Below are 70919 nucleotides of genomic sequence, written 5' to 3'. Positions count from 1 at the left end.
CGGAAATAATTAAAAGGACTATTTCACTCATTGCCATGATCATCATCAGACCCACCCGATATGTGTGTGGCCAAGGATCTTCGTCTTTTGCACACGGCTAATCAGCAATGACACTGCCGGTCGGCCTCATTGCGAGTCCTGTCTTCTACGGAGTACTGCTGCAAGAGTACTGCTGGTGCAACAGTGGTGGGCTATATATACTGTGCATGTGCAGTATGCTTGTCCGGTTTCAGCTAACTACAGAACTACTACTACCTCTGTCGTGGAAAAAAAACACAACTCTAGATACGGTATAAAATATCATTTATATATAAGTGATCAAATTTGAGATATTTTAACTTGATATTGTACTAGAGTTGTATCCTTTTTGGGAGGAGGGAGTACTAACAATGCCATTCATGAAGAAAATTGATTCGTAAAAAAAACATCCATTGAGCACAAGTGAGGGACAATCATGAATCTAATGTCTTGTTTAGTTCACCCCAAAAACCAAAAAATTTTCAAGATTTTCCGTTACATCGATTCTTACGACATATGTATGGAGAATTAAATATATAAAAAAATAAAAATTAATTGCACAGCTTGCCTATAAATCGCGAGACGAATTTTTCAAGCCTAGTTACTCCATTATTGGATAATGTTTGTCAAATAAAAACGAAAGTGCTACAGTGTCAAAATTCAAAAACTTTTTAGATCTAAACAAGGCCTAAACTGAGATTTACATCCGATACTCCCTCTATCCTAAACAATCAAATCTTCGAGTAGTCTAAAATCAAACATATTTAACTGTAACCAATTTTTTAAAAAAATAATGTTGAGATTTATGGCATCAAATTAATTTCATTAGATACACCATAAAATATATTTTCATAATATGCTCATTTGGTGTCATAAATATATGTGCTCTTTTCTATAAAATTACACAATCATAAACAAGTTTGATTTAAGATAATTATATGAGTTGATTTATTTAGCTAGGAAAGGGGAGGTAGTATCACTCAAGTTGAACTTGTACGTGTAGCGAAGCTCTAAAGCATAATTGCCAACGTTTGTAATATGTTGTTTTGCATTTAATTTGGGCAGACACATGTGATATTTTTACTTAAATTGCCCACGCTAATTAAGCACAGTACTTGCTCAGGCGGCCCTTGCTGCGTCAAGCCCCTGGGACTGGGAGTCTCAGGTGGTGTAGTACAAGGCAGTGGCTGTCTCACAGTGTCTGGCCGGACCTCGGGGTTCTTGTCCAACATACCGTGCTAGTAGTAGTAGTTGCTCCCCTCTTTCAAACAGATTCCCATCCATGGTCACGGAGCATGAGATGCACTGTGCACACATACAACAGTTGGTAGCAGCACTCTAATAAACAAGTCCAAAATGCTTGGTTTGGTCGTCATTGCTCTTGGACTGTGCACTGTGCGCACATACAACAGTTGAGCATGCATGATTAACATAAACATAACCAAAAAAAAAAAGCAGCTAGTGGTCCTGGCTTTGCAAAGTGTGTGGAAGTGGATGAGAAATGTTATTATGGTAGAGGACGACGACAACGCATAGTGGTATGTACTAGCTCCATGCACCATGTAGGAGTAGGAGTGTGCACAACACACATGTGTACACACACTGCATCGTAGTACATCGTGCGTTGCATTGCATTGCATTGCATGCAACAGCGTGTGAGATAGATCGAGCAGCTTTTTACTGCATGCATGGATCTGCTCCAGCTTGTGCCCCTTCCAGAACGTATACGAGTACTCCATCCACAAATCCGAATGTGATCACGCAACGCAACCTTGTTTAGTTTCGAAAATTTTTGGAAAATCAACACTGTAGCACTTTTGTTTGTATTTGACAAATATTATCCAATTATAAACTAACTAGACTTAAAAGATTCGTCTCATCAATTTCGACTAAACTGTGCAATTAGTTTTTATTTTCGTCTATATTTAATACTTCATGCATGCGTCTAAAGATTCGATGTGATGAAAAATGTGAAAAATTTTGCAAAATTTTTTGGAACTAAACAAGGCCCGGTACTACTAAACTTTGGTCTTTGTCGTCACTCGTGGGTGGACTCTGCAGACCTGGCTGTACGGGTAGTGTCATTACTGGTTTCGATCAATCAATTCCACACGACGACGTGGCGTGCATGGAACAGAGACCAGGGTTTGGATTATGTGCCTGGTTAATTTCACCGGCTGCTGGTGCGCAAATTAAAGGCTGTCCAAATGCAAATGGGTCGTCGTGGCGGGTCCGGCCGCCCAATCATTTTGACACATATGGTATGCATGGTAGGATCGGACACGCATGCGCTCCCCCACGCTCGTCCAAAACCACACAACCTGCTCTGTATAGTTCGGAAGTAGGATACTGTAGCATATGTATAATTATAATAATTAGTGTCTAAATTATAAACTAATTAAGCATTAAAGATTTATCTCCCAAAAATATATACATGTTGTTAGTTATTTTTTATCTATATTTAATGCTTTATGTATACGTCAAAACATTGGATATAAAAGGTGAAAAGTTTTGGATAGAAACTTAACAAGGCCTTAGAAGTACTCTTAGGCCAGTCTCAATGCATGTTTCATGATAGTGTCATGCACATTAAATAGGGTGCCATATAAGCAAAATTGTTGACTTGGGCAGTGTCATTAAATGAAGAAGTTTCATGAGATGAGAGATGAGTTTCATTCTCATGAAACTCATGTAGCTCGTTTACCTAGTTTATAGTCATGGTAACTGTGTCATTAAGCTATGCATTGAGACTGGCTTTGCATAGTTTCATGACACAGTTACCAAGACTATAAACTAGGTAACCGAGCCACAAGAGTTTCGTGGGGATGAAACTCCTCTCATCTGATGAAACTCTTTCATTTAATGACCTTGACAAGTCAGCAATTTTGCTTATGTGGCACCCTATTTAAGAGCTTTTTACCTGTATGCCATTATGAAAGATTGACCAAACCATCAGGCTACTAAAAAGTTGTTTCGCACCGCTGTGTCCAATTTCATCTTCGACTATACCCGTGTGTCATTCCGTTCTGGTTTCATTTGTTTTTTTACGTTTAAGATATCTGGCACGTAGGCCTTAGTTAGGTAAATGCCATTTTTGCCCTTCCCACTCCGCTGTCGCTGCCACTCCGACTCCGAGTCCGAGGTTGGACGCTGACGGGTGACGTGGATTCTATATGTGGTAGTTGGTCCTGTGCTACTGCTCGTTCTGCGGTCATTGACTTGTTGCTTCAGATGGTTTTTCTCCATGACTTTGTTTAGTTCCCAAGAAATTTTGCAAATTTTTTTTCAGATTTTCCGTCACATCAAATCTTTAGACACTTGCATAGAGTATTAAATATAGATAAAAATAAAAACTAATTGCACAGTTTGGTCGGAATTGACGAGACGAATCTTTTGAGCCTAGTTAGTTCATGATTGAACAATATTTATCAAATACAAACGAAAATGCTACTATTTCTATTTTGCAAAATTTTTTGGAACTAAACAAAGCCCAGAGCTCTTGCCCGTGTTGACACCCATGGTTATCCTAGCTGTATTTCTCTACTCTCCTTTCTTGGCTAATCTGATCTGTGAGCACTTTTTGCCGGAGCTTCATTTTGTTCCTGTTTTCACGCGGTTGGTTTTGTGGTCCAATCCTAGGCCTTGTTTCCAATTTTTTTTGGAAAAACAATATTATAGCATTTTTGTTTATATTTAAAAAAACATTGTCTAATCACAGAGTAACTAGATTTAAAAGATTCATTTCACGATTTACAGACAAACTGTGTAATTAGTTTTTATTTTCATCTATATTTAATGTTCTATGCATGTGACGTGAAATCTTAAAAAGTTTTTGTTTTTAGGGTGAACTAAACATGGCCCTAGCTGATTTTTTTGTCCGGTCATTTTCGTGGATAGGCAGGCCGTGTTTAGTTTCCGAAGAAAAAAATTTTGTAACACTGTAGCACTTTTGTTTTTATTTGATAATTATTGTCTAACTATATATTAACTAGACTCAAAATATTCGTCTTACGAATTACAGATAAACTGTGCACTAAGTTATATTTATATATATATATATATATATATATATATATATATATATATATATATATATTTAATGTTCTATGTATGCGTCTAAAGTTTTGATGTGGCAGAGAATCTAAAAAATTTTTGAAAACTAAACAAGGCCTAAAGAAACAGGTCTTGTTTACTTCTACCAAACCTTAATATATATATAAAAATAAAAACTAATTGCACAGTTTAGTTAAATTTTGCGAGACGAATCTTTTAAGTGTAGCTAGTCCATGGTTAGACAATAATTATCACAAAGACACAAACAAACGAAAGTGCTATAATATCGCGAAATTTTTCTCTTCTAGAACTTAGGCCTTGTTTAGTTCCAAAAAAATTTTGCAAAACTTTTTAGATTTCCCGTCACATCAAATCTTTAGACGCATGCATTGAGCATTAAATATAAATGAAAATAAAAACTAATTAGATTTCCGGTCACATCAAATCTTTAGACGCATGCATTGAGCATTAAATATAAATAGAAATAAAAACTAATTAGATTTCCCGTCACATCAAATCTTTAGACGCATGCATTGAGCATTAAATATAAATGAAAATAAAAACTAATTACACAGTTCACATGTAATTTGCGAGACAAAACTTTTGAACCTAATTAGTCCATAATTAGACAATATTTGTCAAATAAAAATGAAAATACTAAAGCGTCCATTTTATCAAAATTTTTGGAACTAAACAAGGCCTTAAACATGGCCACAACCATGCAAAGAAGCTAGGGAAACAGCGTACGCCCGAAGCCAGTTGAATGAAGCAATAATTGTCGTAGGGACGTTGGTCGACGTAGGCGCCAAGGTGTCATGATTAAGCGCTAAGCATGTCCACATACAACATTATAGATGGGACCATCCTTTACCAATCTCCAAGCAGCGGGTGCACCCTCTACCACACGATCAAGGTGGGTACGTAACGTCCCTTGCAAAAAATTCACGTTGGCACAACGCACCTTCGTCAGTGGAATAGGGGACAAAAATTTTTTTGTTCTCTAGACCGAGTGGCTCAAGGGCATTGAAGTCTATTGTCAGGCCACTTAACTGTCGTTAGGCTTTAAAATGGACCGAATGGCACACAGGTATAGTCGAAAATGAAGTTGGGCACAGCGGTGCGAAACAACTTTTTAGTAGTCTGGTGGTTTGGTTAATCTTTCATAATGGCATACAGGTAAAAAGCTCCCTATTTAATATGTGCATGACACTCCCATAAAACATGCATTGAGACTGGCCTTACTAGCAGCAGCAAGAGGAGGGATATGGTAGAGTGTCTTTCTCTCTATACTTGCGTCCATAAAAACACCTCATTTTTCACAAATAAAAAATAAAACTTAACTAGACATATACTACTAAAAGATATTAATAATATCTGTAATACATGTAATAAGAGGAGGGATATGGTAGAGTGTCTTTCTCTCTATACTTGCGTCCATAAAAACATCTCATTTTTCACAAATAAAAAATAAACTTAACTAGACATATACTACTAAAAGATATTAATAATATCTGTAATACATGTAATAAGTATCGATAAATTAATAATAGAATATATTTTGGCAGCAAATATATTTTCAGATATAAATATTGATGCTACTTTCTATAATTTCAGTTCTAGGTTAAACCATCTCAAATGTACTAGTTAAATTTATTTAAACAGTCACTCATAAATCTGATAACAATATATATTATCAGATTTGTCATGAACTATTTAGAGTACAACATGCTGGTATATATATATATAGTTCACTTGTTATTTGCGAGATAAATCTTTTGAGCCTAGTTAGTCTGTGGTTGGATAATAATTACCAAATATAAACGAAAGTGCTATAGTGCCCATTTTGCACACAAAAAAAAAGAATTAAACAAGGCCCGAATCTTACGGCACATACATTGAGCATTAAATATAGTTGAAAACAAAAACAAATCGCACGTTTTGTTTGTAAATCGTGAGATGAATCTTTTAAACCTAGTTAGCCTAATTAGTTCATGATTGGACAATAATTACCAAATAAAAACGAAAATATTACAGTACTAAAAACAAAAAAAAATCAAAACTGAGCAGACTAATTAGGAATTTTGACAAATATTGCAAAATGGACAAAAAGGGACAAATTTTGCTACAGTATGAAAAACCAATTTTTTTTTGCAAAATAGACATTGTATCACTTTCGTTTGTATTTAACAAATATTATCCAATTATGGACTAACTAGGCCCAAAACATTTGTCTCGCAAATTATAAACATATATACCATAAGATTTGATATGACAGAAAATTTGAAATTTATTGCAATTTTTTTTGGCGGCTCGCAAATTGGGGTACTGGCGCGAAAGGAAAACCCGTGGCGTCAATTCGTCTCTCGCTGGCGAGACGAGCGGCACGGCGGTGAACCCCCCACCGGCAGGCGGCAGGCGGTTGGGCCGGTGGACGGAGTCGGCGTAGATTGGCAACAGTGCCCGTCCGGCCGGCCGGCTGCAACAGTATCTCGGCGGGGTACGCGACAACCTGACGTCAAAAGCTGGATTATTACGGTGAAAAGAGACGACGATGGACGGCGGATCGACGATGTAGTACTGTACTACCACTAGGCCGGGATAGTTTGCAGCAAACTGAGGGCAACAGCACAACTTTCACGGATATGTACAGTAAAAGGTGTACTCAAGTCAAGTGGTTCATCCGCGAGGTTCTCAGTGGATCCACTGCATTGGGCATTGGCCGCAGCTCTGGCCAGCCTACGCATCATACCTACCTCCTTCGCCATCCACAGAGTTTTTGAATTTTAACGCCGTAGGTTTTTTGTTTTTATTTAACAAATATTGTTTAATCATAGAGTAAGTAGGTTTAAAAGATTCGGCTCGTTATTTTATAGGCAAACTATATAATTAGTTTTTATTTTTATCTATATTTAATACTCCACACATGTGCCACAAGATTCGATATAATAAGAATCTTAAAAAGTTTTTAGTTTTTACTTTTTAGGGTGAACTAAACAAGGCCAAAGTTAAACTCCTGTCCTCCCTCCATCCTTGTTAAGAAGTTATTTCGGATAAGGCTTAAATCAAATATTGAGAATATACTTTTAAGTTATTCAATTTAGAAATGTGAAAATCGTATGAAAATTTATATATTCCATTTTTTGATAATTTTTTTAATTAAAATAAAGAGTTAAATTTAGATTTTAGAGACCATTTTGTTATTCTAACGACTTTCTTTACATATACGAAGAAAGTACTTCGTAATTACGTCTTTGCAAGATGATTAAAATAATTACAAGGGGTAGGTTTGCAAGCAATTTTTACTGCTCCTTCTATTTAGGAAACAATGCAATTTAGTATATTAACAAGTTGACTAACTGTAGGATCTCTGGACGTACAGGAAGTGGCCTAGAGGGGGGGTGAATAGGCCTGTTCAAACTTTTTCAGCAAAGTTTATCAGTCACACAGGCAAGGGCGGCAGTGAGGCCCTCCCAGGGCGGCACTGCCGGCCTCAACAGAAAAACAAACAGAAGATTAACTGAATTGATTCAAAGTTTACCCAGGGAAATTTAGATCGACTAAATTTCCAAGCTTCCTGCAAGATGTTAGAGCACAAGTATGAAGCTAGAATGTGCTGGAGCCTCCCCACCAAGTAGATCGGCCTCAAATCCTAACACAAACTCATACACAAGTGAAAGCACACAAGACACACGATTTTTACCGTGGTTCAGCTGTTGCCACAACAAGGCTTGGCCTACTCCATGTTGTTGAGGCGCCCACACTAGGACCGGCTTAGCCACACAGGCTTACCTTCTCCTCGTTCTCAAAGCAAGGATTTTACCCCTTGCAAAGAGTGAAGAATGTATTAGCTGCAAGGGTAACCTTACAAACCTTCCCTTGGCTGCCACACACGTTGGCAAGCTCTAGGGCGACGCCTAGCCGGCTAGGAGCAAGCTCCAAGAGTAACAAACTCAAGGCTGCCGGCCAAACGTGAACCAAAAGCTCTTTTTGACGCTGGGAATCAATGGATCTGCTCTCCAATCGAAGTTTGATGCCTTTTTCCTCAAGTTTTGATGGTTAGAATCAAGGATTGGCTTGGGGGCTTGAGGAGCAACAATGGAGGGAGAGAGAGGTGAGCTCTGGTCTGTTTGCAACGGTTGGGAGCGAGGAAGATGAGCAGGTTACCGTTTGAGACGGTCTGAAAGGGTATTTATACCCAGCTCTCCAACTGTCACAGGGTACGGCGGCAGTGCCGCCCTTAGAGGGCGGCAGTGCCGCCCTTACCTGAACCAGCCTGAAAACACCAAAGTGTAGAGAGAAAGATATGCTGGCTAGGTTTGGGTCTGAGGATGTTGATGAGCTTTTGAGCCTTTGGTTCACAATTTGATCCACAACCTTGGAGTCCCTCTTTATAGTACGGCTTTTCCTATACTCAAATTTAAACCGAAAACGAATTAAACCTCCTTTGGAGCTAGGAAAACCATCCTTTAGAAATGGGGGATCCTCCATGGTATTCAACAACCTCTTTGCTATATTCCCTGCTTGTCATCTCAGCAAATCTCATTAGTTCCCTAACTCGGTGGTCATCAACGCCAAAACCCACAATAGGCTTGATTGCACTTACAATCTCCCCCTTTTTGGTGATTGATGACAACCAAATTAGAGCTTACAAAAGATAGTAATCAAAACTGAGATTTAAATAGTCATGTGCATAGGAGCTCCCCCTAAATGTATGATTGGAGTTTTGAATACTCAAACTTGACATGAAACTCAAGCTTCATACATTTAGCAAGTGATGGAGGACTTCCCCCTATGTCCATGACCTCTGTGGGGTGCAACAAACTGTGTCACAAAATAACCGTGTATGCATATGACAGTTTATACAAGCTGGACAGCATGCTGCTGTAGTGGAGGGCCTCACTGCCGCCCTGGTAGGGCGCCACTGCCACCCTTGCTACACCAGTAGGCTGACAGAAATTTCAAAAAGCATTACACCACACAAACAGGTTAACCAACAGAATTTAAACTAATAATTAAGCCTGACAAGCAGTTCACAAGTACATGTTCACATCCGAAGCAAATAGAGACAAGTAAGTAGCAATATTACAACTTAAAAATAGTTTTTGAAGAAGCACTCATGCGCACAAGCTAGCTCACAAACTAACAACTAACACTCTCATCGGATCTGAACATGAGGATCTGCAGCTGCAGTAACGAAGTCCAGTCGAAAAGAATTGACCCCTCTAATTTCTCTAATTTTCTCCCCCTTTGGCATCAAGTACCAAAAAGAGAAAAGAAGAGAGAAAGAAGAGAGAGCAACTCACTCATCATCGTCATCATCGTCACTGGAAACCACAGCACGACCAGCCCTATGAGTAGTAGTTGTGAAGCGAGAGACACGCGTGGAACGTCGAGGGGCAGCCGCTGAAGTGCTAGCCCGCCGCTGTCTAGCATCATCCCTGAACTGCCGATAGACACTGCCTAGTGTCTCCTGAAGATCTGGATCATCATCATATCCCTGATGCTCATTATAGCTGCCATGATCTTCATCAGACTCCGTGTCAGACAGGTGAGGAAGGTCTGGAAACTGAGGAGGTGGAGCAACAGGTGGAAGAGGAGGTATACCCTGAACCTCTCTAGCTGCATTTATTACATGCCTGCTCTCCATCATGTCATCATACTGATTTTGTGCCATGTAAGAACAAGTGCCAAAGATAGCCTTCACCCATTCTGCCAACTTCTGAAAGCGCTTCTTCTTCCTTCCATCTCTCCTCTGTGGCACACTGTGGCCTCCCTCACTATGGTATGAGCTCTCTACTGCAGGAGGTGGGGCTGTTTTACCACCTTTAGTTTTCTTGATGTTATACACAGTGTGGCTGCAATCCTTAGGATATCTAACTCCAGTCACTCTCTCAATCATAAACATCAGATAAGGAGCATAAGGAAGTGACCTCCTCCCATCATCCATAGCATATGCCAGCTCTACCCATATGAACCTTGGAATATTAAATTTATCCCCTTCTGGAAATCTGGACAGCACATTAGTAATATGGCCATTGAGATCAGTGGCATTGTCTTTTGGGTTGAGTGTCATTTTGATAAGGTTGTTCATCACATAATAGAAACTCTTCAACCCAGTCCTCCTGTTGTTCACTTGGGTTGGATCCTCCCACATAAAACTCACCTCTTGTGGCTCAAACCTTCTCTCATTGTGAATTCGAGAGTAGGTTCTATGGTCATTTCCAAAACCCAATATCCTGCAGAAGGTAATGAAATCAATCCTATAATGAGTACCATCTGTCATCCAATGAACCTCATCATTGTCTCTGTTCCAGAAGTAGGTAGCATGAAACTGGGCAAGTATCTCTCTATTCCAGTCATGTTTAAAGGACATGAGAGTGGACAGCTCAAACTTATCACATACTTTAATTGTAGCATCAAAATCAGGCTCCTCTTTTGCTTGCATAGCATCAAAATCAATGAAATGCATCTCACAAATCTTACCCCTTCTAGCTGGTAGAATAGTGGTGGCATAGAAATTTGAATGAAAGACATTCCAAAAGCGATAATCAACACCACTTATCTTGCTGTGAGCATAGGGATCCATCTCTCTAGCTTCCTCCACAGCTTTCCAGCTTGCTGCATAATTGACTAAGGGATGATCCACTGTGTCATTTGGTGCCTTGAGTTCAAACTCATCAGTGCTGTCCCTCATATAGCTGTCGTCAAACTCTATAATGTGCAGGGGAGTGCTAGGACAACCTATGGGAGAGATGGTGAAACCAGCCTGCTGCAACATTTCTTCTTGCTGAATATACTGCTGCCTTGCTGCTCTATCATCTCCAAAGAAAACTCCAGAGCTGCTGCCTCTCCCCTGCCTCTGCGAACTTGTTGCTTGGTGGATATTTTCCTCTTTCCTCGGTCCATCTATGCCAAAATTGAGCCAAATCAGAAACTGTACATCTGGCATATAGTAGAGCATATGTAGAGTTAGTTGATCAAGTGAGATGTGTAGAATATGGACTGTGGGAACTCCCCCTAACCAAGCTGGTCAGGTGAGGGCGGCACTGCCGCCCTGCAGAATTTCTGCAGTCCCTACTCTACACTTCATCACTTATTCAACTTACACACATGTGCACCACTGTCCATCATACAATCTCTAATACAGTTCATAAGCAGACTAAGTCTAGATGAGCATGAGCTTAAAGAGGATGAACAAACAAACTAGGATAGATTTAATCTATGAACTTTAATCGATTCACTTTCCCTTCAACATATTGAAACTGCAGAAAAGCAGTTGCCAAGGCCGGCACTGCCGACCTTAAGCTCCGGCACTGCCGGAGGGCATCTTTCAATGTATCGAGAGAAATCAAATCCATTCAAATCCATCCACTAAACCTCTTCCTAATTCATCAGCCATCCACTAGAAACTGGAACTTTTGCCCAAAAAGTAGACATTGCATAGATCGGGATAGGTTAGGGTTTCACCTTGCTTTGCTTCCTTGGATTGAGAGGATGAGAGAAGAATGTCCCTCCTTGAAGAGGGAGCAGCCCACCCCAATGCACCACTGGAGAAGACCAGAGAAGACCTTCCCCTCTTCTCCTTCTTCCTCACGGCAGAGAGGAGGCCGACGGGGAGAAGTCCCCTGGAGCTGTGCGTGAGAGAGAGAGAGGTGCGGCGCAAAGAGGAGAAGAGAGAGAGATCACGGGCACAACTAGAAGGAAAAGAAAAGTGGACCCGTGAGATCCAGTCCAAGGCGATTTTACCCTGAACCGCTTAGGGCGGCACTGCCGGCCCTAATGGGCGGCACTGCCGCCCTCCTTGACAGCAGAGGAATTAAGAGAAATTAACTTTTCTCTATTGCTTCAGATATGAACACATACAACCCAAACACCATGACTAAACACAAGGAAATAATCAAACTATAGTCATGATATTTGAGACAAATTTTTAAGAGGTTTTGAAAGACATAATTAAATCTTTTTCAAGCATTTTCTCCTATGCATGCTAGTTAATCAAACCAAGGTGTGTGCCGGAGTTCAAACCACGTTACGAGAATCCAAGATATTCAGTTCACTACGTAAAGCACAAAACCTTGTCTCGTTTAGAGGCTTAGTGAAGATATCGGCTAGTTGCTTTTCGGTGCTCACATGGCGAATTTCGATATCTCCTTTGGCTTCGTGGTCTCTCAAGAAGTGATGTCGGACGTCTATGTGCTTGGTTCTTGAGTGACTTACAGGGTTGTTTGCAAGTTTTATGGCACTTTCATTGTCACACAAAAGTGGGATTTGGGTGAATTGACATCCGAAATCACGAAGGGTTTGCCTCATCCAAAGTAATTGAGCACAGCATGCACCGGCTGCAATATACTCGGCCTCAGCTGTGGAAAGGGCTACACAATTTTGCTTTTTAGAACTCCAAGACACTAAGGACCGTCCAAGGAATTGACATGTCCCCGAAGTGCTTTTTCTATCTACTTTGCAACCGGCATAATCAGAATCTGAATAGCCAAGTAGATTGAACTTGGAGCCCTTAGGATACCACAAGCCAAGGTTAGGAGTGTGTACTAAATATCTCAAGATTCTTTTAACAGCCACTAAGTGACATTCTTTCGGATTAGCTTGAAATCTAGCACACATGCACACACTAAGCATAATATCGGGCCTAGATGCACACAGATAAAGTAAAGAGCCGATCATGGAGCGGTATACCTTAATGTCCACGGCCTTCCCTTTATCATCAAGATCAAGATGTCCATTAGTTGGCATGGGAGTATTGATAGGCTTCGCTTTCTCCATGTCAAACTTCTTCAGCATATCAAGGGTGTACTTGGTTTGACTTATGAAAGTCCCTTCCTTCAATTGCTTGATTTGAAACCCGAGGAAGTACTTCAGCTCACCCATCATGGACATCTCAAATCTCTTTGTCATGATCCTACTAAATTCCTCGCAAAACACTTGATTAGTACTACCAAATATTATGTCATCGACATATATTTGGCACACAAATATATCATTACCAATTTTACGAGTGAAGAGAGTAGAATCAGCTTTGCCTATTTCAAAGCCTTTCTTGAGCAAGAAATCCTTAAGACATTCATACCATGCTCTTGGTGCTTGCTTAAGCCCATAGAGCGCCTTTTGGAGTTTATAGACATGGTTTGGAAACTTGGGATCTTCAAAACCTGGTGGCTGCTCAACATACACCAACTCTTGTATAGGGCCGTTGAGGAATGCACTCTTGACATCCATTTGGAACAGCTTGAAGTCGTGATGGGCAGCAAAGGCTAAAAGCATTCGAATTGCTTCAAGCCTTGCCACCGGTGCAAAGGTCTCCTCAAAGTCCAAGCCCTCTACTTGAGTGTAACCTTGAGCCACCAATCTTGCCTTGTTCCTTGTCACCACGCCATTCTCATCTTGCTTGTTGCGAAAGACCCATTTGGTGCCAATCACATTGGTATTGGGCCTTTCAACGAGAGTCCACACTTGGTTTCTCTCGAAGTTGTTGAGCTCTTCTTGCATGGCCAAGATCCAGTCCTCATCCGCCAACGCCTTCTCTACCTTATCTGGTTCAATGGAAGACATAAAAGAGAAATGTTGACAGAAACTTGCTAAATGTGAACGTGTCAACACTCCCTTTCGAAGACTTCCAAGGATGTTGTCGGCAGGATGATCTCTTTGAATTGTTTGGCGTAGTCTTGGATGCTCAACACCGTCTTGTTCTTCATCTAACTCCTCATCAGCTTCAAGCTCAAAAACTGGTGCAAGATCCAGCCCTTGAGGTGTTGAGGAAGTTGCTGCTGCTGAGGGAGGGGCGGCACTGCCGCCCTCGACAGCCTCACTGCCGCCCTGTTGCTGAGCAGCAGGTGTGGCTGACACATTTGCATCGAGTGCATCAGCGGAAGACTTGTCAGCAGCTTCTTGGGGATCCTCCTGAGCAGTGGCTTTTTCTTCTTGTGGCCTTATGTCACCAAGAGCCAATTGCTTGATTGCCTCACATGGTGGATCCTCCTTTCCTGCAACACTTTCATCAATATGCTCTACTTGAGAGCCGTTAGACTCATCAAATGAGACATCTACCGCAACTTCAACTCTACCAGAGGTTTTGTTGTAGATGCGGTAGGCATGCTCATTTGATCCATAGCCAAGAAGAATGTCTTCATCAACTTTAGGTGCAAACTTAGAGGTTTTGGGCCTTTTATTGAGTATGAAACACTTACACCCAAACACTTTAAAGTATGACACCTTTGGTTTGTTACCGGTTAGCAGCTCATATGAAGTCTTCTTGAGTTTCTTGTGTAGGTAGAGGCGGTTGATTGCATGGCAAGCGGTGTTGATTGCTTCGCACCAAAATAGGTCCGAAGTCTTATACTCATCAAGCATTGTTCTTGCCAAGTCAATGAGTGTTCTATTCTTCCTCTCTACTACACCATTTTGCTGCGGGGTGTATGGAGTTGAAAACTCATGCTTGATGCCTTCATCATCAAGAAATTCTTCAACTTGGGTGTTTTTGAACTCGCTGCCATTATCACTTCTCATTTTCTTGATGGGCAGCCCAAACTCTCTTTGTGCTCTTCTCACAAAGATCTTTACTTTCTCTTGTACCTGAGATTTCTCAAAGACAAAGAATACCCAAGTGAAGCGAGAATAATCATCAACAATAACTAATCCATATTTGTTACCCCCGATGCTTAGGTAGGCGACCGGTCTAAAGAGGTCCATATGTACCAACTCCAATGGTTGAGTGGTCGTCATGATACTCTTTGGTGGGTGTGGTATAACTACTTGTTTCCCGGCTTGGCAAGCACCACATATCCTGTCTTTCTCAAATTCAACATTTGTTAGTCCAATGATGTGGTTGTCCTTTTGGAGTTTGGCCAAGTTCCTCATGCCAACATGTGCTAGACGGCGATGCCATAACCAGCCCATGCTAGATTTTGCCATTAAACAGGTCTCAAGCTTGGCCTTACCTTTGTTGAAATCAACTAGGTAAAGCTTGCCCTTCAAGCGACCCGCAAAGACAATAGAGGAATCCTCCCTCTTAAAGACTTCCACACCTTTCTCCGTAAAGAGACAATTGTAACCAGCCTCACACAATTGTGAAACTGATAACAAGTTGTATCCCAACGGATCCACATGCAAGACATTTGAAATGGAAGAATTTGTGGCGATAGCAACCTTACCAAGACCGACAACTTCCCCCTTGGAGTTATCACCAAATATGATAGATTCTTTTGAATTTGTAGTTGGGGAATACGTTGAGAACATACTCTTCTCTCCGGTCATGTGATTTGTACAGCCGCTGTCAAGCACCCAACTTGACCCACCGGACGAGTATGTCTGCAAAACAAGTTTAGTTCCTTGGTTTAGGTCCCCAATCTTTCTTGCGGCCTTGCATGTTAGTCATAAAATCCAATCTTTCTTGGGGCCTTGCATGTTAGTCACAAAAATTTTAGGAACCCAAATGGAAGTGTTAAGATACACATTTCTACCCTTGCCAACATATTTGGCAATCACTTCCCCTTTGCTGTTATTTTTCAACACAAAGGAAGTATTCACAATTGGGCATTGTGTCTTTGCCTTTGGTTGATAGAAACTTTTCTTTGGAGTCCCCCTGTTCTGCTTTCTGGGTTGCTGGGACTCCCCCTGAGGCTGGCATACCTTCTTTTGTGCGTTCACAGGCTCAGGTTTGAGGTTGGTAGCCTTCCCTTGTCTGGGGAGGGCGGCACTGCCGCCCTTCAGGGCCTCACTGCCGCCCTTGGCTGGCCAGTGGGCTCGGGACTGCTTTTGTACCCCCTTCTGTGCAGGCTGCTCTACACCAACCTTGCCTTTGCTCGTGAATTTAACACACTCAATGCCATTCACCAGGTCTCTTCCATTGGTCTTTCCTCCTTTTGTGTGCCCAAGTCCATCCTTGACTTTGGGATTTCTCCCATCCTTGTAGTTTGGCCTATTTTGTTGAACTTCTTTACCTTGTGGTTTGTTCTCACACTTGGTGTTCAACAGATGTGTGAGCCTCGTGATCTCCTTTTTCATAGCCTCCATGTTTGCAAGATTTGTGGAATATATGTTTAAGTCAAGATTATTGCATTTTCCACAACTTTCACTAGTGGAGGGAGTACTAGTCTCATTTGACTTAGAGGACTGTGAGGTACTCTCCCAAAGAAGATTGTATTGCTGCTCAAGACCTTTATGCTTTTTATCTAAGCCATAATACTTTTGCTTGAGTGCATCTACTTCCTTCTTTGTGAGAGTGTGGCTATCTTTTTCTTTCTTTATACTTTTCTTTAGTGCAGCCACCTCACTCTCCAATGAGTCAATTTTTTAATTTGAGCCAGATTTTTCTTAGCTTGCTCCTTGATGTCATCGTTTCTTAAATCAATTTCATTATTGAGATCTAGTCCTTCCTTCATTAGCCTAGAGATGTAGACTTTAGTTTTATGATCACATTTTTTTGTCATTTCATTAAATTCATCATCACTAGAGTCATCATCACTAGAGGAGTCACTTAGTTCACTACTAGAGATTTCTTTGGGGATTGGAGAAGATTTGGATTTGGTTTATACCTTCCCACACTTTGCCATAAGACAAATGTGGGGACTGCTATCTTGCTCATCATCGGTCATGTTGTCGAAGAGCCATGGTGAAGATGTTGACTTGAGGACAGCCATGGTAGCCACCTTCTCATCTTCACTTGAGGTCTCTTGAGTTGAGTCCCATTCATGCCCGATGTGTGCTTCTCCAACCCTCTTGTAATTTCTCTTGTTGTCACGCCTTTGTTCCTTCTTTTTCTTTGCCTCTGGACATTCTGCAACAAGATGCTCGGTGCTGCCACAGTTAAAGCACAATCTCTTCTTCTTGTTTTGGAACTTCCTTGGAGTGAACTTGAATCCATGTTGCTTCAGCCCCCGTCTATGCTTGCTTATGAAGAGGGCAATATCATCTATCTTCTCATAATCACCATTATCACCATCACTATCACTAGAGGATGAGGATGGATCACTTTCTTGAACTTGCTTTGCTTTCTTGGGCTGACTTGTTGATACTTGCTTGCTGCTCTTAGATTTGCTGCAGCCACCTTGCTTGTTTGATTGCTTAGCCTTGAGTGCTATATCATTGACCTTCATGCCTTCTAACTTGGCTTGCAGCTCGCCAAGCTTTCTTCTCTCATTAGCCTCTTCTCTTTGCATATCAAATGTCAACAATCTTCCAAGCACATCACTTGGGGTGAAGTGCTCGAAATTCTTCTTGTCTCTAATGAGAGTGACCACGGTCTCATTCCTTGGTGAGTATGCTTCCAACATTACTTTCACAACCTTATGGTCATCAAGGTCACCACCATAGCCTCTAATTTTTCCAACTAGCACCATCAACCTATCAAACATTTCTTGTGGCCCTTCATCACCAACAATCACAAACCTATTGAGCTTGGCCATCATCAAATCAATTTTGGCCTTCCTCACTTTGTCAACACCTTCATGAGCTAAAACCAAAGTATCCCAAATCTGCTTGGCCACATTCACATTCATCACCCGGTTGTACTCATTTTCATTGAGAGCACTAAGGAGAATGCTTGTGGCTTGATTATTGAAGTGGACAGCAATCATTTCTTCATTTGTTGGATTCTCTGGATTTGCAGGTTCCTGAAATCCATCACAAACAACATCCCAAAGACCGGGGTGAAGAGCTCCAAGATAGCGACTCATCAAATGCTTCCACTTAGCAAAGTCGGTCCCATCGAAATGAGGCAACTTGCCAGCGGGCACGTTGACAAGACACTTCTTGTCTCGGTTAGACAAATAAGAATAGTTAAAGGATACAGCGGAGTATTTCTTTTTGTTGCTGTTGTCCTCCTTTGTTGATTTGCCCTTCTTGTCCTTCTTGGAGCGGTTATATGATTCATCATCATTACCATCATCCGTACTAGATGATAGCTCACTTGATGATGCATCATACACCTCCTTTTCTTTCTTCTTCTCTTCTTCTTTCTTTGCTGCCCTTCTTTTGGCTCGCTCTTCTCTTTTGGCTTTTCTTTCTTCTTTTCTCTTCTTCTTGACAGCTAGCTTCTCATCTTCTTTTCTTTTTGCTTTAGCTTCTCTTCTTGCTTGCCTTCTTTGCCTTCTCTCGGGGTCGGTAGTCATACCACCATCAGGCTTGAGGGTGGAGTTGCTGGCTGTTGAGACTGATAGCTCACTACTATCACTCTCAACCAGCACATCCTCAGCTTGTGCAGCTGGAATGGACTTATCCTTTGCCCCCGAGCTTCCCGCAACTTCCATACTTCACGCGGTGAAGCGTATACGAAGCAACTCAGCTCCGATACCACTTGCAGGATCTCTGGACGTACAGGAAGTGGCCTAGAGGGGGGTGAATAGGCCTGTTCAAACTTTTTCAGCAAAGTTTATCAGTCACACAGGCAAGGGCGGTAATGAGGCCCTCCCAGGGCGGCACTACCGGCCTCAACAGAAAAACAAACAGAAGCTTAACTGAATTGATTCAAAGTTTACCCAGGGAAATTTAGATCGACTAAATTTCCAAGCTTCCTACAAGATGTTAGAGCACGAGTATGAAGCTAGAATGTGCTGAAGCCTCCCCACCAAGTAGATCGGCCTCAAATCCTAACACAAACTCATACACAAGTGAAAGCACACAAGACACACGATTTTTACCGTGGTTCAGCTGTTGCCACAACAAGGCTTGGCCTACTCCACGTTGTTGAGGCGCCCACACTAGGACCGGCTTAGCCACACAGGCTTACCTTCTCCTCGTTCTCAAAGCAAGGATTTTACCCCTTGCAAAGAGTGAAGAATGTATTAGCTGCAAGGGTAACCTTACAAACCTTCCCTTGGCTGCCACACACGTTGGCAAGCTCTAGGGCGACGCCTAGCCGTCTAGGAGCAAGCTCCAAGAGTAACAAACTCAAGGCTGCCGGCCAAACGTGAACCAAAAGCTCTTTTTGACGCTGGGAATCAATGGATCTGCTCTCCAATCAAAGTTTGCTGCCTTTTCCCTCAAGTTTTGATGGTTAGAATCAAGGATTGGCTTGGGGGCTTGAGGAGCAACAATGGAGGGAGAGAGAGGTGAGCTCTGGTCTGTTTGCAACGGTTGGGAGCGAGGAAGATGAGCAGGTTACCGTGTGAGACGGTCTGAAAGGGTATTTATACCCAGCTCTCCAACTGTCACAGGGTAGGGCGGCAGTGCCGCCCTTAGAGGGCGGCAGTGCCGCCCTTACCTGAACCAGCCTGAAAACACCAAAGTGTAGAGAGAAAGATATGCTGGCTAGGCTTGGGTCTGAGGATGTTGATGAGCTTTTGAGCCTTTGGTTCACAATTTGATCCACAACCTTGGAGTCCCTCTTTATAGTACGGCTTTTCCTATACTCAAATTCAAACCGAAAACGAATTAAACCTCCTTTGGAGCTAGGAAAACCATCCTTTAGAAATGGGGAATCCTCCATGGTATTCAACAACCTCTTTGCTATATTCCCTGCTTGTCATCTCAGCAAATCTCATTAGTTCCCTAACTCGGTGGTCATCAACGCCAAAACCCACAATAGGCTTGATTGCACTTACACTAACTATGTATATAAAAATAATATCACATCACTATCATTAGATTTATCACCAGATATATTTGTGTTGTTGTCATAAATATTAATATTTTTACTTATATTAAAAGTCAAACTTATACACGTTAATCAAGAATAAAACTATAAGGCCCCGTTTAGTTGAGGAAGTGAAAAACACTTTCGTTTTTATTTGGTAATTATTGTCCAACCATCGAGTCATCTTACAAATTATAAATAAACTGTGTAATTAATTATTTTTTATCTATATTTAATGTACTATATATGTGCCGCAAGATACAATGTGGCAAAGAATCTTAAAAAGTTTTTGGCTTTTGAGTGAAACTAAACAAGACTAAAGTGCATTATTTCTTGGACATGTACTTTCTTCCCTTTGCTATGCTGGTTCATTGCGACAGTGAATATGTTTGACATTTTTATTTATCAGGAGCGTAGTTATATATTGCCAACATTTTATTCTCCAACCTGTATGCATTGTTTTGAAGGAAAAAAAACATTGTGCACTGTGTTGTATTGTTTAATAAAAGCATGAATGCAGATTTACAGTAGAATTCGTTACCTGTATTTTGTGAATTTTATCGTTGTTTGATGTTTTCGATATAAGATTACTTTAAGTTATTATATTTTTCTATTGTGAGGGGTTAGTATTTTTGTTGAGCCCCTATAAGGTCTTGTTTAGTTCCAAATTTTTTTCTTGCAAATTGGATACGGTAATACTTTTGTTTGTATTTGATAAATATAATTCAATCATAGACTAATAAATTTAAAAAGATTCGTCTCTCAAATTATAGATAAACTGTGTAATTATTTATTTATTATCTATATTTAATATTTCATGCATGTGCCGCATGCGACGAGGAATCTAAAAAATTTTGCAAAATGTTTTAGGAACTAAACAAGGCCTAACACTGTAGAAGAGTTTTATCCCATAAAACTATATCTGTACTCTTATAAAACTTTTATCATCCCTCTTTTCATCGATATATTGCCGCATCAGTATTTAACACCGAAAAAAATAGCGGGCTATTTTTCCGCTATAGCGCCGCTATAGCGGGATATTTAAAACGCCGCGACGATATCAGTCATTTTCCCGCTATCAGCGCTATCTCCGCTATTTTCCGCTATAGCGTCGCTAAACCGCTATATCGGCATAGCGCCGCTATTTTTCCGCTAAGCCTGGAGTGGGCTTAGTGCTTGTCATTTCATTTATGTTTCAGACTTTTAGTTGCTTATCGAACTATGGCACTTGTGGCTTTATGCCTTTTGCTTTTGAATTTAGATTGTAATAAATAGACTATTAGATCATGGGTTGTGACTTGTGAGTTACTTGTCACTTGTGAGATTTTAGTTTTAAACTTTTCATCTGTTGTGTGCTGTATTTAAATAGCGGGCTACCATAGCGCGACCGTCGTATAGCGGTCGCTATAGCGGAAAATAGTGGCCAGAATCAGCCAGCGCTATTTTTGATAGCCCGTAATTTTTTTTGTGGGTATTTAATATGTATAAAAACTAGTAGCGTGATTTCGCGGAAAAAAACGGATGACCCTACATGCATGTCTCGTTTGTGTGATAAAGCAGCGTTGGCTGATTCGTTGTGAGAGAAAAATACTACTAAGACCTTATTTAGTCTACTCAAAAATTAAAATTTTTTTCAAGATTCCACGTTAAATCGAATATTGCAACGTATGCATAAAGCACTAAATATAGATGAAAATGAATGTGTTGAGTATAGATAGTTCATAATTTCACAATAGTTACCAAATTAGTAAAAATCCTAGAGAGTACGTGCCGGTGGGTGTGTTGTGGAGCTGTGCCATCACCCATCAGACGTCCGACACATCGTGACAGCACCGCACTGCTCCGACCACCGACCGTCGTCCATCTCCACGGCCGGGCGGATCGGATTCACCTGCACTGCTCCTGCGCGACATGGGGATGATCGATCGCCTTGCTGAGAGGACCTCCGGGTCGCTTTCCCTCTCTCGAAGGCCGTGCGCACGGTGGCGACTGGCGGGCGGTCGAGTCGACGAGTCGGCGACCGGCCCTGCGCGCCGCGTGACGAAACACGCACGCTCCGGTCCGGTCAAATCGATGGGGCAGGCAGTCTCGACGTGCCGTCCCATCACGTCAGGTCATGATGGCGATGTGATGGGTCGTCGCCGGCAGCTCCGACATGGCCGGACCCAGCGACCAGGAGCGCCGCTGACCATCCCTGCCCCGTATTCGCGTCTACTGCCACGACCCACTTCCCGGCCAGGCGCCGCTCTACCTCTACATATGGCTACGTACCCAGCGAGCGTAAAGTACGCATGGCTTTTGCATCTCGCGCCGGGGAGCCCACTATAGCCCAAGGCCCAGCGAGGCATACAAGTAATAGCTTGCACACGAGGGATGTCTCATGTCTGGCCACGACGCCCGACGAGCCGGGTGAGTGGTGTCCGGCGCCGTCATGGGCCGCGTTTCAAACCACCTTTAAGCCCTTGTTTAGTACTTTCTTTTGTTTGTGACAAATATTATCCAATCATGGACTAAATCAAAAGATTCGTCTCGTGATTTACAGCTAAACTGTGTAATTAGTTTTTGTTTTTGTCTATATTTAATGTTTCATGCATGTGCCATAAGATTCGATGTGACGGGGAATCTTGAAAACTTTTTGGTTTTTAGAATGAACTAGGCCTTGTTTAGATACACCCAAAATCTCAAAGCTTTACAAGATTCTCCGTCACATCAAATCTTGCGGCATATGCATGAAGTATTAAATATGGATAAAAAGAATAACTAATTGCACAGTTTACCTGTAAATCACGAGATGAATCTTTTAAGCCTAGTTACTCCATAATTAGACAATGTTTGTCAAATAAAAACAAAATGCTACAGTATCAAAATCTAAAAAAAATTGCATCTAAATAAGACCTAAACAAGGCCTAAAACCTAGCAGATCTTATAGGGGCACCCGTCTATGCCTAAACGTCTGCTGCTGCTTGGAAAGCCATATTCAGGCCTTGTGTAGTTCACCTCAAAAACCAAAAGTTTTTTTAAGATTTCCCGTCACATCAAATTCTGCACAGCATGTATAGAGTATTAAATATTAATAAAAAAACTAATTTTACAGTTTGTTTATAAATCGTAAGATGAATCTTTTAAGTTCAGTTATTTTATGATTAGACAATCTTTGTCGAATAAATACGAAAATGTTATAGTATAAAGATCAAAACACGCCTATATATCTATATTTTATTTTGATTTTCATTGTCAGCAATAATGCGTACTAGTATAGTATATTATTATATACACTAGGCTTGTTTCGCAATAGCTAGCTAGGGTCCATCACACTCGGTATATATATCCTGTTATGACGAGACACCCATTAATTTAGTTTATTATTATATACAAATAAAACATACGGCTCCCACAGGTGGTACGAATAGAAACAAAACAAAAACCGGTGGCCACAAACTTGTGTTCTTTTGGTTGAAAAAGAAAGAACGAGAGAAAGAAAGGCAAGTAGTGTAGGCAAGTTGCATTGCGCGTGCATGAATGAATGCAGGTGTTTTCCGTTCCAATAGTATCCGCTGGCCGGGCCTCTGGAAGAAGCTATGCTCGTGTGGACGGCTGCCTCACGCGCAGCACCAGTGGTTGTTCTCGACCGGTATCATGGAGATCACGACCCGGATCGATATTGCACCGGCCGGCCGGTTCGCTCCCGGCCCGGGGCTGTGCACGACCGCGACGGGGCTGCCTGGCCTGACAGCAACGTTCGTCTGGGATGTGAGTACTCTACGTTTTTCTTTACTTGTGTGGGTCTAGATTTTCTGGTTGGAGAGGTTGCACGTACCTACATACATACATACAACGAGAAACACAACGTTGGTTGCTGTTGCGTAGTACTCCCTCCGTTCCAAATTATAAGTCATTTCAGGAATCTTGGAAAGTTAAAGCATTTTCAAGTTTGACCAAAAATATAAAGAGAAATATAAAGATTTATGTCATAAAGTAGGTGCATTATGAAAATAAAACTAACAAAGAATCTAATGATACTTGGTTGATATAAAAAAATGTTATTATTTTGTTATATAAATTTGGTCAAACTTGAAAAACTTTGACTCTCCAAGATTTTTGAAATGACTTATAATTTGGGACGGAGGGAGTAGTACTTTTACTTACGGTGGATCGAGTCCGGACGCCACGGGGTCCCCTATCTACCTTTACGACGAAAGGCACATGCGTGCCGTGCGTGCGTGGTGCGGTTTTGTCTTTGAAAATTCGTCTCGTCGTCACGTGAGCCGTTGCATCTTCTAGGAGTAGCTAGAGGAGCCAAAGATCACACACACGCCTGCTGCGATTGCGAGCGAGCGACCTCCAATGATTGGTCCCTGGCCCGGCCGGATTGGTGCCTACAGTACATGAACATGATCCACTATCACTGTTCTCACTCAATCAGTAGCAGTAGTTAGATATAGTAATAGTAAACTAGGAAACATTTCAGGTGCGGATCGGATCGGATGCGATCCGATAGGGCACGTACACACATGCCCTGCCCCCTGCCATGGCGGCTACCCGAGATCGATCGAGATGGATCCGCGTCACAGCAGAGCGTGTGCCGCCCGCCAGCCACCGCCTGTAGACTGTAGTTTGGTTTGGCCGCCGCCCGGGGAAGACGAGAACGCGCACTTTTGTTTAGTTTCGAAAAGTGAAAACTTTTCGGAACTGTTTGTGACAAATATTATCTAATTATGGACTAACTAGGATTAAAAGATTCGTCTCGTGATTTCCAGATAAACTGTGTAATTAGTTTTTGTTTTTGTCTATATTTAATGTTTCATGCACGTGCTATAAGATTCGATGTGACGGAGAATCTTGAAAACTTTTTTGTTTCCAGGGTCATCTAAACAAGGCCGGAGATCGGGCCGTCATGTCTGGGAATCATGGAGGCAGGTCGCCGGGTCGTCAAATCCATCGCCGTCGCCACCGTAGAAAATAGAAAAAAGTCCAGGCGCGGGCGGCCGTGGTGCAGCCACATCGCGCGGTGGCATAAACAATTGCGGCTGACGGGACGGGAAAGGGAGAGGGGGCCGGCCGGTACGGTACCGGGGGTCGCTACGGTGGCCGATACGCACGCGCGTCGTGTATCTTTTGCTTGTGGATTCGTGCGCAGGCAAAGGAATTGGCGGGCGCCGGTGTCTTTTGGAGCGCGGCGTCAGCATTCCAGCAAGATCGTCGTGTTGTCGTGCTTCTTTTTCCCGTTCCACTTGTGCTGCCAACCCATGCATGAAACAAAACAACGGCTGCTTCATGAGTTTTCTATTCATAATTCCACTAGTAGCACTCGGTGCTCAAGTTGTTTTTTTTTATTATTAAGTAAAACAACGGTCGTCGGTTCGTCGCAATCGGAAAGGTAACGTGTACTAGTACGAGTACTATGTGCAATCATGCACAATAGAAAATTGGGGGTAGGGTTTGTTTATTCCAATTCAGGACCTACTAGTAGTACAAAACACGCATGAAAACACACGCGTAAGCGTCTCTTGGGGTTAAGTTTTGGGGGCTTTGTTTATTTCGTTCCATGGTCGCTTTGTCAGTTTGTCTCTCTCTCGAGTCGACTCTTTGGTTGGGACCTCCGTCTCATTCTCACAGGGTTCCAAATTCCAATTCCAAGGCTTTCTTGTTCTGTGCACCACGGCCCATTACGAAACCACCCTTTCCGACCATCCGCCATTTCAGCCCACCAATGTGACATACAGTAGCAAGGAATTTCCCTTTCAAGAGACTCAGACGGTTTTCTCTTGGCCTTGTTTAGTTCCGAAAAGTGAAAAGTTTTCGGTACTGTAGCACTTTCGTTTGTTTGTGACAAATATTATCCAATCATGGACTAACTAGGATCAAAAGATTCGTCTCGTGATTTACAGCTAAACTGTGTGAAGGACCGAAAACGGCGACCAGAGGGGGGGTGAATGGGAGCCTCAAATTTTCTCTCGAAAATATTTTGCCACTGTCCCAAAATCACCGCCAAACACAAGCAACTTGCTAAGACCAAAATACTCTAGTCAACTTGTGACAAAAGTACCTAGAACAATTCTTTGGAACGGCAGAAGAGCATCGCAACAGACGAGACACGATTCAGAGCTCAAACGACAAAATCAGATGCAAAACACTGAATCGAGGCCAGAAAAAAAATTGATAGAAAAACCCCTAAAATATTTACAGAGTGCTTCCTGTAGATAAGAGTGACAACTCAAAATACGATCACCAAATTCACAAGCTGCTAGAAAGCTGATAGCAAACTGCTCTTCACGAAGCTGAGCACACACAGACTAGCCATTTAGGCTCCTCGGGCGAGCACCTGCTTTGGTGCTGGGCGAGCAACACACAGCGAACAAAAACCTACGTACATGTCTCCATGGATAAACTGCTTAGAGCTAGACAAAAAATAAATCCAGGAAGCAGAGGTAGAAATCAAACACATGAGATGCTACTCCTGAAATTGATGTTCTGTGGGCACAAGCTCCTGGAACAAGAACACCCTGAAACAATTGAACTGCAAGAGCCACTCAAGCACTGCTTGATACCTGTTGAACCGTAACAAACACAAGCTGGAAAAATTTGGTCAGAACATACAGCAGGCAACGAGTGACCAATCCTACTCAGTACTGGAATCTGGCTGGATTGCACCGGAGATCAGTGGAAAGCCTAACCAAAAACAAAACTAGCACCTGAGAGAAGCTAGGAGGAGCACGGGTCTGCTCGTGCTCAGGCACTGGGAGCCACGGGCGAGCGCCAGCTCAAACGGTCCTGCTCCCCGTGCGTGCACCTGAGACCGACGAACAAAAATGGATGGACTGACAAGAACGGAGCAACGCTAATTCCAGGGAAATCCAACGAGACAGCAAAGAGAGAAAAACAAGCCCGTCAGTCGCTGCTCAGAAGAGCACGATCGGTGCGTCAAACACCGGCGCTGGTAGCGTTAGAACAGAGAGGCTCGAAGAACTCAGCAAGAAAGGGGCGACCCAAAATTCGACGAAATCCATATCAAAACTACATGAATCGCTCCCAAACTTTGCACAGGCTAAATTCACCTTAGAAGGAAGCTATTCTCCAAAAATCATTGCTTGGAATTAACTCAAACCCTGGAAAGTTCAGATCATAGCAAAGAACGAAAAAGGGAAAAAAACGATGAACTTGGACAGCGAAAATCATAGACACAAAATAAGAATCCCGAAGGACAGAAGGAGGATTTGGGTCTCCATTCCCACTCCAAAACACAACAAAAATGCTACGAATTTTTCTCAGTTCATGAATCTCTAGGACTTGAAAAAGAGCTAAACCTAGAGAGAAAGGAAAAACTACCAGTTAGCAGAGAGGTGGCGTGAGAGATAGGTGGAGAGGTTAGGGAGATGGGGAACTCCCCCGGTTTATTTATCTGGCATATTACATATTCTCCAAATGTCCCTAGATATTTTTGAGCGAACTAGCTAGCCCCAAGGGCATTCTAGTCCAACTCGACATGACCTAAATCCGACGGCCACCGCGCCTCTTCACTGGTAGCCTCGCTCCGAAGCGATCTCACCGATGCCGCCACGTGCCATCCGTCCGCATCGGGACCTCCGTCCGGGTTTTGAGGCCCAAACCCGCAAAACCCGCCGCGAGTAGCGTAGCCCGTACGCGTCCCCCGCTGTGTACACTTGCGCTTATTGATGTCCCAAGTGTCAGCCACCGCAGCTGGCCACCCGGTCGTCTAGTCCGTCAGTCCAAGCCTCACGTCCGCCCTTCACCGCAACCGGTCCGTCAGCACGGCACGCCCTACTTGACCTTCACCCGACCGCTGCCACCGCATCCAGACTCCACACCTGCACATCACGAAGCCAAGAGACACCGTTTCGACACATAACCCTGTGCCAGGATATCAGTAGAACCACCAAACCAACAACCCACCAAAATATTGGCATGTTGACAATCGCTCATCATACAACAAGGGTGCTCCACAATGGTTATGTAAAAACCATGTGTTCGCAATCTCCCCCTTGATGAGTGCATTGTCAACACCAACACAAAGCCAGAGAAAACCAACTCAAGTGTAAGCTCGAAACAGGTCACTCACAATGAGTAAAGCAAAGCCAACAACTTGGTCCCCAAATACATGGGCAACGGCTCGACACAACCAAGTAAAACAAAGCTAGCCCTCAAGAAGAGGCAAACAGGCTCAACACCGCTAGCAAAGCTTGAAAAGCCAGAAAACAACTGGACCCTCCAGAAGAGGCAAAGGCTCAACACATCTAGCAAAAGCAACTCAAATGCAACTCCCCCTCAGCAAATGCAATCTCTCTCAAATGAATGCATGTCTCTCTTTTTGTGTGTAACTTTCTCCCCCTTGTTGACACATGCACTTATCAAGATTTGCCCAAGGAGTGCAACTCCCCCTCAAAACATGCTATGAATGCAAAGAATGCACATATATAAAAGCTTCAGGGGTATAGCAATCAGATTGAAAAGATGCTCTAGGTGGTGTTGTCATGTGTGTATAGCAATAAGTACAAGTGCTAGCAAATGCTCAAACTGATCAAGTGAAACGAAATATGACATTTAAGTATTTTTGATCAATTTTAAGCAATTGTAAGAAGAAGTTCACCACTGAAAGTAGCACATAGCAGGTATAAGCAGGAAATCAACCTAGTGCTAACAAGTGTATACAAGGTGAACTACCCCAAGCAGCGTTCATACATCATGTCAAAGACTAACTTTAGACTTGTGTTTTCATCAAATTTCATTTTATCGGAGTTTGCAGCATATCACAAGGTTTAGTCAAAAAACATGTGTGGGTGCGAGAGGTTATCTGTACCATCAAACCAACTTATCGACCATGCCAAGCCTATGTCATTGACAATCGCAAGCTTAAGACAATGATCTTGGCATCCACTACAAGGCTCAAGTTCATCCATAAGTGCAATTGGAAGCAGTCTCGATACCTTGACGTAGGACAGTACAGACCCATCTCGATCTTTTCTTTTCACTTAGCTTGATTTTCAATTTTTTAGCACAAGAATTTACAAGTTGTCCAAGCAAGTGTATAACTCAAAGCATGAGACATAGCAACCTAGCATATAAATGATAGCACAAGTGATCTCAACACATCCTACACATGCTAGTTGCCAAAGACAATGGTGAACAATTTTCAGGTTTCAACAGGTCTATGTCAAGTTCACAAGTTGTAAAACAGCTTAGCTCATAACATGCATCAAGTGATCAAAAAGAGCCTAAGCGACAAGCACCATCATGTACATACAAAACATATCACAAAGAGCATAATCTCAATCTAACAACTATAATCATGAAGCTCAAAATGCTCTAATATACATGATGAGATGAAATGCAATACAATATGGTACAAAAAAAATAAAAGATAAACTAAAAGAAAACAAAACTAGAGTACAAAAACCAAAGTTCCCCTCAGCTAAAAAGGGAAACAAACTCCAAGCTCCCCTCGCAAGCGAGCAAACTGGGCTTGGTCAAGGGGTTTGGTAAAGATGTCTGCAAGCTGATTTTGGGTATCAACATGGTGTAGGTCAGTATCACCTTTCTCATAGTGATCACGCAGGAAGTGAAAGCGGACATCTATATGCTTGGTTTTTGAGTGGAGAACTGGGTTTTTAGCAACGCTTATGGCACTGGTGCTATCACAAAGCAAAGGCACTCGCCTAAACTCTAACCCAAAGTCTCTCAAAGTAGCTATCATCCAAAGCAACTGGGAGCAGCAAGCAGCAACAGCAACATACTCGGCTTCTGTGGTGGATTGAGCAACAGAGGATTGCTTGCGAGAGGACCAAGACACAAGAGAAGTCCCAAGAAACTGGCAAGTCCCCGACGTGGACTTGCGCTCAACACGGCAGCCGGCATAATCCGCATCAGAATAGCCGCAAAGAGAAAGAGAGGAGGAAGCTGAAAACCAAAGACCAAACTCAGGTGTGAAACGAAGGTACCTCAAGATCCGCTTGACGGCTTGACGATGAGATGTGCGCGGCGAAGACTGAAAGCGCGCACACAAGCAGACCGCGAACTGGATGTCAGGTCTTGTCGCCGTCAGGTACAGCAGTGACCCGATCATGCTTCGGTACTCCTTCTGGTCCACAGCTTCTCCTTCTTCATCTGCATCCAGGGCCGTCGTGGTTGACATGGGCGTCGAGAGAGGCTTGGCCTCGCCCATATCGAATTTCTTGAGTACGTCCTTGGTGTACTTGCCTTGGTGCACAAATGTCCCTTCTCTAGTTTGCTTGATTTGCAAACCAAGAAAGAACGTCAACTCGCCCATCATGCTCATCTCAAATTCCTTGCTCATAGTTTCTGCAAACTTGCCAACAAGTGCATGAGAAGAGCCACCGAAAATGATATCATCCACGTATATCTGAACCAAAAGAGTGTCAGTGCCTTGCTTGAGGAGAAACAAAGTTTTATCAACAGAACCCATTTTAAAACCCTTTGCAAGCAAGAAGGCTTTCAAACGCTCATACCAGGCTCTTGGGGCTTGCTGTAGACCATACAAGGCTTTGTGGAGTTTAAAGACATGGTTAGGAAACTTAGGATTTTCAAAGCCAGGGGGTTGTCTCACATAGACATCTTCCTCTATATACCCATTCAAGAAAGCACTCTTCACATGCATCTGATACAGCTTGAACCCTTTTGAAGCTGCAAAGGCTAAAAGGATCCTAATGGCTTCTAGACGGGCAACAGGAGCAAAGGTTTCCTCATAGTCTATCCCCTATTTCTGACAAAAACCCTGAGCTACCAACCTAGCCTTGTTCCTCACTACCACCCCATCTTCACTCTGTTTGTTTTTGAAAACCCACTTGGTACCTATGGGATGGCAATCTGGTGGAAGTGGTACTAAAACCTAAACCTTGTTTCTCTCAAAATTTTCTAGCTCCTCATGCATAGCATTAACCCAATCGAAATTAGATAGTGCATGTCCAACATCTCGAGGCTCAAAAGAAGCAACAAAAGCAGAATGAGCAAAGTGTGAGATGTGATATGACCTGGACCGCGTGACTCGCTGGTCAATTTCACCAATCATGGTCTGAGGTGAATGGCGACGCTGAATGTGTCGAGGTGCTTCCCTTGAAGAAGTCGCCTCCCCCTCAACTGCAGCTGGGGCCTCCTCAGGGACAGCCAGTGTAGACTGAGGAGGCTTCTCGATCGGACCCCAAGTAGTGGAAGAGGAAGGATCAGGACCGTCAGCCGAAGTAGTCGTCGAAGACGCGAGAGGGGCAGCCAGTGGTGTCGGCTCGGGATCACCCCAATCAGCATCTTCTGCATCGTCCTCAACAAAGATGCTCTCACCAATCTCCTGATCACCTGCACATTCAAAGACAGGAGAAGAACAAGGCATAGTCTCATCGAATGTGACCTCACAGGTCTCCACGACTCGGTTAGTTTCAAGGTTAAGTACACGATATGCATGAGAATGAGAAGCATAACCAAGAAAAATACCGTCGGAGGACCTGGACTCAAATTTGTCCAAATTACCTTGCTTCAGGATGAAACACTTGCAACCAAACACCCTGAAGTGACTTACCTTGGGTAGTCTACCAAATCGCAACTCATAAGAAGTCTTTTTCAAGAAGGCTCGAAGAAAAATGCGATTGGAGACATGACAGGCGGTGTTGATCGCCTCGGCCCAATATCTCCTAGGAGTCCTATGCTCATCGAGCATCGTCTTGGCCATCTCAACAAGGGTCTGATTTTTGCGCTCAACAACACCATTTTGCTGGGGAACATAAGGAGAGGAAAACTGGTGCTCGAGACCCAAAGAAGCACACAAAGTATCAAACTGAGTGTTTTTGAATTTTGTGCCATTGTCACTGCGTATAGCTCTCATGGCATTCTTAGGCAACTCAGTTTGTAACCGAAGAATCAAATCTCGAACATGAGAAAAAGCCTCATCCTTACCCTCCAGGAAAAACACCCAAGAGTAGCGAGAAAAGTCATCCACAATCACTAGAACATACCACTTCCCTCCCTCTGACCGAACCCGAGCCGAACCAACTGTGTCCATATGAAGTAGCTCACCGGGTCCCTTGGTCATGACCTGAGTCACAGGAGGGTGAGAAGCGGCAAGCATCTTCCCATGACGACAGGGGTGACAAACCAAATCCTTCTCAAATTTCAATTTGGGCAATCCTCGGATTAAGTCAAGTGAGCTCAACCTAGCTAGTAAGTCAAAGCTCAAATGACCAAGTCTCCTATGCCACTTCCAAAGATCAGAAGAGGATCCGGCCACAAGACAACGAGAAGAGCCAAAAGAGTGAGAAAAATCAGCTCGAAAGACACGGCCAAAAGGGACAATCTTGCAAACAAGATTTCCCTGAGAATCAAGAACTCGAGACAAGCCAGTCTTAAAGCGCACCTCAAAACCATCCTGAAGGAGTTGCGAAACCGAAAGCAAATTGAAATGCAAATTTGAAACCAAAGCAACATCCTTCAAGACAAAACTCTCATTGACTCGAATGGTCCCACGAGAAAACACCTTACCTTTGCTATTGTCCCCGAATGTGATGTATTCCTTACATTGCACGGGGTCGAGGCTGGAGAACCATTTTGAACTTCCGGTCATGTGGCGCGAACAACCGGAATCAACAAGCCACGTGTTCTCCAGGCCTCCAATCTGCATCAATAGAAAGACATGGGGTGAGCAAATGGCGCAACACTGGGGTTAGTAAACTGTGAAGGATACCAGTGTTGGGTCATTTGCCCTAGAAAAGTGTTAGGAAAAACACCAAGCATACCATGTCCCATTTGAGGAAATTGATCACCACGAAAGGGAAAACGTGGTCCGCTAGAGCTGTGGGACTGAGAAGCAAAGCCACCGCCACGAGGTTCAAAGTCATATTGATCATGACCTGAACCACGTCGGGCACGACCACCACGTGGTCTCGCAAGCTGAGGCCTAGCACCTTGAGGCATTGCACCTCTAGGCCTAGCACTGCGCCTCTGAACAGGCGGCACATGTACGCCATGGGGTGGGCGGTACATGTTCCGGTTGTTCAACTCGTACTCTCACCGCTCATCTCTCTTCCTCCTAAAGCAAAACTCCACAAGGTGACCATCCCTATGGCAATACTCACAGTGATACCTTACCTCTCTCTTGGGTGGTTGTTGGTTCACTCTCTTGTGGGTATGGTTCACTCTTGGTGGCTTTTTGGCTTTAGGAAGGGGATCCTCAGAGATGTTTGGTAGAGTGTCAAGTGGGTTCCTGAGATGGTTACGTTTTGGAATCCACACTTGTTTCTGAGGTGGGGATTTTGGAGGTTCTTCAAACACTCCATCTTTGACAGTGGGTTTGGAAGGCTCAGGTGGAGTGAATTTGATCAACTTGGGAGTAGTGGATGGTTTCTCACTTGGGCTCAAACCACTAAACTCACCAACCTTGCCATAAAGATTATCACCCTTCCCACCTATAGCAAAGCCTACACCCGATGTGCAAGTTCCCCGCACACTTAGCTATAGTGCTATCTGAACTGGCCTTCTCAAGAATAGAGATCTTGGCATTCTTCTCTGCCAGCTCAGATTGCAAGCCCGAGCAGGACTTGCACGCACCCAACAAGACAGGCCTAGCCTTCAGCTCACCATACTCATCAAGCAAAGTAGCATACTTAGATTGTAACTCAGAGAAGTTAGACATATGAACAACACACTCATCGCACTCTACTTCATCTGACACAACCACAGCACACTCCTTAGCAACCTCAAGCTCCTTAAGCGCCAACTCTAGCTTGTCCTTAAACTCCTTCCTCTCACGGGCAGCACGCTTAAGCAATTTATCTTGACTAATCAAGGTGATATTCATGCTATCAAGCTCAGCGACAAGGTCATCGACAGAAGGAGGTACCTCGGAGGTGTCGTCGTCGAAGGAGACCTCATCCTTGCTGGCCTTCACCTCTTCATCAAGCGCCATGGTGCAGAAGCCTCCGTGAGTGGAGTCGGCGACGAAGCAAAGACCAGTCAGCTTCTCCTCCATCTTCCTCTCGGACTCATCGTCACTCGAGGGAGAAGAGGAGCGGTCATCGCCGGAGTCGTTGTCGAGGTCGCTGAGGGAAGCAAGGAAGGCACGCTCTTGCGCCTTGGCTTTCTTGCGGTACATCTTCTTGAGCGCCTCCTTGTCGAAGCCCTTCTTCGACTTGTGCTTCTTGGAGGTGTAGTCGTGCTTCTCCTTGCGCTTGTCGGAGTCGTACTTGTCGGAGGAGTGATTGTTCTTCTTGGGGCAGTGGGCGACGAAGTGGTCGAGATCTCCACAGTTGTAGCAGCCCACCTTTTGATCACCGCCCCGGCGGCGGTTCAAGCGGTTGTTGTGGAACCGCGAGAACCGGCTGATGATCAACGCCAGCTCGTCATCCCCAAGGGTCTCCAACTGCTCCTCTGAAACAGACACCAAAGAAGACAAGGCAAACGACATCTGTGAAGGGTTAGCTGAAGAACTTGAATTGTTACCTAAGACTAAAGCCATAGTCGGTGCAGAGGGATTCTTGAGTTTGGCTTGAGTTTGGTAGTCGATCTCGGTGGACTTGAGCTTGCTGAACAGCTCGTCCACAGTGATGGTGTCGTAGTTCGAAGACTCGATAATGGCGGACACCTTCACATCCCATACCTTCCGATCTAGGGCATATAAAAGCTTGAGAGCCCTCTCATGATCATCATAAGGTAGTTGTGCCTTGTTTGCTCTCATCTTGTTAATGATCGTCTGAAAATGAGAAAACATGGCATCGATGAACTCGCCATCAAGCTGAGTGAAGTTCTCGTACTCTCTCTTGTACGTCTCATAGAGTCTGGTTTTGACATGGGCTGTACCCTCGTGATAGCTCTGAAGCCTCACCCAGATCTCTCGAGCAGTAGCACAATCAGAGACACGCTCGAACTCAGGAAGCGAAAGACTCGAGAAAAGAACAGATCTTGCTCTGCTATTTGCGTTGTGCCGATCTTTTTGATCTTGCGTGGTTCGAGCACGGGGTTCAAGCACAACGAAAGTAGCATCCTCGCAAATTTCCCAAACTAACCAATCAATCCCCTGGAGATGGGCAGACATGCGTATTTTCCAATAGGGATAATTTGTTCCATCGAAGAACGGTGGTTTACCGGAACCACGCTCCATGTCGCCTTCGTGGATCACGGACCGATTAAGGTGGAATGATCCTTAACCGGCTCTGATACCAATTGAAGGACCGAAAACGGCGACCAGAGGGGGGGGGTGTGAATGGGAGCCTCAAATTTTCTCTCGAAAATATTTTGCCACTGTCCCAAAATCACCGCCAAACACAAGCAACTTGCTAAGACCAAAATACTCTAGTCAACTTGTGACAAAAGTACCTAGAACAATTCTTTAGAACGGCAGAAGAGCATCGCAACAGACGAGACACGATTCAGAGCTCAAACGACAAAATCAGATGCAAAACACTGAATCGAGGCCAGAAAAAAATTGACAGAAAATCCCCTAAAAAATTTACAGAGTGCTTTGTGTAGATAAGAGTGACAACTCAAAATACGATCACCAAATTCACAAGCTGCTAGAAAGCTGATAGCAAACTGCTCTTCACGAAGCTGAGCACACACAGACTAGCCATTTAGGCTCCTCGGGCGAGCACCTGCTTTGGTGCTGGGCGAGCAACACACAGCGAACAAAAACCTACGTACATGTCTCCATGGATAAACTGCTTAGAGCTAGACAAAAAATAAATCCAGAAAGCAGAGGAAGAAATCAAACACATGAGATGCTACTCCTGAAATTGATGTTCTGTGGGCACAAGCTCCTGGAACAAGAACACCCTGAAACAATTGAACTGCAAGAGCCACTCAAGCACTGCTTGATACCTGTTGAACCGTAACAAACACAAGCTGGAAAAATTTGGTCAGAACATACAGCAGGCAACGAGTGACCAATCATACTCAGTACTGGAATCTGGCTGGATTGCACCGGAGATCAGTGGAAAGCCTAACCAAAAACAAAACTAGCACCTGAGAGAAGCTAGGAGGAGCACGGGTCTGCTCGTGCTCAGGCACTGGGAGCCACGGGCGAGCGCCAGCTTCGACGGTCCTGTTCCCCGTGCGTGCACCTGAGACCGACGAACAAAAATGGATGGACTGACAAGAACGGAGCAGCGCTAATTCCAGGGAAATCCAACGACACAGCAAAGAGAGAAAAACAAGCCCGTCAGTCGCTGCTCAGAAGAGCACGATCGGTGCGTCAAACACCGGCGCTGGTAGCGTTAGAACAGAGAGGCTCGAAGAACTCAGCAAGAAAGGGGCGACCCAAAATTCGACGAAATCCATATCAAAACTCCATGAATCGCTCCCAAACTTTGCACAGGCTAAATTCACCTTAGAAGGAAGCTATTCCCCAAAAATCATTGCTTGGAATTAACTCAAACCCTGGAAAATTCAGATCATAGCAAAGAACGAAAAAGGGAAAAAAACGATGAACTTGGACAGCGAAAATCATAGACACAAAATAAGAATCCCGAAGGACAGAAGGAGGATTTGGGTCTCCATTCCCACTCCAAAACACAACAAAAATGCTACGAATTTTTCTCAGTTCATGAATCTCTAGGACTTGAAAAAGAGCTAAACCTAGAGAGAAAGGAAAAACTACCAGTTAGCAGAGAGGTGGCGTGAGAGATAGGTGGAGAGGTTAGGGAGATGGGGAACTCCCCCGGTTTATTTATCTGGCATATTACATATTCTCCAAATGTCCCTAGATATTTTTGAGCGAACTAGCTAGCCCCAAGGGCATTCTAGTCCAACTCGACATGACCTAAATCCGACGGCCACCGCGCCTCTTCACTGGTAGCCTCGCTCCGAAGCGATCTCACCGATGCCGCCACGTGCCATCCGTCCGCATCGGGACCTCCGTCCGGGTTTTGAGGCCCAAACCCGCAAAACCCGCCGCGAGTAGCGTAGCCCGTACGCGTCCCCTGCTGTGTACACTTGCGCTTATTGATGTCCCAAGTGTCAGCCACCGCAGCTGGCCACCCGGTCGTCTAGTCCGTCAGTCCAAGCCTCACGTCCGCCCTTCACCGCAACCGGTCCGTCAGCACGGCACGCCCTACTTGACCTTCACCCGACCGCTGCCACCGCATCCAGACTCCACACCTGCACATCACGAAGCCAAGAGACACCGTTTCGACACATAACCCTGTGCCAGGATATCAGTAGAACCACCAAACCAACAACCCACCAAAATATTGGCATGTTGACAATCGCTCATCATACAACAAGGGTGCTCCACAATGGTTATGTAAAAACCATGTGTTCGCACTGTGTAATTAGTTTTTATTTTCGTTTATATTTAATATTTCATGCATGTGCCACAAGATTCGATGTGACAGGAAATCTTGAAAATTTTTTGGTTTTCAGGGTGAACTAAACAAGGCCTCAAAATAAAAAAAAACACAGACAGGTTTCTACCAAGAAAAAAAAACTCGTACAGTTCCTGCTTTTCATCACTTACTATTACACAAACATTAATTAATGCAAATAATGGCGGCACGAACACATGAAACCCCACCACTCGACTCGACCAAGCGTTGGTTCAAGCCTTTTTCAGCAGCATTGGGTCACGTTTGGTTTCGATGGCATGCGATGGCTTGACACGGTATCGGATATACGACTCATCGGGGAAAAAAAATGAAACCACGGATCCCTCCGCGCTAACGATTATGGCCCGCACATTACTCTCCGCGGGAGCTGACCAAACACAAAATCGGTTCTGTTGAAACCGATAGCAGGGTGATCCATTTACATTAACATTACCACTCCCTGAAAGGCTGAAATGAACCAAACCCCACCTTAAACCTTTCACAAGGAACATGAATATTTGCCGCAAGCATCACAGCCTCTCAGCCTGATGTCTGGTTTAGCAGCTCTCAGTTACTAAAAAATGCATTTTTTGTGAAGTACTGAAATTGTAGAAAAGGAAATGTATGATTTTGTTCCTACTGATGCGTGCTTGATGTGTGTTGAGGACACAATAATAAGTACTCATTCAGTGAAGACAAAAATACATCAGACTTGCACTTAAACAAAGCCAGTTTGACAAGCACATGTTTAAAATCATTCCAAGCACCATTAGCCATTTTAACAAGCACTTATTCAAATTTTTTGTATAAATATTATGTATTTTTTATGACTTGTTTTGTCAATATAAATACTTTAACAGTGATTTATTTATTTTAATATTTGCACAAAAAATAAAATAAGATGAACGATTACATAAGAAATCTGAAAGTAAAAAACATCAGTTCGAGGGGTGATGCCGGCTTCGAATTCTGAAGTGGGGGAAAGGACACTGGATCTGCACTGAAGCCCTAAAGCCATAACGAAGGGTTTTGTTTAGTTTAGTTTGTAAAATTTTTGGGTTTTAGTTAGTGTAGTACTTTCGTTTTTATTTGACAAATATTGTCCAATCATAGAGTAACTAGGCTCAAAAGATTCATCTCACAAATTACAGGTAAACTATGCAGTTAGTTTTTATTTTCGTCTATATTTAATGCTCCATGTATGCGACCAAAGATTCGATGTGACGAGGAATCTTGAAAATTTTTACGAACTAAACAAGGCCTTAGTTTCCAAAAAAAATTGTAAAAAAATTCAGATTCTACGTCACATTGAATTTTGCGGCGCATGCATGAAACATCAAATATAGATAAAAATAATTATTATTTGCATAGTTTGCCTATAATTTGCGAGACAAATATTTTAAATTTAATTAGTTCATAATTGAATACAAACAAAAATCCTACTGTTTTTATTTTACAAAAAATTTTGGAACTAAACAAGGCACTATTGGTTCCCTCTTGATCTGGACCTAGTAATCTAGTATCGTCTAGCGCGCTTCCCGGGTTTATTTATTTTGCTCCACATAGTGTAGCAACTCCAAAGGCTCATTGTCCAACGTACCCTGGCCCATTAATAAACCCTACTTTCAGCCCATGTTCAGATGTCATACCTTCGCTGTTTATTTTGTCTATTGGGCCCGGCCATTGCGGCCCACTAATATTTAACAAGGAAGCTCACAAACTCAAATAATCCCTGCTTTTGCTCTAAAAAAATCCCTGTTTTTCATCATTTGAGCAAACTGAGGCCTTGTTTAGATTAACTTTTTAGATTTAGATACTGTAGTATTTTCGTTTGTACTTTTGATAATTATTATCGAACTATAGATTAACTAGACTTAAAAAGATCGTCTCACAAATTACAGGTAAACTATGCATTTAGTTATTTTTTTGTCTATATTTAATATTGTGCCGCAAGATTCGATGTGACGAAAAATTTTAAAATGTTTTTTGAATTTTAGATGGAACTAAACAAGACCTCACTAACCCCTATCGGTTAACACAGTACTACACTCGAACATTAATCAATGCAAATAATAGCGGGAAAAACGCATGAAACCCCACCACTCAAGCAAGCGTTTCACTTTTATATGCTCGTCATCCGTACAGGCTGCTCTATCGTAAACACGCATGGTGGCCAGGATGAAGACTAGAGAAAGCACACGAAAAAAAAAGATAACATTTATTAGATAAGGAAACCTCCACTATATGATATAATTTCTTGTTGACGTGGAAAGTATGTATAGTTTTGACCATTGAGACTATCGTTAGACCTTTGACAAATAACATGATGATTCGCCGCGAGCGTGCCCCCTCAGCTGCATCCGCAGGGAAGCAGACGAGTCATCAGTTCACCACCTTGTGCAGCCATCTCGACAACGGATGATAGCACACTAGATGGGCTGTCATGGCGGAGACGCTGCGCAGCCACGTCAACCCTCCTCGACGACCTGCTGGCAGTTGCGGTGTTCCCACGGCCGGCGCATGCAGTCCGTTATCCTGAGGCCAAAGACGACCTTCCTGGTTTGAGGTGTCGGTGCTCCAGGCTGAGTCCGACGGCCTCGCCCTACGAGCAAGCCAGGACGGCGGGGTTCACTAGTACCACCGACATGGCCGCGCTAAACCACCGCCGCCTGACTCCATGATTAGCAGGTTCGCAGGTTCTTGGTTAGAGACGTGCGGTCCGCGAGGCCCACGATTCTGCCGTGAACTTGATCGAATATAGTAGCTTGATCGGAACACAGCTGCATGACTTCCTAATTGTGGCAATTGGAAAGATATCATATGAATCATCAACCAGAAAAGGCAGAAGGTTTTCATAGCCAGTGCATTTCTTCTTTAATTACCATGCCACATCACCAATTGATAATCTCACTTTGCATACCCTCTCGGCTGAGGAATGAAATTGCGATGGATTAACTCATTCCATGTTACGAACCAAATAAAAAAGTAAGGAGTGAGAAGAAGATGGACCACACCTCATTCCTCAAATTATCTCTATTGTAGTGCTATTAGGTACTTCCTCTATCACAAATTATAAGATATTTTGTTTTTTCAAGATATATTATTTTTATTACTTATCTAGATATAGTGTATATTTAAGGTACATTGCAAAAACTAGGAATCTAGAAAGGCCAAAACGTCTGATAATTTTGAATCAAATGAGTACATACCTAAATGCATTATGTCTTAAATAATTGATAGCGAGTTCAGTCCTCATGCTAGAATATTTTTCTGCTTTTGTTGTACTCTTTTTGTCGTTGTTATTAATGAGTTGTCTCTAAGGCTAAAGAAGCTACGGGCACGACAACTGACATATGCGTTACTTTTGGCTCGGATGTTCTCCAAACCTTTTGCATTATTTTTATTGATAACTTAACCATTTATAGAAACAGAAAAAGGAATTTCGCTGGCTGCCTGGATCAGTGGCATCACAAACATGTCCTTCGTGACTGATACTGTCAACTCAAGTTTCAAAAAAAAAAGATACTGTCAACTCTGTGACACTTCAATGGCTCCACAGTGGGATGCGAAGCCTTTCACTCAAAAGTTTTTATAGGCAGTGGCTAACTCCAATTGGCTGCTCTACCTCGTTTTACTATAAGCCTAGCAACAGTTCTGTGTTGGCATATATCTCTAGATTGGTGTTAACCCATGTAAAGTGCATAGGAGTATGTGACACCTCGTTCTCTAGGAGACACTTCTACTGCCAGGCCCAGGAGAGGCAGGCGACACAGGCCCAAGAGTGTGAAGGTAGCCGGCCCAGAATGGGTGTGCAATGCTTGTAACGTGAGGCCCATGAGTGAGTAGTTCAAAGGGGAGAGTCTGGAGAGGAGTGGACATCTATCAAACTCCCTCTCCTATAATATAGACATTCTAGCATTTAAAAGTTGTTTTCAAATGTAAAGTATTCAGAAACCAGTTTTGTATTTAAAATTTTTATTTATCAACCAATCACCACTAATCTTGTTGACGAAACTGGGCCCCTAAAATTTATTGGCCCCAGAATTTACTAAGTGTCCTAAGTATGTATAATAATTTTAGGCTTGTTTTAATTAGTATATCAGTCAAAGGCTCAATAAACATGGCCTGCTACTTTGGGAGAAAAACACCGCACAATGACTGCATAATCGTGAGTTAGAAAAGTATGTGGTTAGCAATTTTTCTTCATGTATGTTCGTAACCCTTCGTGAGTTTGAGGCTTCATCGCTTGAACTTATTTCTCGCCCTTATCGTTGTTTGTCGCTCGAGAGTCGATATCTAGGCACAATCTATCTATTTAGTTTTGACAATAGATGTTAGGCCTCCACTTGTTATTTTAAATTAGACCTCATATTTTTCCGGAGGCGTCTGCTTGACACTTTGGCAGTCTAGTCGATACGGCTATTGCTGAAGTCACTGACCATTTTATCTAAAACGGTCCAAAAATATCAGTAAATTTACTATTAGAAGTTCATGGAGTAATTTAGGACCCACTAAATAAAATTGCTTATTTTTTGCTCTGTCTTAGTTTGTTTTGTAAAGAAAATTACCTGATATTCAAATTTAGCTGAGGTTTATTTTTTAAAGTGAACTAGCGAGGGGAGAGATTCCCCACCTAGTTTTTTATTGATTCTCAACAAGTGGGTGCAGAGTTTCAATGTGCTACAAGATAAGAGTACGGCCGGGGGGGGGGGGGGGGGGGGTCCTAAATAATCGCAAGAAGTTGCGCCGACGACATTTGCAGTGGAAAAGTACTAAGGGCCTGTTTAGATTAAGAACGAAAATTTTTGAGGTGTCACATCGGATGTGTCGGAAGGATGTCGGAAGGGGTTTTTAGAAACTAATAAAAAAACAAATTACATAGCTCGTCAGAAAACTGCAAGACAAATTTATTAAGCATAATTAATCTGTCATTAGCATATATGGGTTACTGTAGCACTTAAGGCTAATCATAGAGTAACTAGGCTTAAAAGATTCGTCTCGCGATTCTTAACTAAACTGTGTAATTAGTTTATTTTTTTATCTACATTTAATGTTCCATACATGTGTCCAAAGATTCGATGGGATGGATGAAAAAATTTTGGGTGGGGAACTAAACAGGGCCTAAGAAAACCATTTTGAGAGACAAAATGTACAATACAAAAGTAGCTGAGGGAGGAGTTTTTCCTCAGTTTTAGCCTTTAGGTCATCCGAAAGCAAGGTACTTGAACACGCAAATGTCTAATGTTTTTCCCTGCCAATGGCAATGGTTAGGACAAAATGTCTATGTTTCTCTCCTAAACAATTTTTCTGCATTATTGCACCGTACGTGCTACAGAGTTTTATGTTAATTTGTTCAAGGAAATAACTCATATGCTACATGCCCTTCTGTACTGTTTTTTTTTTGAAATCAGCAAAACAAATTGAACATAGACAATGCAGTAAACAGAAAGAGCAACAACCGATAGCAATTCTTATTTGTTGCTACTGAAAAACCAATCGACAGAAATTTAACGCCAAATCGATCGACACGCGCGTTTATTATCATCTCCTTTCACCCAGCAGCTAGCTACTCGACTCGCGGCCGGACCAGTTCACCTTCAGTAGGCCTTCCGCCTGTCGCCGGAGACAGCCTCGTTGGCCCACTGGAGCACGAACCACAGGACGTCGCCGATCACGGTGCCTGTCTCCCGGACCTCCCGGCCGTCCTCCCGGACGCCGCCCGCATCCGCCGCCACGTCTGCCGACGCCGGCGCCAGGGCAGCCGCGGCCGCTTCGATCCCGGCCTCGAGCGCTTGGTACTCGAGGACGCGCCCGCCTACGTGAGCCGCCGCGACGAGCACGGCCAAGCAGAGCACGAGCGCGGCGACGCCGGCGCGGGCCATCGGTTCTCCGGTCCGGTGTACGACGACGACCCGAGCTAGAATGCAGTTGATGCGATTTTGTCACGGCTGCAGCTACAATGGTAGCTAGATCGAGGCGAGGCAGTACATTGCATTGCATAGCGACTCGGTGGCCGTGGTTTATACTACGCGTGGCGTGGGGAAATATGTAACGCGCCGCGCGCGCGCGTAGAAACAGAACAGAAATTTTAATGGTCAGTTTGATCAAATGCACGGCCAAATAAAACCGGCGAATTACTGCTGGGTCGTCACGGCGTTTTTTTGGTTTCGCTGGGTCGGTCGACGACGAATTGAAGAGCATGCTGGCCCTCCGCAGAGTGAGAGTATTTGAGCACCACTCCCAACGCTGCAGGTAGTAGTGCTTAGCAGGAGTGAATCTAGAAAAACAGTGAAGTGGTGAATGTTGATTCACCGGTGCCTGAAGAATAGAATATATTAAATCATTGTGCACCACAAGTGAACTGGATAGAGAAGTGAGTGAGCAAGAGATATTTTTAGTCAGTTTGGGTCCCAGCGATGTCAGATGGTATTAGTGCTGAACATTTTCTACACTACAGCTTGTTGGGCACCGCTGCTTAGTCCTGTGCTTGGGCCCACTTTTTTTTTTTTTGGCGTCTGCAGAAGGCCTTATTGCCATCCATCCTTTTCTTGACGAAAGAAAGAAAAAATGCAAGAGGGGCTGGGAAATGGCTTTACTGTAACCAATCAAATTAGGCACAGTAAAGACGCTGCCATTCCTCGACCAAGTACTACGGCTGCTGCTGAAGGGTCTGAAGGCTGAAGCTCAACTAATATTAGGCTGTACCTAGTATTAGCGACGTAGCGTAGCTTAGGGTGCAATCCAGGTATATACCTAACTTGCAAGTGCAGAGATCTGGGCGAAGCGGACAGCTCACCGGCCGGCCGTGGCGATACAATTTACAGATACTACGTGCGCCGGTCCCGGTCCCCGGCGCCCGTCCGCTTTCACGACGGGACACGTGAAGCGCCCCGCGGCCCCCCGTGTGCGCTTTGTTTTGGCCTCCTGCTCTGCACTCGCTGTGTCGCTCATGGGGATCGTGATGCCACTGCACGCTGGTGGTGGCGCCTTGCACCTTTCCAACCAGTACGGTCGCTGGCGCATCGCCATCGGATCGTCGGCGACACACCTTTTTGTTCTTCTTTTTCAGAAGAAAATCGTTCATTTTTATTTTCATTCAGAGTGTTCCTTCGGTTTTTTTTTTTGCATTGCAGTATGTAGGGGAAAAGAAACATGCATGAACGGTCACGATCCAAAAACGACGATACGGAGCGCCTTTTGGTGAAGCCATATTAAATATATGGCATATATTGGCTATATGGGCTATATAAACGTTCCTCTGCTTCGATTCTGTTTTGTTACTTTTGCAGTAGTGTGCGAGAAAAATATCCTTCCGAGCACGGGCACCTATTACCCTCTATGCCTTGTTTAGGCCCTGTTTAGATTTTAGATGAAAGTTTTTTGGATGTCACATCGAATGTGTCGGAAGGATGTCGGGAGAGGTTTTTAGAAACTAATAAAAAAACAAATTACATAGCTCGTCAGGAAACTGCAAGACAAATTTATTAAGCATAATTAATTTGGCATTAGCACATGTGGGTTACTGTAGCACTTAGGCTAATTATGAAGTAACTAGGCTTAAAAGATTCGTCTCGCAATTTTCAACTAAACTGTGTAATTAGTTTATTTTTTATCTACATTTAATGTTCCATGCATGTGTCCAAAAAATCGATGGGATGGATAAAAATTTTTTGGGTGGGGAACTAAACAGGGCCTTAGTTCTAAAAATTTTTTAGAGTCTCTGTCACATCGAATCTTTAGACACATGCATGAAGTATTAAATATAAACGAAAATAAAAACTAATTGCACAGTTTGGTCGGAATTGACGAGACGAATCTTTTGAGCCTACATAGTCCATGATTGGATAATATTTGTTAAATACAAATAAAAATGCTACATTGTCGATTTCTCAAAAAATTTTGAAACTAAACAAGGCCTAATTTTAGTTCCGTCTTTAAGTTATTTTATTTAGACTTTAATTAAATTTATGTAGAGAAAAAGAGTATCAAATAGATAAATTTTGAGAACTGATTTTGCATACCAAACCTGATGATATTTATTTGATACGTATATCAGAAATATTAATTTCCATACTATTTTGAATTTTTTGCAGGTAAACAAGGCCCTATTTTGTCTACCAGAATCGTCACCTCAGCGCCTTCCAATAATCGTGTCGCGTGACAGTGACAACCTCGCTTTACGATTGGTGCCGATGGGGAATCATGTCCGTCTGATAAAAAAAATCTCCAACGACTCTTCACTGTGGGGGGAATGGAAATTAGCGTTTGTACAGGGACGTGTCCGCAAATGCACCCCGCACGAAGCGATTTCAAAACGGCCCCATGGGCCCCACCAAACAGAGCCTTCCTCCAATAAAGACTCTCTCTTCCCACCCGAGTCTCGCCCCTCTTGACACACGCTCCTCCTCCACCAGTCCGCCGCCGTCTCCGCGCCCCGCCTCCCCCAAACCCCACCGCCTCGCCGGAACCCTAGCCCCTCCGTCGCCATGAGGGAGATCCTCCACATCCAGGGCGGGCAGTGCGGGAACCAGATCGGGGCCAAGTTCTGGGAGGTGATCTGCGACGAGCACGGCATCGACCACACCGGCAAGTACGCCGGCGACTCCGACCTCCAGCTCGAGCGCATCAACGTCTACTACAACGAGGCCAGCGGCGGACGCTACGTCCCGCGCGCCGTCCTCATGGACCTCGAGCCGGGGACCATGGACTCCGTGCGCTCGGGCCCCTTCGGCCAGATCTTCCGCCCCGACAACTTCGTCTTCGGCCAATCCGGCGCCGGAAACAACTGGGCCAAGGGACACTACACCGAGGGCGCCGAGCTCATCGACTCCGTGCTCGATGTCGTGCGCAAGGAGGCCGAGAACTGCGACTGCCTACAAGGTATGTCTTGTCTATCTGATCTATCCCACTGGATCTGATGGTTTTCCCCCTTTCCCCTCCGGGGTTGTGGAGACACGAGCCCTCCTGGATCTAGGGTTTATGCGCCATTGCTCTTTCGCTGTGCCTGTAGATCTGAACAATTTCGCCTAGATCTAAGCGGCTCGTGACATTTTCGACGAGTTGAGCGGATTTTCTCGTAGAATTCTCGTACCTCTCACTCTCTCAGTGATAGCTGCGGTAGACGCCTGACAGCCTTAGTGATCGATTATGATGCATTTCTCCCTTGTACTGCAGGGTTCCAGGTCTGCCACTCGCTGGGAGGAGGTACTGGTTCAGGAATGGGCACCCTGCTCATCTCCAAGATCAGGGAGGAGTACCCGGACCGCATGATGTTGACATTCTCTGTCTTCCCGTCGCCCAAGGTGTCTGATACTGTCGTGGAGCCCTACAACGCCACGCTCTCTGTTCACCAGCTGGTTGAGAACGCTGATGAGTGCATGGTGCTCGACAACGAGGCTCTCTATGACATCTGCTTCCGCACGCTCAAGCTTGCTACACCAACCTGTAAGTGCTGAATGCTCTTTTGCTTGACGTTACACATTGAATTTTTTGCATCTGCATCATATCAGTTTCTGTTGTTGATATTTATTTGGCATGTTCTAGTTGATAGTTAACAATCTGTTTGCAAATTGATGATGCAGTGATTTATCTGTTTATGCTTTGCGCCAATAACATATATTGATATAATATATATGTGGGTTGTAACTCACGGAAGTGTTATATGCATAGGTTGTTCACTGTTTTGCTAACATGTTTTTATTGGCTATTTGCTGTCGTAGTCTAGCACATACATTCTATCTTGTATGTCTCCAGTACACATTTTCCATTTTGTAAATGATCAGCCACAAAATGACGCTGAGAAGCCTGGTAATAAAAAACATATGGGTGATAACAGGAAGTGTTATGATATGCATATCACCCATTTCTTTTTCTCTGGAATGCAGCACAAGCAGACTTGTTGCTCACTGTGTTTTGCTAGCATGTTTATTGAGTATTTGCTGTCATAGTTTGGCCCATACATTCTATCTTGTATGTCTCCAGTACGCATTTTCCATTCTGCTTGTTATATACATGTAAACGATCAGCTGCAAAACGATGCTGAAAAAGCTTTTAATAGTAAACATATCGGTTGTAACCCCAAGAAGTGTTATGATATGCATGGCACTCATTTGTTTTTGTCCAGAATGCAGCATAAGAAAACTAGTTGTTCATTGTGTTGGAAACATGTTTTTTGATACATTTGCTGTAGTGTAGCACATGTATTATCTACCTTGTATATTTCTGGTACATTTACCATTCTGCTCGTTATATAGTCCATGTAAAATTTGTAAATGCAAAGCTAGAAGTGTTATGATATGCATAGCACTCATTTTTTCTTCTGTAGTGTAGCACATTGATTATCTACCTTGTATATTTCTGGTACATTTACCATTCTGCTTGTTATATACATGTAATTTGTAATTGCGTAGCCAGAAGTGTTATGATATGCATAGCACTCATTTCTTGCCTTGGGACGCTTTGAATATACTTTTTACTCATGCATAGTGGTTATTTGTTGTTGCAGTGTAGCAGATGCATTTTTATCTGTCTGTCTTGTACTCTTGTATATTTCCAGCATATGTTTTATAGATTATTTGTCAATTGTTATACATGTGTTCATTGAGCTGGTAAATCGTTCAGCTTGTATGTAATAATTTGAAGGGGGCTGATGTTTTTTTTTTACTTCAAACTTCCAGTCTTCTAGTTGATATTATTGTCTTAAAAGCCTGGAGTGATATGCCACTATCATAATATGCTTGTTATTTCTGTACAGACTTGAGCATGTTCTTCAACATTGTTTTTCTTATGTGTGCAGTTGGTGATCTCAACCACCTCATCTCTGCAACCATGAGTGGTGTTACGTGCTGCCTTCGCTTCCCTGGTCAGCTCAACTCTGACCTCCGGAAGCTTGCTGTGAACCTGATCCCCTTCCCGCGTCTCCACTTCTTCATGGTTGGATTTGCTCCACTGACCTCGCGGGGCTCCCAGCAGTACCGTGCCCTCACTGTGCCAGAGCTGACCCAGCAGATGTGGGACTCCAAGAACATGATGTGTGCTGCTGACCCTCGCCACGGCCGCTACCTCACAGCGTCTGCTATGTTCCGTGGGAAGATGAGCACCAAGGAAGTGGATGAACAGATGCTGAACGTTCAGAACAAGAACTCTTCCTACTTTGTGGAGTGGATCCCCAACAATGTGAAGTCGAGCGTGTGCGACATCCCACCCATTGGGCTGAAGATGTCCTCAACATTCATCGGCAACTCCACCTCCATCCAGGAGATGTTCCGCCGCGTCAGTGAGCAGTTCACAGCTATGTTCAGGAGGAAGGCCTTCTTGCATTGGTACACTGGTGAGGGCATGGATGAGATGGAGTTCACCGAGGCCGAGAGCAACATGAACGACCTGGTGGCTGAGTACCAGCAGTACCAGGATGCCACGGCCGAGGACGATGAGGAGTATGAGGAGGAAGAAGAGGAAGAGCACGCTGACTAAGCCATCCTCTGCAGTGCTTGGTACAGAGATGAGAGATGATATCCCTTGTATCGCTGTTAGTCAGTATGAGTCGATTGAGGTGCGTGTGGTGGTGATGTTAGGTACTACTAGATGGGTGGTATTGCTTATGGATGTGATGTTGCTGTGACAAAACTCCATTTCCTTTTGTATTATGGTTGTCCCCAAGTTGTTATTACCATGAGGTGGAAGGTAGCTTAACTGATTGTTGCTATGCCTTATGCATCAGTTCAAGTGGTTTATGTGGTATTAGAGAATTCTACTGTGTTAAATGATGGTTTATCAGCAGTTCGTGTGAAGTTTTTGATTGACGTGTTATTTCTGTATGTTTTCATCTCCTAAGATTTAGTTTTGCAATTAGAACATTTCAAATAAATAGTACTATATTTGCACAATAGTCCTCGCCGTGGACAAGGGTTTAACGCGGTTGTGCTTGTGTTACCTACCATTTAGTTTGGTCGTTTTTCTGTTTTTGTTTGTTGAACTATTATAATTTCGTTCCTCATGAGTATTGAAATTCAGTTCGTTCGTGATGGGAAAGAAAAAAAAAGTACTACTGTATACCCGCAAACTTTGCTTGTTTGCCATTTACAGGTGTGTCTAGCCAAATTAAGCCTGGCTGGTTCAAGCCTGTCCCAGCTAACCAATCCTTGCTTGTTTGGTTACGTGTATTATATCAGTCTGACAAGCCTTAGAGTATGTTTAGTTGCCTGATTTGTTGAGATAGAGTTACCTCTTCTCTCAATTGGTAGGATTACCCTCTTTACCGCCGAGAGTAGGTTGAGCATGGAGGTCACCGTCGTTTGCCTCCTCACCACCGCGAAGTAGGACGGCGGTTGGGGCTGCTGCGCCACCGGCGCCAGCACGTGGTGGTGGTGCGACGGCGTGTGCAGTGGGGGCGGGGACACCGACCGCTCCTCGTCGTACTCGCCCTCCGAGTTGGAATCGGAGTCGTGTATGGCGGCGGGGGAAAAGGGGGGCGCGTGGAGGAGAGCGGCGGTGGCGGAGGGATGGGATGGTGAGACCGAGCAGGAGAGGAGTTGGGGGCGGTGAGGAGATACACCAAGAAGAAATCAGAGCCTTGATTTCACCAAGAATTGGATCGGTCTATAGCCGTATTTCTTCCGACACTGATCGCATCTGTCTCCAATTCGCCCGCCCACCTGCTGAAATATGCACCCTCCAGAGACTTTATGTTTGATGAAAGCTCCATGACAGACTTTCAGGGGTGAATGTCAAAACACACAGGGACATCCATCTTGGCACGGAGCTTGCAGAACCGGACCTGTTCGGATGAGCGCGAATACAAGAATGCAAGGTTTTCACAATTTTCTGCTGACGTTACTAACGCAGAGACAAACAAGAAGGTTTTCACATTAATCACAAACTCGGTTTTCACAATTCCCGCATCTTTCACATGAAACTTTTATGATATTTCACAATTCCTCAATCGAAACTCTGTATTTTTGCCGCAACAACCGCCTCAAATAACCACCAAATAATGTTCTCACTCTCACTCTCACTCTCTCTCTTACATACAAAGAATTTAATGAATGAATATTGAATCCACAATCAATCTCACTCCCAAATCCCATCCTCGAACAATTCGATTCCATCCATGTTTCTACTGAGCCTCCCTCCCCTTAGCACTTCTTGGCGCAGGCGCTCTTGGCCTTGTGCCTGAACAGCACCTTCTTCTTCCTGTGCGAGGTGTTCTCCACGGTGAGCACCACCTTGCCCGGCTCGCCGGCGCGGAACGAGTTGCGGACCGCCTCCTCGCCGGTCCCCATCTTCTTGCCCTTCCTGATGATGATGGTGTAGGAGCCCTCGTCCGCCGGCACGAACTCCTCCTTGTAGTTCACCTCCCACCCCAGCACCGTCAGGTCCCATGTCAGCGTGGCATCACCCTGCAACCAAACGATCAGCATTCAGCAACTCTCCCAGCCCCAGCTTGCATGCATTGTCTGAAGAAACTTCTTGTACCTCAATGGCTTCGATCTCGATGGTCTGGGTGGAGCTTCCCTTGACGGTGACCTCCGTGACACTCTCGCCGTCGTCCGCGGAGAACTCGGTGTCGCCGTCGCGCTTCAGGCCGCCGTACTTCACCGGGATGGCCTCAATCGGAATGTACCTTCAGAAAAGGTGTACCATGTTCGTCAAAGAAATTGAGCAAACTTAATCACAAATGTGCTCGACATTGCTTCTTGCAAGATTTGACAACAGGATATGTTCTAGTGCTGTACAACTTACTTGAGGAGGGTCTCGGTGACCTTGGACGGGCGAGCAACGACGAACTTGCTCTTGGTCCTCTGCGTCAGGAACGGGTAGAAGAGGGCGCTGAACGCGTAGTACCAGAACGGCACATTGATCAAGATCTGCAGGTAGAAAGCACACAACCATATCAAATCTCTCGGCCGAGAAATTCAACCCCGATCGATGATTGATGGTCGATGAAGCACACTGCACACTCACGTTTCTTGCGACAAGCTCGGGGTAGTTGTCCTGGAACAGGTCGAGCACCTGCTTGACGGCGACGCGGAGGTCCTTCTTGGCGGGGCCCGGCGAGTTCTTGAGGTCTGTCACCTGCAGCAGCGACGCGGCGCCGCCGGGCCTCAGGTCCAGCTCGGCGACGTGGCGCTCCATGGCGCGCACCCGCCACCGGAGGAACCTGGCCTTGCCTTCCTCCGTGCCCAGCGCCTTCTTGTAAACGGCGTCGTCCGCGAACACGCCCAGCGCGTTGTAGCACACCGGGTGGCCCTCGCGGTCCGCGCCGTCGAGATAGCACGCGCCCGCCAGCTCCTCGGGGAGGTCGGCGTCAGCGTCGGCGCTGAAGCCGGCCCAGTCCCTGCGCCAGCGGAGCGTGCGGCGGAGCATCTCGAACGCGGCGCCGGCCTTGAAGTCGCGCGCGCGGAGGAACTTGAGGAGCACCACGTCCGTGGCCTCGTCGCCCTTGCTCGGGAGCAGAGGCACGCCCCACAGCGCGATGTCCTTGTGGACGACGACGACGGCCGCCGTCGTCGTCTCCGCCGGCTTCTCCTCCTCCTCCTTCGCCGCCGCCTTCTCGGCGGCTTCCTCTTTCTTGGCCTCCTCCTTGGTGTCTTCGCCACTCTCCTCCTCGGCCTCCTTCTTCTCCCCTTCCTCCTCGCCTTCCTTCTTCTCCTCCTCAACGTCGGCCTCCTTCTTGCCGTCCTCCTCTACCTTCGCCTCGGTTTCGGGCTCCTCCTCTTTCTTCTCCACGGCCTTCTTCTTGGCCTCCTCCTTCTCCTTCACCACCTCCGGCTTGCCGTCGTCGAACAGCTTGCCCTCCACGATGGCCGCCTCGACCTTGTCCCGGAGGTCGGCAAGCGCCTTACGCTCGCTCTCCTTGAGATCGTCCAGGAAGTTACTCTCCTCCCTGAACGACGCGTTCTTGGACACCGCAACCACCTCCTTGGCGCTCACCTCCTTCGCCGGCGCCGGCGCTGCCGCCTCGCCGCCATTTCCAGACACAGCCTCCACGGCCATGGCGCTCACTCACAATCACAGCTCAGAGCTCGGCAGGAAGCACGCGTGCGGATTTCACGGCGGCGGTGGCAGAGAGAGAGAGAGAGAGAGTGGAGTGTGGGGGGAGCGGAGGAGAGGGAAGAAACGGCTATATAGGGAGGGCGCAACGGCTACGGAGTGGGGGCCAATGGGGTGGCGACAGGTAGGCGGGCGGCGAGGGAGGGAGGGAGCCGTTGGGTGGGGCCGTTGAGGTCGTGGGGCCCGTGGGCTGCTTTTGCGGTGCATGGCCACCCCCCAGCCATACCAGCCAACGGCTAGCTGCTTGCTGCCTTTGTTTTTTGTGCATTTTCTTTTTTTGGGTGCAGTTGTAAAAAGAAGCCTGCTGCAGTTGTGCCTGTGCTAGTGCTAGGCTGTTGTGTGTTGTCTCACCACTTTTTTGTGGGTCTGCTTGTTAGTCTGACAGCTTTGCTCTTTGACTGGACAGCAATGCAGTTCAAAGGCAAAAGACACAAAGTCGTAAGTTCACAGCTTTTTTTTTTACAAGAAGTTCACAGCTTCGTAGTACCGTACCATTAGGAATTAGTGGGCAATTATGCTGCATTTCCAAGCTGGCCTGGTTTGCCAATGACAACTGCACATCGGGCCCGGGCAGATTAGTGCATTAGCGCAGCTGCAAAAGATTGACAACTGCACATTGAGCAGATTAGTGCATTACGCAGCTGCAAAAGATGTATATACACCTGTGCTTAGCGACCGAGCCGACCAGGAGCTGCAAGTGGTATTGCCATTGCCAGCCAGTCAGTCACAGCAGCCTCCTGGCTTTTGCTCCCATGTCCAGCTGGTTGCCAAGCAGAGCCAGCCAAAATGACGAGAAAAGAGCCGAATCTACAATTCTAAACAATGCAAGGGGGAAAAGGTGCAAATGATCTGAGATTTTGGATGCATTCATTCATGCTAATTGTTCCAGCTGCACAGCACAGCAGCGCGGCTCCTGTTACAAAACAGATTGACGGAGACGGTCCCCAATCTAAAATGCTCGGCACATGGTCGGTAGATTGCTTTGCATGTGTCAAACGAACACCTGAATTCGCGGCTGGGGCACATTAAAGACATAGTAGGTTCCTCGTCAGGTGTGGAGAAGTGTGAACAGAAAAACCCTTCCAAATGCTACTTTTTTTTTGGCAAAGGCCTGCATGATTAACCTTACTACCCTAGCACTAAAGTTTAGCTACTGATATAACCCACCCAAATGTTCATAGGATAGCACCTGGTGTGGCAATTAATCTACATAAGCTTACTGCTATACACCACCCCGCAAATGTCTTGTGTGCATCTAAGTTTTAGCTTTGAACCTCATTTGCAGCAGGAATCAGAGGAAACCTGGGGTTTCCAATCCAGTTCATCAATGAGGACTACCTGAGCTCCAACAGGCCATCCCCAGAAACAATCGTGTAATCTCACTTGCGTTGATTGATACAAGAGTACAGCAAATCAGCAGGAACATGTCTTTCTTATGCACTGTTCAGACCAAAACTATTCCCATCGTCTTCAGCAGAAACTGAGTCGTCTTCAACAGGATGTGGAAATGGCATCTCATATGCCACATTGTCCTTTTTACTCTTTGCATAACTGTTTTGCCGATTTTGCACTGCTGTTACGGCTGCTATAGTGGATTTACCAGCATCTTTATATTGACCAGTAACCCTGTGGAGGAAACAAACGTTGAATTTGGTGATTCACTTGAGACATGTTTGAATACTTGGGTAAAGAAATGTTGGTAAATATAGAATCAAAGCTAATGACAAAATCCATGCTCAAGAAACTTCAATATAAAAAAAAATAAAAACACACCGGTCATATGTCAAGAAAGCATCTCCTATTTGTCCAATCACTTTATTCCGCACCTTCCTCACACAAACCTATGATAAAACCCCAGGTAATAGAAACAACAGGTAGGCACATTATTAGATTTCTTTGCAACAAAAATGAATAAAAAAATCCAATGGGAGCAAGGGTAAAAATGAGAGCAAAAATAACCTGCACAACATCAAGGGGGCCAGCATTTTGATCCCTGTTTCTGTGGATGACAATTCCATTATCACATTTGTTTATGAAATGTGCGCTTCCACTTATGTCATACATATTAGGTGGGCCTCCATTCCAGTTATGAAGCTATACAAAACATAAACTCCAAGATCTCATTTTATGTCACCAAAACTAGTAAGTGTTATGTACAATTTAATTACCTGTCTAGGATGCGCAACAAACCATACATGACATGAATGGTGCTGAGCAAAGCGCTTAACCTTGGTAAGAATCTGGCTGACGTATTCTGTTTCTGTCCTATTGAGTTGCCAGAAAAAAGAAAGAAAGAAAATGCACACATAAATACAAAGCCATGGTAGGTAGAAACTCTTGGGCAAAAGTTGCTTATATTTAATAATGCATGTGAATAACAATTATCAGCAAATCTGTAAATGCCCAAAATGCTTAGGAGAGCCAAGGTAATGCTTACTGGTTTGAGGGGCGCTGATGGTCAAGTTCATTATAAGGATCAATCACAAGACCACGCACTCCATGTCTTAGAACTGCAGCTTTTGCAAGGTCAAGAACCCAATTAATAGATGGAAGGCTATCATCTTCACACCTGTAATAAGAAACCTCTAAATATGAAGACTTATGTCATCCTTCAAAGAGAGCCATATGAGTAGAGAAAAGGTAACTATTGCATTACTACATAAATTATGAGACTCTAGAAAGTGATTTGTGCTGTCAGATTTCATAAATACCGGATAAGATGGAAAGTTTCATTTAACCATTCTTTTCCTGCTTCAAAATCATCAGGAGTCATCCGCTGCGCATCCCCACCATACCTGCACTAACAAAAAAAAGTATTGCTTAACCAACTAAACTTAACCATCTTATAACCAAATAAACACAGTGAAATACTAAGGGTCCTCTTAAAGATAATCCTTCTCTTTAGGGATCACTAATAAGACAAACTCAAATACCAATTGCAGACTGACTTACCTAGCATCAAAGAATGGTTTTCCAATGCGCTTCTCTAAGAGTTTCCTAGCATGCTCCTTTACCTAAACACCAAAGGCAAAACTATTTGGAAGTGCCCAATGACATTTATTTAATTAACTGACATCAATCAATTACTACAGTGGCTTGCCTTGTTTTCCATCGAGCACAGAACAAATTTCCACCCACATTGTGTGTTTATATTGCATAATAAAGCATCTATCCACTCGCTCTTACCAGAATTCGGTACTCCAGTTACTACAGTCAATTCCCCAGGAACAACCTGAGAAAAAGAGGGGAAAATTGAACAATGTGGCACAAAGCTTATAGGCCATCTTTTCTATACTCACCAGCCATGTAAGTCTGTTCAGGTGATACTTAACGATCATAAAACAAAAGGATGTGTCATATGGCAAACAAAGAAAACAGATTGCAAAATTCAACTTCTGTGAGCAAAGTACCTGTGATGAGGCACGCAAAAGCATTACTGTTATAATAAAGAAGAAAGCTAACTCTTCTTGAGAACCCACCTTCACCAATAAACTAAGGAATATGGAATAATGCAATAAAACTTTTTTTACCTTGTAAAGATCATCCAAAGATTTCCATCCAGTATGAATACCAAGCTCATCACCATGTATTCCAAGAAAGTAATTATCAATCTCTGGGAAGAAATCTTTGAATGAAAAAAGGCCTCTTATTGGATACAGTTCTGCATCTTCTATAACCTTTCTTAATGCTTGTGGACCTAAAAACATCAGTACCTGTAGGTCAAAAAAGGTGTTATACAAGAGCTGATTACATAATGACAAAAGATTACCCAAGTTCCAAGAACAGATTTCATGAATATGTCAAATGAACCCATGCTTTCCATAACAAACCTCATTTGCATCCTTACAAGTATCTGTATCATTCTTCTTTGGCCACTTGACTCTCCAACATCTGATTGCATCAAATCAAATGGAAAAAAAAATGAAAAAAAGAACGGTCACATAACATTTTTTTTCCACAATAGTTAAAGCATGCTGATGTACAAACCTTTCTTTACCAAGTCGACGAGCAAGTTCCTCGGCCAGAGCCTGACCTGGACCATCATCATCAGTTGCTAATATTATCCTTGATGCCTATTCCCATGTGCCAGAACAAAGACAGTAAAGTGATCTGCTATCTTCAGAAAATATGTTCATAGATTGATTTCTGAAGAAAGTCTTTACCGAATCAAGATAGTCTTTGCAGTTCCAAAGATAGTTATACTTCTTATCCTAGCTTTACAGTGAAGATACACAGGCGTTAGGTCATAGATTAACCAACTACTGTCTATGGTGGTACACAAGCAAATATAGATCATCAGAGACCAAAACTTTTAGCAACATGGGAAAATACAAAATAGTTCTAACCTGTTCTTTGTCTGGGATTTTACTGGACACTTTGGGTGGTGCACCATCTGGCACACTGACACAATTACGATACCCAGCTTCATCCATGGACAGCTTATCAATTTCACCCTCCACCTGAAATGCCCAAAAAAAAGGAACAAGCAATCAAATTGCAAGCATGGAATCAAATAGGTTGATGCAAATTTTTCCAGAAAAATGCCTCTATAAAAATCCAATCGGATATCATGAACATACAATGATAACATCATGTGCACGCTTTATATCATCCAGACCATAAAAAATTTTCTCCGTGTTTGGCTCCTGATACATAATAAAAATGCATATTAATAATAATATAGCAAAACTTCATGCATTGCAAAAGGAATGAGGACCACAAACCTGTGAAAATGTCTTATCGACTGCCCTGTATTTGCAGCCAACAAGAACTCCATCACGTCTATAGGTAAAAGCAATGGATATCTGCAAATGGGATGCCATATTTATAATCCTATCGCAACAGCTGTTGAACCAAAGTAGAACTTCCACAACAGTTACCTTATTATTCCAGTTACGTTGCATTACTTTATTCCTTCGAAGTGTTTCCGCTGAAATCATTCTCGTAGAGAAGTATTCTACAAGCTGCCAAAGCCATCATTTTACAGAATGCCAATGGATCACAGATGCTTTTAATAGTACACATCAAAAGTAAAATAACATACAACTGGGTTTTAATTTTTTATGGTTTACAAAAAACCTCTTTGATACAAGTAGCAATAGTTAATTACCTCGTCGCAAAGTGGCTCAAGATTGAGGTCCTCTTCAATGACTTTTCTGTATACCTTATTTGCCGTCTTCTTAGATTCAACCTCTTGGTCAGTTTCACTTTCTATGTCAGTCTTTCCTTGGGATATGTTGGTAACTCCATCAGCCTGCACAGAGAGAGAGAGAGAGAGAGAGAAATCAAGATGGTTTTTAACTTCATTTTTTGTTTCATTTGATTCATGTACGCACCTGGATAAAACCTCTCCAGCCACATTTAGATCTAAAACAGTTCCATGTTGCATTCATACTGAAGAAATGACATACAAGGAACACCAGGTGATAGTTAGATCCTGAAATATATAGCTGAAGAAACAACAGACAAAGAAAATCACATATTCAGGTGTGGACAACTCACCCGTCCTTTCGGATGTAGACACTGAGACTCAACTCCTCGCTAGATCCACCATTGCACTAGCGAAAAGAAGGAAAGTTTAGTTCATTATTTGTCGCTAGATAGCTCAACAATCCGAAATGCAATGGATCACTAAAAAGAAATTATACATCAGTATTGCATGTGGGTTGAAATGTTATCTTGAATCAAGTAATTTTGAATGGATGGTTTATAGATGTGTCACTTCTGACTTCTGTGGAACAATTTCTTATCATTCATTTCTTAAATCAGATTGACTGCTTGGTTACAAAGCTAGAAAAGACAGTAAACTGAAGCAGCACAAGGTTGTAAAAAACAGAAGCTACATACCTGTGGGCACAACATGCGCTGGAAATTTCCAAGTCTCCACTGCTTGGGATTAATACCTTCATTTTTCAACTTCTGAATGAGCTGCCCAAGTCTCTCCTCAGAAGCAGCTGCATAGTTGTTTGCTGAATGAACTGTAATGTGAAAACACAGCACATCGATTAAAAAACAAAGATGATTCTGCATCCAGTTGTTATAACTTATAAGCAATTCAATTGTAAAAAAAAAAAAAAAAAAAAAAAGAAGCAGCCTAAGTAGGAGAGCACCGGAACTGCAGAAACAGTTAAATTTTGAGGTCTAATCAGCGCATATCACCAATTTAATTTATAGAAGTCAAACAGGCTAACACCATTTAACTTGAAGTTCTAAAAAACATTTGAGCACGTGCATTGAGCTGTTCTGCTACAAATCCAGGAAGACGTGGAGTTTGAAGCATTTTTTTCAAGTGTGAGCTCACTTGGGGCCATAAAACAATAAATAAAACATCAAAACATAGAAATTACCAACTTTTACTACACGAATCATGCCCCAAAAACCGGGCAAGCGGATCAGGCCACGTCACATGTCAATCCTCTGGCCATCTGATCTGGCTAACTCGCAATGACGTCCATTTGAACGCAGTTCGGTTTGGGTTTCCACTCGTTTCTTCACAAACTTAACAATCGTGAACTCTCTCGTGCTCCGCGTCGTGTCACCCTCTGTCTACTCTGCGTCCCCACCACCCGTGCCATCTCCTGCCTACTGGGCCGTCAGCGCCTCTTCCCCCCTTCGCCGAACGCTCGCAGCACTTGGCATCGCCTCCACCCTCCGTTTGCCTGTAGGTGCCAGCCCCTCGCTGTTACAGCCTTCGAGGCACTCCTGTCGGCGCCGTGAGGCCCTACCTCATCAGTCACGAGACGGGCTGCGGTGCAGAGACGGCGCCACAGCGCCTCTGTCTCCACTGCTCAGCCGCTGCTGCCTCGGCTTCTTGATTTGCCCAGTGTCGCAGCCATGTTCTCCCGCTTGCACGATGCGCACCCAGACACCCCAGCAAGAGTCAGGCCCTTCCACTGTGTCCTTGTCCAAGGCCATGAATATAGGTTTGCCACTTATTCACAAAAAGTATAATCAGATGTGTAATAACAGTTACAGATTTTCATACTTTTTCAGTCTACCCACTGCCTCACTTCACTCTCATGGACATCCAATTGAACGGTAGAGTTCGTTTGGCTGATAAGCCATGGCAGAAAGTACTGTTAGCTGATTTGTTGTGAGAGAAAAACACTGCTGAAGTGATAAGCTCAAACGAACAAGGTACCTCGTCTTCAACATACGGCTTGTTATATTGACTAACTTAGTGTAAATAATAATAAAAAAGCAGGGATTTAATATCAAATGTGTAGTTGCCACAAGAACCACAGGATATCTGATGGCTCTACAAAGGACCTTAGAAGAGGAGCTGAGCTATCTAGCAGAAATACTACTCTAGCCTACTGACACTTAACTGGGGTGGAGGGCATGAGTAGTGTTGCTTGAACACAATACAAATGTACAACTGCTGAACTGCCCAACACAATGCGGTTCATCCAATGGTAGGGCGCCGTGACAGTGTGAGACATCCAGTCCAACTTTTCTATCTATTATAGAAAAAGGAGAGACACAGAGCAACGAACGAGTGCACCAGAACGGGCCCAGCGTCTTACCGTTCCTTGAGCGCAGGGGAGTGGGGGCGGGCGCCGACCGCCGCGCGTCCGGTGCGCCGCGCACGCAGCAGGCCACCTCGGGCCGCCTGGGGACGCGTCCCGGCGAGAACGAGTGGAGCAGGCGGATGCGGTGTCCTCCCGCGGCGGCCGTCGCCGCGAGGCGGCGGCGCGCGGCGAGGAGGAGGCCCGAGTCCCCGCCGGCCGCGGCGGCGGACGACGAGGCGGAGGCGGCCATGAGGAGCAGCGAGTGGAGAGACGGCCGCGGGGGCATCACGCGGCGCCGGGTAGGGTTCCGGCAGCCTGGTTGGTCAGGGGCGCGGGCGCATGGGCCGGCCGGAGCGGAGCAGGGGAGGAAGAGGGGTTTGGCCGTTTGGGGGGTGGGGGCCTTGGTGAAGAAGAAAGAGGGGCGGAGCGGAGAGGATAGATTGGGTGGGGGAAGGGGTTTTTAGGGTTTTGGATTTGGACTTCGTCCGCCGCGCGTGCGGGGTTTTTGCGCCGTGTCTTACGGGCGGGCCCACTGCCCAGTGAGGGATAGTGGGAACCTGATGAATGAAAGATATCCGGCTCCTGTCAGAATCTTTGCAGCGTTTTATTGTTTTCCCTATACGTGTACTCTATAATATTGGACCGCTAAATTTCCCAGTTATATTGTGATTCTTAAAATCCTATGAATTTTGCGCAGATATTTTCACTAGTTCTATGTAGATACCTTGCATATTTTTAAAATGAACATGATTTTATTTTTTTAAATTTAAGTTTTAGGCAAACGTAGCCCTAAACATGCATGCCCTTTTTTTGTGATTGGGTGAGTTTATGATAAGAATGTAAGAGCAACTCCAAAATAAAAATCTTATATTAGAGTTGTTTTAAGACAATAATTTAATATCAATTTAAGATATAAGGGACTATATTATTGTAACATATTACCGCGACAGATTACTTAAAATTTATCTCGTATATTTCTCTAGAAATTGGAAAGAGAGGGTTTTCTCCTTTATATTTATATGAGAAAAGTTTTTTTAGGAAATTCCTTTATCTGTTCTGGCACCACCGTCTCCTCTGTACTTTTTAGCTATACGTATAGTGTTGTTGCAGATGATATATCAACTAAAGATGCTTTGACACAGTTAGTTGGTTTGAACAATGGAAGAAAATAACCAGAAAGGTTTGCGCATAGCACCAAAAGTGAAAAAACTGAAACTGGCCAAGTCTGAAATCCGATTGCCCACATGATGCATTTTGGTCTATTGTTTTATATTTCTTCTCTTCTTAGGCCTTGTTTAGTTCCTAAAAATTTTTGCAAAATTTTTCAGATTTCCCGTTACATCTAATCTTTAGACATATGTATGAAGTATTAAATATAGACAAAAATAAAAACGTATTAAATATAGACAAAAATAAAAACTAATTGTACAGTTTCGTTGGAATTGACGAGACGAATCTTTTGAGCCTAGTTAGTCCATGATTAGACAATATTTGTCAAATACAAACGAAAATACTACAGTGTCGATTTTCCAAAATTTTTTGGAACTAAACAAGGCCTTAATAAGGAAAAAAAAACTTACTTTGTTTCCAACAGCAACAGACGACGTGGGCCAACAAGACCACAACATTACTGGTCTGGGCCTAGTCCTAGTCCTAGTCCACCCAAAGAAATTTCGAAGGCCAGCCTGCCGATCTTGGAACCACGGCCCATGCTAGGTCCCTAGTGGCCCTTTCCGACCCACGGCCCAAGGCTCCACCATGCCCCACGCTTAAAGCGTGCGGAGATGACGACGACGGCGAAAGCGAAAAACTCCATGGCCCATCTCGCCCTCGCTCGAGGTCAGGTTATTCTTTCTCTCTCTTCCTATCTCTAATCTCTCTCGGTCGAGTCGCAATAGCACGTGATCAAAGCTGCTTCTCTCTCTCTGCGCATTTTTCACCCACTGGTCCTCGTCTTCGTCTTAGGTCATGTTTAATTTTCACTTAAAATTTTTTCATCCTATCGTATCAAATATTTAGATACATACATAAAGTATCAAATATAGAATTAAAAATGACTAACTATATATACGGTTTACATATATTTTGCTAGATGAATCTTTAAGCTTAATTAATTAGACACTAATGGTTATAGTTATAAATATGCTACACTATCTAAAAACTTTTATTTTTGCAAATGAAACCAGGCTTTTCCGAAAACGAATAGACGTTGAAGTGCCAAGGCGGCTGTAGAAACTAGGTATCATCAGGGTGAAAACGATCGATCGACGACCATAGAGCGGCTAGCTCAATTAGCTTAGCTGCTTGACCCATCGCCGTCGATCGTGACCGTAGTCCGTAGTAGCTCGCTCGAGCCACATCCATCCAAATGCACAGCTAGCTAGCTCCGTCAATTCGAAACACGTGCTCCTATTTATATACAAAGTATTTATGTATTTATACGAATATATATATCATGACTGCTGCTTCAGCTAGCTAGTCGCGTGTCTATATGTGGCGTTGTTGTCGATGATGGGGATCCCTGATACCCGGGGCCGGGAGTCGTCGTCCATTCAAACAGTCAACCGGCCTTGTGTCCTACTCCTACGTTACGAGCGTGTTTGGCACGGCTATTGCCGGCTCCAGCTCAGGACACTATTTTGTACTGTAGCACGGAGTTCGCCCAAAAATTAGAAATTTTTTCAAGATTTCCTGTCGTCGAATCTTGCGCCACATGTATTGAGTATTAAATATAGATGAAAACAAAAACTAATTATACAGTTTGTCTGTAAATCATGAGATAGATCTTTTAAGCCTAGTTAGTCTATGATTGAATAATATTTGTCAAATAAAAATAAAAGTACTATAGTACCGAAAACCAAAAAGTTTTCGAAACTAAACAAGGCTTGAAGCTGCAAATCATGGCTCTACCGGCTACGCTCACCAACAAATTAAATGTTCATGCATGCGTGACGTTCATAATTTTCTCGTTGTAAAAATTGCATCGGTAGCAATGGCAAATCCTGGTGTTTGCAGCAGGAATTCTAATGTGTAACTAGATGATGCATAAAATGTTCCGGCTTCTCGCTTGGCCATCTCTCCTGAAGTACGTAGCATAGCAAACGCGCGCTAGCTACTATCATTTCTGTTGGTATTTGCAGCTTAATTACAGTACATTTTTTTTACAATACTTACAGTACTTCAAGTCTTCGGTCATCAACAAATAAACTAACACCCTGGCCGGCCAGTTTTTTCCTGTTAGCGCGTTGCATGATGCATGAGTCTTACAAATAAAATGTTCCGGCTTACCCCAGATCCGCCTCTTCTTGTAATGACCAAGACTCTGAGTATATATAGAGGGCCAAAGCCCAATTGGAGAACGATCTTGTTTGGCGCCATAAAAACTCAACAAATATTACCAGCGTCAAAGATATATACAACCATCAGCAGCAAAATAAATAAAACTGTTGGGAAAATGCTCTCCGCACTCCCCAGCAGTATAGTGAAACGGGAACCTTCTCACTCGGTGCAGTGAGAGGGGGAACAGTAGCGAACAGTAAGCTCAACAGTAGGTGAATACAATGAATGCTCTCTGTATTAATGACGGTATCACACCCCTTATATAGGGCTCGGAAACCGACCTAAGACAATTACAGATATGCCCCGTGACGGTGGAGGAATATCCCAGCATATTCCTATGTTTCAGTCTACTAACCTTGAGTCGTTCGTGTAATTTCACACTGCGAACCCCGCGTGCGCCTCCTGTCCAGGGCTTCAACTAGTCGGAGGCTCGGGCCCTCCGCTTGGTTGCCGATCCTCCGACGCTCATTTGTCGGAGGCTCCTCAGCCTGGCCGTGCCGGAGGTCCCTCGGCTCGGCTACTCTAGAGGTTCGCCGGCCACCTTGGCCACCGATCCTCCGACGCTTCCGCGTCGGAGGTTCCTCAGCCTGGACGTGTCGGAGGTTCCTCTCCTCCGCCGCATCCCTCGCCATCCTCGGACTTTGGGAGGATTGGAGGTTCCTCCTTTCTCTGCTTGTGAGCCTCCGCGGGTGTCTCAGTTCCTGCATACATTTGGCACGATAAAACGAGTCATCAACGTTAGTCTTTCTCGGGATCCTCCGCATGGCATTCGCACGGAGGTTCCTTGGGTGAAGGGTATCCTTCGACGCTTCATGTGTCGGAGGTTCCTCGGGTGAAGGATATCCTTCGACGCTACCAGGGGGAAGGATGCGGCCATTCCCCAACAGTTCCCCCCCTTTTGGGCTAATGGCACTCCTGCGGTCCATGTGCTCAAAAACATGTCACGCCGCGGAGGCTGCGAGCATGGTTGCTGCCTTCCCCCCTGGTGCGCAGGATGTGTTTGTTAGCGGTGTCAGAAAAATGTTTCTTGTACTTAGCCATGAATTTTCTTGGTTTGCTTGTTTTTTTTCAGGATCCTCCGATCCTTGTTCTGAGAGCTTGCTATCCTTCGCGCATTAGATTGCGGAGGATATCGAGTTGTTGTTCAAATTGCGCGACTAGCCATTGGAGTTAGCCGTTAGTGTTGGGGAATCGCAACGGTCAGGCTGAGTCCTCCGCTTTTAGCCGTTGGGCGTGGGGAATCGCAACGGCCGCGCGGTCGCAGGCTCCCCCCTATAAAAAGGGGGTGCGGGGGAGCTCTGGGCTCTCACCCCTGCTGCTCATTGCCTGCGTATTTGCCTTCGCCACGTTTCTCTTACTCTCTAAGCTGCTCGCGTGAGTCGCACTTAGGTTTAGTCCCTAAGTGTTTGCAGAGGTTCTAAGGTGGCTCTTGTTCCTTCGCTCCGTTCGTCAAGGTCAGATTTTTCTGGTCCTTTGCGCAATTTTCTTGGCGTGAGGTTCGGAGGTTGGCTGCGTAGGTTTGAGGATTGGATGCTTGAGGTTGCTGCAGCTCAAGATCTGGAGGAGACGTTGTCTGACGTTGAGGTTTCTGTGGGGGACTTGATTAGTGCGAAGGAGTTTGAGACGATGGCTGCTATTACTTTTGAGTTTGGGGAGTCAACAGTGAGGCCGGAGGATATCGCTGATATGGTAGAAGTTGGTTTCTTTAAGGAAGGCCGTGCGAAGGCTCCTCCTGCGGGCCAGACAGTTCCTGCGCCTGAGGAGGAGTATGCTGTTGTTTTTAGGGATTTTTTCACCTGCGGGCTCCGGATGCCTCCGTATCACTTCCTCCGCGAGGTGATGGAGACTTTCAATGTGGAGCTGCAGCACTTTAACCCCAATGGGATTCTGACCCTAAGCAAGTTCGCGTGGGCATGCGAATCCTACGGAGCCGTGCCACACATCGACACTTTCTGCTCCTATTTCGAGCTCCAACGTCAGCCTAAGAAGGTGAAGGATGCCGACGGGGTGGACGGCATTGCGCAGTTTGGAAGCTGTGCGTTCATGCCGCGCCGCACGATGCCTGGAGCAAGGTGCGAGATCTCCTTTTGCCAAAAGGGCAAGTGGGAGAAGGATTGGATGAAGGCTTGATTCTATGTGAGGACCCCCGCCGCGTCGAAGACTCTAGACGATGGTCGGGTTGACAAGGTTTACCCATACGCTTCAAAGATGAAGGAGCTCAAGCCTGTATACAAGGTTGATCCTTCGACTTCGATGTCGGAGGAGCGCAGGGTATGCGACCAAGCCTTCGCGCTGGCCTGCCGCTACTCCAGAGGTCGCGATTTGGTTGAGGAGATGGTTGCCGCCGACTACTGGCCCCTTGGCCGCAGGACAGACGAGTTCACCATTGAGATGCTACAAGTGCCAGTCTTTGGTCCTCTGGAGGGTTTGCCGTTTCCCCGGTTCCGCGTAGGTTTGCCTGAGGTTGAGACAAAGGAGTCTTTCCTCGACCGCATGGAGGTTTCTGCCCGGAGGATAGTTGGTAAGATTTCGGAGAAGGAATATCTCCAGCGGAAATCTGCGCTGGGTACAATGCCGCGCTTCAACCGCGTCTTTGAGGAGTTGGGCATTGAGTACAATGACTACGTTATTCCTCCGGACGTGCTGCTCGGCTTGGAGAAGAAGAAGGACTCTTCGAAGGCTGTTGCTGCAGCTGAGTCGAAGAAAAGGAGGGGTGGTGGGGCTGTGAAAGCACTTGCGAAGAAGCGCAAGGCGGAGGTTCCTCTTGAAACTCCGGTGGGATCTTCTTCCGCTCGGTCCTCCGCTGCCGAGTCCAACTCGGTGGATTCTACCCCGCTGGAGGTTGCAAAGGCCGCGCCTGCTGCTGGAGCCCAGGTTTCCCGTGCGGTCTCGTCTGTGCGCGCGTCGTTTGCATCGCTTCTTGGGGAGGAGTCCTCCGACGCGGAGGCCCCTAGGGCAAGTCCTGCGCGGAATGCGAGTCCTGCGCGGGAGGCATCTGCTGGAGGGGGATCTCCGCCGAAGGAAAGGCAAGGGGAGTCCAGCGACGAGGCGGAGTCTGCTTCTGTCCGCAGGATCAAGAGAGCTATTGATCCGTCGCAGCCATCTGGCAGAGGGATAAATTCATTGTATATGGGTAAGACTTTTTCTTTTGTCTTGTTATGTTTTTCATGTAAGTACTGATTTAATGAGCCTTACGTTGCTTGTATGTATTTTTTAGAGGATGTGATTACGGGGCTGGCTAGCACGGAGGAGCTTGCTAAGGGGGCCAGCATTGCGCAGGAGGGGCTTGTTGTTCCTCCGCCCCGCATGCCTGCGCCATCTGCGCTGGCCAGCAGGCCTTCGCCTGCTAATGTTACTGGTCCTGGTGAGTTTGTTAGATTTTATTTTTGCATTCTTAGTTAAGTTATTTGTCTTTTGTTTGTGTTGACCGTTCCTTGATTGTGCGCAGGAGCCTCTGATCCTTTGATCACAGGTTGGGTTGAAACCTTGCATGAAGTTCATGCACTTGTCGGAGGTTTGTTTTTGGTCCTCCGTCCGTTATGTTTTTAGTTTTATCTTATGTTTTTCTTACTTTCCTTCGCTTCTCAGATCGTTTCTGATAGAAGTGTCGCGACATGGATTACACGACGTTGCTTCGCGTATAGTTTGAGCATCATAGCCTTGTATGTTTTAAGTTAGTTTTATCTTCCTTCGTCGTTTTCCATTCAGAGGTTTGATGTATGATGTTTTTGGGCAGGGTCATCACATGGCTGCTGCCTTGGAGGAGCGATGCTCCCGAGAGGTTATCTGCCGTGATGAAGCCATCGAGCCTTTGAAACGGGAAAATGAAACCTTGGAGGCTGAGAAGGCTCGCCTGTCGGAGGAAGTCAAGGGATTTTCTTCCATCTGGCTGGAGGTTGAGTCTCTGAGGAAGGAGAGAGATGGTTACAAGTCTGGGTTGGAGGTTTTGAGGAAGGAGAAAGAGGACGCCGAAGCTTCGGCCGCTGTCCTTCGCACGAGTGCCACTGAGGCGGGGAGGGCTAGGGACTTAGCCGTGCAGCGGGCTGAGAAAGCCGAGGACATTGCTGACCGCCTCCGCAAGGAGCTTGATGCTGAGCGCGAGTCTGTAGCTGCGATGCAGACTCGTATGCAGAAGGCGGAGGCGGAGGCTGCGGCTGTCGTTGGGCTCTACACCGACTCACTGGCACAGTTCGGAGGTAGCACCTCTGCTCCTCCGCCCAGCGGCGATGTTGGGGCTAGCCTCGCATGGCTGAAGTCCCATATCCGCATGCTCCCTGACTTTGTCGGAGGAGCTGTTGATTTTGGGGCTTTGGCTGCGGTTAGCTCCTTCGCTAGGCTTTTGCGCCGCGGAGGTTGCTCCCACGCTGAGGGGGTTGCTAAGGAGGAGTTTGTCTCGGCGGAGGATGTTGGAGAAAGCACCTCGAGCCTACGCAAGTCTGTCCGGAAATTTATCAGTTCGTTCTGGATTAGGTTTGGGCGGGCCGAGGCGAAGAAGATGGCGGAGGCTCGCCGCGCTGAGGTATGTATGATTTGGTTATTCTTTTGTATTCTGTTTTGCTACTTTGCAATGTTTCTTAAGTTAGTTGTTTTGTAGGAGATTGCCAAGAAGAAGGTCAAGACTGACAAGGCCGGTCCCTCGCGCCCCCCTAGCGAAGCGTGTCCTCCGACCCAAGCTGAGGCGAAGATTCGCGATGCAGGTGCCAAAGCTCCGGAGGAATCTGGTGCCAAGGCTTCAGAGAAGCCCGAGACTTGTGCTCCTCCTCCGCCTCAGGTGTGAGGTTTTTTAGTTTGTGGGTTTTCTTAGTTTTTTGCGTCTGCTGCGCATGCGACGCTTTTTTGTAAGGGCCGGAGGTCTTGACTTGACTTGTAAATACTTTGTTGGAAATGTAATATATGGAGTTGTCTTTGGTTGAACCTTTGCTTTACGCTTTTATCCTGCGCAGGTCTCTGGTGGAGGACCTGCGCAGGATCTTTGCGAGACTCCGCTTTCAATTTTCTATAAAGGAATTTATGTTTCTGGCGAGTTGTGGGAATATTGGCGGATTGCTTTCCCTAACATGAGAATGGTGGACATGTTTGAGTTTGTTGGATATGACCTTGATGACGAACGATCTGAATTCGTCCGGTCGCTTGCGTACCGAGGTTCATGGCCTCCGGCTTAGGTGGTTGTTTTTGTTTTGTTTTTCCTTTGTCGTAGGCTATTTGTAAATTTCCTTTTTTATGACTTGGTTTGATGTGTTTGTGCAGTTGTCGTATCCTATCCTCCGCATCTTTGGCGAGGAGGTGGAAGAATCTTTTTGGCTGGAGGATCCTGATGACATGTATGAGCGTTTTTTGCCTGAGCGCGCGGAGGTTCGGGATTTTAGCTTTTCGGCTTGTTTGGATCCTTCGCACGATTCATTGGTTTTTTGAGCTGGTTTATCTGCGCAGGTTGTTCGATCCTCTCCTAAACGTGACGTTCTTCCTCTGGGTTTTGTCAAAGGAAGCTATGTGACTCCAGTGACGTTCAAGCGGGGTGACTTGTACGCGAGTGGTTGGTTAATAGATTGGTGGAGAGGTGCGCGACCTTCGCTCGATGTGGATGATTTGGTCGATTATATTGCGCGGGACTATTGTAGCGACCTTAGGATCTTTGGTGACTCGTGTGTGAGATTTGTACGTGATTCTTAGATCCTTCGGTAGTTAAGTTGTCGGAGGATTCGTATGGAAGGATTGTGCGAGAGTCTTAGAACCTTTGACTTTTGACGGTCGAAGGATGTTAAAACTGTTGTTCTGTAAGTTGTTTATCGTTAATAAAGATCATATGTTTTTATCATTACTTTGGTTACAGTCTTCGCGCTCTTAGCTGTATTTCTATTACAACCTTCGCGCTTTTCTACGCAACGATTGTACATTGCAACGTCACGGTGGTGTTGATCCAAAGGATCTTTGTCTTGCTGTGGCGCGTGCATACTTGATGTTTGATGTTGCGAAGGCGTTGGCGGCCGTTTCGCGTGCGTAGGATTGCTGTTCCTTGACCTTAGGACCTTCGCTTTTCTTGGTGCGAAGGAGCCTCTGCTGAATTGTGCTCATATTTGCCTTTGCTCAACTCCCATGGAGTGTTGTCGAGGGGAACCTTCGGGTATGTGAGTCATAGGTTCCGAAGGGATGTTACGAGACTTCGTGCGATACCCTTCAGAGACCTCCGATTCTAACTTGCAGTGCTTTTGTTGTGGCTGTACACGACTCTGTTGTCGATGTTCATCACAACGCCGCGGTTCTAGCATTACGAAGCTTCGTGCAATACCAACTTTTGGTGCTGCTATGAGCCTAACCCCTGCCTCCATGGTGGCCTAGGTTTTTTCCTTTGTGACTGCTAGGCTTGCACTGGCTGCTTGGGTCTGTGTATACTGATCCTGACTGAGGGTGGGGGGCCTGGTGTGCCTGGTTTTATAGGGTTTCATGCATTTATCGCATGTACTTTGTTAGGTTAGAAGTTATTATAGAGTTATGGGTGGTTGTTGTGATTGTTGTAGTAGTTGGTCCTACTTTACCTGATTGAGGATTATCGTAAGGTTTGCTTTATTTTCACACTTTGTGCGTTAGAGGTCTGCTTGGAGTAGCAGGATACCTTCAATCTTATCTTGGTGAAGGTTATGTAACTTTTGTTGAGGTCTATCTTCTGAATGTGAAACCTTCACTGCCTTTTGGCAGAAGTAGTATAGTCCCTGATGCCTGATTGTCTTCAGGTCTTTGTCAGGTTTGAAGGTTTTGTCCCTTCTGGCCATGTTGTGATGCCTGAGGAGGACAGGGCTTTTTCACTTTTGGCCAAGTTGTCCTTGCTGCCCGGCTCTTGGCTAGATCTTCTGCTAAGGATTTGGTGTTTTTCCACCTTTGAGGACGTTCCGAGCTTTCTTAGCTTTTGGCTAAAAGCTGCGGAGGGTCCTTGTGATCACGTGATGTTTTGTCGAATGCTACAGCCTCGTTGCTGACTGTTTTTTGACTTTTGGGCTTTGGTTCTGGGGTGGATTCCTCTTTATATCTCAGAGGTTTTTACATAGGTTCTGCCTCGTTAAAAACCTCACCTCCTAGTAGGAGTACCCCTGTGAGGAAAAGAGTGCAGACCTTGGATTGCAAAAAAGTAGAGAGAAAAAGAAAACAAGTGTAACTAAAGACATGGATGCCACCGCTTATTTCGCATGGGTCATCCTTACACTCAAATGTAAAATCTCCGTAGATTGTTGACGTTCCACGTGTGGGTGGAGGTTCTACCTTCGAGGTCTTTCAGGTAGAAGGATCCCGACCTTCCCGCTTGTATTGCTGTATAAGGTCCTTCCCACTTGGGTTGCAATTTACCAGCGTTTGGGTGATCTCCTTTTTTCCTGAGTACCAGGTCCCCATCTTGTATGTCTTTCCGTACTACCTTGCGGTCTCTCTATTTTTTGGTTTCTTGTTGATACCTGGTAATGTTCTCCACTGCCTCAAGTCTTATTGATTCTAAGGTTTCCTTGCAATACTCTTCATCTTCAGCCAACTGCTGCTTCATGGAACGTAGGCTTTGGTGTTTGATTTCTTCTGGCAGCATTGCTTCTTCCCCATACAAGAGCTTGAATGGGGTGAACCCAGTTGCTCTTGAGACTGTTGTGTTATGTGACCACACAACTCTAGGTAGCTCGTCAACCCATTTCCCCTTTCGTAGGTTGAGTAAGGTCTTGGAGATTGCAGAGAATATTATTCTGTTTGCTCTCTCCACGGCCCTGTTTGACTCTGGGTGATAGACAGACACGAAAGCAATTTTGGTTCCTATGTGATGGCAAAATTCTTTGAAATTGTCTGAATCAAACTGCTTCCCGTTGTCAACTGTGAGTAAGCTTGGAACTCCGAATCTGCAGACTATGTTCTGCCAGAAAATTTTTTTGATTGTTTCTGAAGTTATGGTTGCCAATGGCTTAGCTTCAATCCATCTTGTGAAGTATTCGATGGCCACGACGGCGAACTTGTTTCCCCCCTAGGCAGTTGGCATCGGTCCTACCAGGTCCATTCCCCATCTTTGCAATGGCCATGATGCTGATA

At 44.6% G+C, this 70919-nt stretch overlaps 5 protein-coding genes across 5 annotated transcripts; 1 reads left to right on the top strand and 4 right to left on the bottom strand.

The window, feature by feature from the left end:
* Positions 27402-30092, bottom strand: LOC110431189 (uncharacterized mitochondrial protein AtMg00810-like). Its single transcript, XM_021449917.1, has 2 exons — positions 29338-30092; positions 27402-27480 (listed from the first exon to the last, which is right to left on the bottom strand). Exons 1-2 carry the CDS (start codon positions 30090-30092, stop codon positions 27402-27404), a joined length of 834 nt encoding a protein of 277 aa, XP_021305592.1.
* Positions 33063-34766, bottom strand: LOC110431188. Its single transcript, XM_021449916.1, has one exon. The coding sequence runs from the start codon at positions 34764-34766 to the stop codon at positions 33063-33065; it is 1704 nt and encodes a 567-aa protein (XP_021305591.1).
* Positions 45324-48767, top strand: LOC8061601 (tubulin beta-7 chain). The gene is made up of 3 exons (XM_002438793.2): positions 45324-45846; positions 46141-46410; positions 47762-48767. The coding sequence occupies exons 1-3, from the start codon at positions 45453-45455 to the stop codon at positions 48436-48438; spliced, it is 1341 nt and encodes a 446-aa protein (XP_002438838.1). The 5' UTR covers positions 45324-45452; the 3' UTR covers positions 48439-48767.
* Positions 49868-52061, bottom strand: LOC8061600 (patellin-4). The gene is made up of 4 exons (XM_002437389.2): positions 50929-52061; positions 50707-50831; positions 50440-50587; positions 49868-50363 (listed from the first exon to the last, which is right to left on the bottom strand). Exons 1-4 carry the CDS (start codon positions 51958-51960, stop codon positions 50100-50102), a joined length of 1569 nt encoding a protein of 522 aa, XP_002437434.1. The 5' UTR covers positions 51961-52061; the 3' UTR covers positions 49868-50099.
* On the bottom strand, positions 52855-59967 carry LOC8061599 (twinkle homolog protein, chloroplastic/mitochondrial). The gene is made up of 21 exons (XM_021450218.1): positions 59544-59967; positions 57865-57995; positions 57520-57575; positions 57354-57411; positions 57128-57271; positions 56898-56981; positions 56742-56822; positions 56598-56663; positions 56364-56477; positions 56181-56228; positions 56005-56090; positions 55848-55908; positions 55548-55730; positions 55118-55249; positions 54970-55031; positions 54729-54812; positions 54455-54586; positions 54186-54282; positions 53977-54111; positions 53791-53858; positions 52855-53643 (listed from the first exon to the last, which is right to left on the bottom strand). Exons 1-21 carry the CDS (start codon positions 59812-59814, stop codon positions 53451-53453), a joined length of 2286 nt encoding a protein of 761 aa, XP_021305893.1. The 5' UTR covers positions 59815-59967; the 3' UTR covers positions 52855-53450.

Source organism: Sorghum bicolor, chromosome 10 (assembly GCF_000003195.3).
Source record: "Sorghum bicolor cultivar BTx623 chromosome 10, Sorghum_bicolor_NCBIv3, whole genome shotgun sequence".
NCBI classification, from domain to species: Eukaryota; Viridiplantae; Streptophyta; class Magnoliopsida; order Poales; family Poaceae; genus Sorghum; species Sorghum bicolor.
The sequence above is the reverse complement of the archived record's forward strand: the minus strand, read 5'-3'. Positions and strand labels throughout refer to the sequence as shown.

Bases quoted from the DNA above. Each gene is read 5' to 3' on its own strand.
- LOC8061600 (XM_002437389.2), bottom strand. From the start codon at position 51,960: ATGGCCGTGGAGGCTGTGTCTGGAAATGGCGGCGAGGCGGCAGCGCCG. The intron at 50,588-50,706 runs GTAAGTTGTACA...CCTTTTCTGAAG, and splicing joins GTCACCGAGACCCTCCTCAA to GTACATTCCGATTGAGGCCA. The intron at 50,364-50,439 runs GTACAAGAAGTT...GTTTGGTTGCAG, and splicing joins TCGAGATCGAAGCCATTGAG to GGTGATGCCACGCTGACATG.
- LOC110431189 (XM_021449917.1), bottom strand. From the start codon at position 30,092: ATGGGTTCTGTTGATAAAACTTTGTTTCTCCTCAAGCAAGGCACTGAC. The intron at 27,481-29,337 runs GTTAGAGTTTAG...CGTGATGTGCAG, and splicing joins GCTACTTTGAGAGACTTTGG to GTGTGGAGTCTGGATGCGGT.
- LOC8061601 (XM_002438793.2), top strand. From the start codon at position 45,453: ATGAGGGAGATCCTCCACATCCAGGGCGGGCAGTGCGGGAACCAGATC. The intron at 45,847-46,140 runs GTATGTCTTGTC...CTTGTACTGCAG, and splicing joins GAACTGCGACTGCCTACAAG to GGTTCCAGGTCTGCCACTCG. The intron at 46,411-47,761 runs GTAAGTGCTGAA...TTATGTGTGCAG, and splicing joins CAAGCTTGCTACACCAACCT to TTGGTGATCTCAACCACCTC.
- LOC110431188 (XM_021449916.1), bottom strand. From the start codon at position 34,766: ATGGAGCGTGGTTCCGGTAAACCACCGTTCTTCGATGGAACAAATTAT.
- LOC8061599 (XM_021450218.1), bottom strand. From the start codon at position 59,814: ATGCCCCCGCGGCCGTCTCTCCACTCGCTGCTCCTCATGGCCGCCTCC. The intron at 57,576-57,864 runs GTATGTAGCTTC...TCTTTTCGCTAG, and splicing joins AGCGCATGTTGTGCCCACAG to TGCAATGGTGGATCTAGCGA. The intron at 55,909-56,004 runs GTTTGTACATCA...TGATGCAATCAG, and splicing joins CGTCGACTTGGTAAAGAAAG to ATGTTGGAGAGTCAAGTGGC.